At 46.0% G+C, this 72,089-nt stretch overlaps 2 protein-coding genes and 1 long non-coding RNA gene across 8 annotated transcripts; 2 read left to right on the plus strand and 1 right to left on the minus strand.

The window, feature by feature from the left end:
- Positions 1–6,560: 6,560 nt before the first annotated feature.
- On the plus strand, positions 6,561–14,943 carry LOC123162019 (GATA transcription factor 20). 6 transcript variants are annotated; one of them, XM_044579832.1, is made up of 6 exons: positions 6,561–7,119; positions 7,226–7,339; positions 7,449–7,583; positions 7,698–7,982; positions 10,811–13,721; positions 14,415–14,943. In XM_044579832.1, exons 1-4 carry the CDS (start codon positions 6,700–6,702, stop codon positions 7,812–7,814), a joined length of 786 nt encoding a protein of 261 aa, XP_044435767.1. In that variant the 5' UTR covers positions 6,561–6,699; the 3' UTR covers positions 7,815–7,982; positions 10,811–13,721; positions 14,415–14,943. The 6 variants fall into 6 exon arrangements, with proteins under 6 accessions (XP_044435767.1, XP_044435764.1, XP_044435765.1 ...); XM_044579829.1 differs by having other exon boundaries at positions 10,811–10,944; positions 11,526–14,943; XM_044579830.1 differs by having other exon boundaries at positions 10,811–10,944; positions 11,591–14,943.
- Positions 14,944–22,907: 7,964 nt separating this feature from the next.
- LOC123161071 (UDP-glycosyltransferase 87A1) lies at positions 22,908–24,543 on the minus strand. Its single transcript, XM_044578928.1, has 2 exons — positions 24,030–24,543; positions 22,908–23,857 (listed from the first exon to the last, which is right to left on the minus strand). Exons 1-2 carry the CDS (start codon positions 24,511–24,513, stop codon positions 22,950–22,952), a joined length of 1,392 nt encoding a protein of 463 aa, XP_044434863.1. The 5' UTR covers positions 24,514–24,543; the 3' UTR covers positions 22,908–22,949.
- A 20,230-nt stretch (positions 24,544–44,773) lies between these two features.
- LOC123161413 (uncharacterized) lies at positions 44,774–46,439 on the plus strand. The gene is made up of 3 exons (XR_006480692.1): positions 44,774–44,954; positions 45,137–45,205; positions 45,753–46,439. It is a non-coding gene; the product is annotated as an uncharacterized lncRNA (long non-coding RNA).
- The last annotated feature ends 25,650 nt before the right edge of the window (positions 46,440–72,089 follow it).

Consider the following 72,089-nt stretch of genomic DNA (forward strand, 5'->3'; position numbering starts at 1 on the left):
TGCAGGCGACCCTTGTCTCCGGCAACGCCCTCCTCTCTCGAGCTGCGGTGGCAGCTCCGTCATGACGGTTGTTGAGGTACCTATCATGAGACATCCAGCAAGTCAAGGTGTTTGCATGCAGATTCGATCAAGAGGAAGACAAATGAGATCCAACGTTGTATGGCTGCCTCACAAGTCGCTGCCATCGTAGCAAGCTGCCACACCAGCCGCGAGATCTCTCGAGGCCACGCCCAGATCCGTCGGTTTTCCTCTCACCGCCACCGTGCCTCGCACCGCCGGAGGAACGGAGGAACGGGCAAGCGGCCGGCGGTGGCGGCGCGCGGCGGAGGGGCGTGGGCCGGCTGCGGCAACGCGTGGTGTGGGCCACGGCACGCTGAGCGTGGAAGGGGTGGCGGCGCGCTGGTAAGGTAGTCAAGCGCGGCGCTGTCCGGAATCGGTCGACCGTGGAAAGCAATGGCAGGTGAGAGAGATCGAAAGAGACAGAGCTAAGGGGGAAAAGCAGCGGCGAATCGACTTTTTAGTTCCCCACTCGTGTTCGTGCTGGAGACGAACTGCTCCTTCGTGAGCGAGACAGACAGCCACATATTTTTTTTCTGTTCCAGGTTGACTCCCATAGGGACTGCGGGTTGAACAGAAAAAATAGCAGGGGCTTTTTCGCAAAAGGCGACGACGGTGAACCCGGAGACCCAATCCGTGCTTTATTATTAGGGAGAGATTTGCCCAGTGTATGTAATTTGCTGTTTATGTATGCTTTATTATTACTGGTGCCGAACCATAATGCATATTGGGTATAATCGGCTGTAATTTCTTTATTGTATAGTGTAGGATTATTCTACGTCGGCTGTAATTTGCCTTAGTCTCTTTATTGTATAGTGTACGAGTGAGTCGATATGCACGAACCGGAGTGCCCACATTTTCCTGGCCGAAGGAGCGGTGCCGGCCACCATCTCTTCCTCCACCTCCTCGAACCCTCTCTCGGACTTCTCCTCCGCCTCCACCATCTGCACAAATTCAAACCAATCTGAGTCAAGACGCGACACTAATTTGTGCAATCCGCGGAAACATCAATCCCACCTCTAGCGCGACACGAACAAATCATGGACTAAGACCTTGCTGGCGACCTGGTGACAAAGAACAACATGAATAAAACAAAATCCTTGCAGAATTTGGTTTCCCATGGGACGAGGACGAGGAGCCACGGGAGGGTAAGAGAGGATGCCCTGGGAGAGGGGAAGAGATGAGTTTCTTCTCAGTTGGGTTTAGAGGCAGGGAAGGGGAGATGGAAGTGGCGGTATCACTCCCCTGCATCAGATGATGGTAAGGCCGAGGGCAGCGAGACGACGTTGCTGGGAGGGTTGCAGAGAGTCGAGGTTGAAGAAGATGCAGTCAATGGTCGCAGGAGAATCGAAGATCTGCAGTGGAATTAGATCGGCACCGAAATGAATCTAGCGCGGAAAGATGATGGCGACAGGAGCTGCGAGACGGAGAACATGGTGGCGGCGGCGTCACCTAGGTCTCGTCAGCCACCACAGGATGGAGACGAAAGGAGGGTGATGTGAGGGGTGTTTTTTTAAGGATAGGATGCACAAGCGGAAACTCGTAGAAGCCCATTAGGCCCAATTTTACACCACGCACCCAAAATTGTCACCAGAATAGCGGCCCAGCAAGAAATCTCTCAATTGTAGCGAACCTGGCGAGTCAAAGCGGGATTAAGAGGAAATCCAATGGCCAAAAATGCACTAAACGGATGATCTGACGGTTGGAAACGCTAATGGTCTGAGAAGACAGGAATAGTGCTTAGTTATAATATATCTAAATGTTTTTTAGAGGTGATAGTACATAGTAGGATAATTATTTGAATATGATATATCGTTCAAACGGGGCCCAACTCGCCCAAACGTTGTAGTGACCATGGCCTTCCACGGGCCGTACGATCCATGGGCCATCTACGGGACAGACGATCCATGGCCTTCTATGGGTTGTCGGATCCATGGGCCTTCTATGGGTTGTCGGATCCATGGACCTTCTATGGGCCATCGGATCCATGGGCCTTCAATGGGTCGTCGGATCCATGGGCCTTCAATGGGCCGTCGGATCCATGGGCCTTCTACGTCCCATAGGATCCATGGGCCTTCTACGGTCCGTCTCATCTATGGGCCTTTACGGGTCGTATAATGGGCCGTAAACGGGCTAGAGTGGAAATCATACGTTTTATGGGCTGACCATAACGGGTCGTTAATAGGCCGTATTTGATGATGCTATGAAAATGGCCCAATAGATTAACGGGCCACAAACGGGTCGACTGTATCCACGAGCTGAATTTGGCCCACAAGCAGAAAAGGCCAGTAACGGGCCATAAGTAAACGAATGCTGGAAATGAGCCCAAGAATAAATGGGCCATGAGAAGGCCGAAAGGTAACACAGGCTAGAAATGACCCAATGGAATAATGGGCTGCTAATGGGCATAAAGTGATACATTGTTCATTACGGGACGGTTTCACCACGGACCGTTAATGGGCCAAGAGTTACAAATGGACTCATATATGGGCCGAAAGACGTCATGGGCCATACATGGGCCAGAAGTTACAATGGGCTGGAGTCATATTGGACGGCCCAGATGACGCTACTGGGCCTAATTCCGTTAGGCCGTAACGGGCCGTGAGTTAGCGGGCTGTAAGTGGGCTATATGCGAACATGCCATTAACAGGCTCTCCGTGGGCCGGCCAGCCACCTTTTGACCAAGTCAAACGGGCCGGCCTTTTCACAGGAATGAGCCTCTATTGGGCCGTGCCATGTGTCAATGTATCATAGGCGCCTTGTGTCCAATGAGTGGATGCCATCTGTCCCAAAGGTGGGCCGACACGTGTTTCCTCCAGCCAATGATGATTTTACACATGGAAAATCCCCATTGGTCGGGGCTGTTAACGGGTGTGTGCGATATATGGCATACAATTCGCTCCGATGATTTGGCTGACCATTTGTGTTGCTTTCCCTAATAGCAAACAGTTCATCGGAGCGAATTGTATGCCATATATCGCACACACATTGATATGGCTGCCCGTTTCTGTTGTTCTGTCTAATCGCAAACAGTTCGTCTGGATCAACCGTATGCCCAGCATCGCATACGCAAGTAAAATATGAACCGTGTTTGATGTACCCGCCATCACAAACGTTTTGCACCTTTTTTGACGGTTATTTTATATCACAATTTGCGATTAATGCATCACACATAGTTTCATCAAAGGGTCTCTGATCGTAGTGTCGCGTTAGCAACATCCTGCAATAGTGATTTATCATATCTACTATATGGCTCACGTTTAACCTTTCGGTCTCCAGTGTCCGAGACCATGTCTGTACATGCTAGGCTCATCAAGTTTAAACCAAGTAGTCTACATGTGCAAAACTGGCTTACACCCGTTGTATGCGAACGTAGAATTCATCACACCCGATCGTCACGAGGTGCTTCAAAACGATGAACTTTAGCAATAGTGCATACCGGGGAGAACACTTTTATCTTGAAATTAAGTGAAGGGATCATATTATAATGCTACCGTCGTTCTAAGCAAAATAAGATGCATAAAGGATAAACATCACATGCAATCAAAATATGTGACATGATATGGCCATCATCATCTTGTGCTTTTGATCTTCATCTCCAAAGCAATGGCATGATCTCCATCGTCACCGGCACGACACCTTGATCTCCATCGTTGCATTGAGGTTGTCTCACTAACTATTGCTTCTACAACTATTGCTAACACATAGCGATAAAGTAAAGCAATTACATGATGCTTAGAGATTGACACACAGGTCATACAATAATTAAAGACAACCCTAAGGCTCCTGCCGGTTGTCGTACTCATCGATATGCAAGTCGTGAACTTACTACAAAACATGATTATCTCATACATCAACATATATCATATCACATCTTGACCATATCACATCACAACATGCCCTACAAAAATAAGTTAGACGTCCTCTACTTTGTTGTTGCAAGTTTTACGTGGTTGCTACGTGCAACTAGCAACAACCGTTCTTACCTACACAAAACCACAATGGTGATTATCAAGTTGCTATTTAACCTTCTGCAAGGACCGCCGTAGTCAAATCAGATTCAACTAAAGTGGGAGAAACAGACACCCGCCAGCCACCTTTATGCAAAACAAGTTGCATGTTAGTCGGTGAAACCGATCTCATGTACATGGACATGTAAGGTTGGTCCGAGTTGCTTCATCCCACAATGCCAACGAATCAAAATAAGACATTGATGGTAAGCAATATGAACATCACCGCCCACAACTCCTTTGTGTTCTACTCGTGCATATCATCTACACATATACCTGGCTCATGATGCCACTGTTGGGGAATGTTGCATGAAAAAAATCTACGCACACGCAAGATCTATCCATGGAGATGCATAGCTACAAGAGGGGGAAAGCATCAACATACCCTTGTAGATCGCTAAGCAGAAGCATTTATCAACGCGGTTGATGTAGTCGTACACCTCTGGGATCCGTACCAATCAAGCACCGAACGCACGTCACCTCCGCGTTTAGCACATGGTCATCTTGATGATGTCCTCGCCTTCTCGATCTAGAAATAGAGGCGAAGTAGCAAATGAGTTCCGGCAGCACGACGGTGTGGTGACGGGGGTGGTGAAACTATTCCGCAGGGCTTCGCCAAGCTCAACATTTTAGGACGTAGGACGAACTAGAGGGAGAGGGGGCGCCACACACGGCTTGGAATCGTGGTGTGTGTTGCCCCCTCCCCTCCTCTCATATATATAGGTGGAGGGGGGAGGGGAGGCTGCCTAGGCATGCCCCAAGGGGGCCGGCGGCCGCCCTGGGCTCCTGCCCTAGGCGCCTCACCCTTTCCTTCTTTAGGGGTGGAGGGGTTGGTAGGGGGGCGGCGGATGCCCTACCTTGGGCGTCCCCTTTCCTTCCTATAGGGCCGGCGGCCAAGAGGTAAGCGCGCCAACCCCCTCCCTTGGCCCGTTTGACCCAATAACTCCCCGAGGCCTCCCGGAACCCCTTCCGGTGGTTCGTTAAATATTTAGTGCATTTCGAAACTATTCTGGAACCCGAATACCTTCATCCTATATATAAATCTTTACCTCTGGACCATTCTGGAGCTCCTCATCATGTCCGTGATCTCATCCGGGGCTCCGAACAACATTCAGTCACCAACATACATAACTCATATAATACTATATCGTCAACGAACGTTAAGCGTGCAGACCCTACGAGTTCGAGAATGATGTAGACATGACCGAGACGCTTCTCCGGTCAATAACCAATAGTGGACCCGGATGCCCAATTGGTTCCTATATATTCTACGAAGATCTTTATCGGTCGAACCTTTATGACAACATACGCAGTTCCCTTTGTCTGTCAGTATATTACTTGCCCGAGATTCGATCGTCGGTATCTCCATACCTAGTTCAATCTTGTTATCGGCAAGTCTCTTTACTCATTCTGTAATACATTATCTTGTAACTAACTCCTTAGTCATTTTGTTTGCAAGATTCTTGTGATGTTGTATTACCGAGAGGGCCAAGAGATATCTCTCCGTTATACGAATTGACAAATCCCAATATCGATTCATGCCAACTCAACAGACACCTCGGAGATACCTGTAGAGCACCTTTATGATCACCCAGTTATGTTTTTTTGACGTTTGATAGCACACACGGTATTCCTCCAGTATCCGGGAGTTGCATGATCTCATGGTCGAAGGAATATGTATTTGACATTAAGAAAGCAATAGCAAAAACTAGACGATCATATGCTATGCTAACGAATGTGTCTTGCCCATCATATCATTCTCCTAATGATGTGATTCCGCTATTAATGACAACCCATGTCTATGATGAGGAAACCTTAACCATCTTTTAATCAACGAGCTAATCTAGTAGAGGCTTACTGGGGACTTAGTATTTGCTTATGTATTCACACATGTATTTAAGTTTTCAATCAATATAATTATAGCATGAATAATAAACCTTTTATCATGATTAATAAAATATAATAATAACCACTTTATTATTACCTCTAGGGCATATTTCCAACAGGGGTCGCTCCGCTCCGCCAACATCGGCCGCGGCAAGGCAGCCGCCAGGGCTCCGAAAGCCGTGTCGGCAGTGACCGCAGCGGCACTATGCACTGCGCAACAGGATGCTAAGCAGCTCCTCCGCTAGCGGCAGGCAGCCGCCGGACAAGGCTGCCATGGCCCTCTAGTGCAACCTTTCTTTATGTAAATTATGTCCGAACTTCAATGAAATCCGCCTGGTTTGAACGAATTTCATTCAATTAATTTGAATTGTTGGCCGGATGTATGCAGGCAACGTTGAATGGCGGCTTTCTACATCCATGTATGTCATGGGACTGCTCCCCTCGATTGAAAATGCCTTTATTAATTATAATTAATGCTAAATAGCACGTGAGACATGCGCGCTCCATCCTCCAAAAAGTGCAACTGCATTTTGGCACATGCGGGGACGGTGGGGTGACGGGGTGGGGACGCGACGCGTATGAGAGACGGGGACGGCTGAGGCCCACGGACCAGTCGCCCCGTTGACGTTTCCATTTCCGCCACTCCACAGTCCACACCGAAAACAGATCCAAATCCCACCACACCAATCCATCCGCCCCCATCTCCATCCCCGTCGCCCGATCCGATCCGGTCCGATCCCTCGCCATGGCACCGTCGTTCTGGGGCCCCGAGTTCCCCCCGCAGCCGGCGGCGGTGTTCGACGACCTCGCACCCGTGGAGGCGGAGGAGGAGGAGGAGGACGCGTACGAGGACGAGATGGAGGAGGAGGAGGAGGATGAGCACGGCAGCGACGGGGAGGTCGTCCCGATGGACACCGAGGACTCGGGCGAGGAGCTCGTCTACTCCGGCTGCGGCTGCAACATGCTCACCCTGTCCTTCCCGGGCGCTGTGCACATCTTCATGTCTGCCTCCCCTGACAAGGTGTCGCAGGTGGAAGCTGCACTTTCGCTGCAGGGGCGATTGGATCCGGCGGACTCTACGACTGCACCGCCCACCTCGCGCAACACGCTCACCATGACCTTCCGGGGCGAGGAGTGCAATTTCGACTCTGTAACCCCTGATGAGGTCCATCCCTTGTTCTCTGCAAACTGTCTTCTTTGCCTCTTTTTTACGCGATTCAGTAGTCTCGGACGATGTTGCGAGGTGCTAGTGTATTTGATCGATGTCGCAGGTGCAAGATGTGCTTTTGTCGCTCGCGGGAAGGGAGCTGATGGTCCCTAGGATTGAGCTCATAATGGGGTTCCCGAACTGGAGCTACGAATTCGACTCTGTATCCCCTGATAAGGTCCATCCCTCGACGTCAGCAAATTGTCTTCTCTGCCTGTTTTGCACATGATTTACTACTAGCCTCGAATGATATTGCAAGGTAGTGGTTTCTTTGATTGCTGTCGCAGTTGCAAGCTGTACTTTCGCTGCTGGGGGGAATGAAGCTGACGGTCTATACGGCTGTGCCATGTGCCTTGCACGACCAGCTCACTGAACCCTTGATGTGTTGGATCGACGTGTTGCACCCTGCACTCCCTGATAAGGTCCGTCTCTTGCTGTTTGCAATTAGTATAATTTTGCCTTCTCTGCCTTTTGTACGTGATTCAGTAGCCTTGAATGATATTGCAAGGTGGTAGTGTCTTTGATTGCTGTTGCAGGTGGAAGCTTTACTTTCGCTGCTCCAGGGAAACGAGCTCAACCCAGGCATTGGTGGTGGAGCATCACCATCAATTCCATACAGACTATTTTTACAGTCCATAAACAATGTTTGGTAAGGTTATGTGCTGGATGATTCACATGCGGCAGAGGTTGAATTTACCCTGCTTCAGATGTTGAATTTCCTACACTGGTGGCACCGTTGATGAGATTTAGGGAGAAGCTGAAAAAGCAGGACTTTGTTAAGAAGATCTGTTATACTACTGTTTGGAAGAACTTGCACTAAGGTTGGTATAGTTGATTATGTCTCAAATGTTGTCTGGGGAAAACGTCTGAAATACTTTAAGTTGTCGTGTTGGGAGTCGCCAAATTTGACAATATACATTGGAATATGCTACATTCCTTATGCATGTTATTTTGCCATGATTTTCTTGGGAACATATGCACATCGTAGCTTTTTTCTTAAAAAACTCTGTTCAGTATGAAGACTGATTAACTACCTCTAGTTGTTCTGGTCGCTTGATTAGTGTGTACCATGTCAAACATCACAGTTATGCTGCGATTTTTGTCAGTTGTAATACTAGTGTGGCACTTCTTTCTTTAGTCATGGTTTCCATGATCACGACATAGATCGCAATATCCTGTGATACTATGTTCTTACCAGAGCCAAATGATTTGTAGCGTATCATATATAGCAATTCATAATTATCAGATTGTGTTACCACATCTGCACAACCATAGCTTTTTCTTAGAAAACTTTGTTCAATACTCTCTCCATTTCAAAATGCATATTTGTAAAGTTTGACCAAGTTTATAGAAAAGCATCGACGTCAACAATATGAAAATAGATGTCATGGTGGATGTGATGATATTGATTTGGTATTGTGGATGTCGATAATTTATTCTTTAAATTTGGTCAAACTTTACAACGTTTAACTTAGGATAAACTAATATGCAATGTATTTTGAAATGGAGGGAGTATGAACATTGATAAATTGCCTCTAGTCGCTTTATTTAGTCTCGTGTCAAGCATTACCAGTATGATGTGATTCTTGTCAGTTGCAATATTAGTGTGACACTCCTTGATTTAGACATGGTTTCCAGGATCAATGTTTTTAACGCGGTAAGGTGAGGTGAGGCTCTGGGGGCGCATCACCTTTTAAGCGCTAAAGCGTAAGGCAAGGTGACGCCTTAGACACATACATATATAATATATGGTAGCCAATTAGGCGATTTAACAACTAGCATTAACATAATAAACTGTTACCAACGTTGGGTGCAGCTCTCTAAATCGAACATATGGACCGTCAAGCTAGATCTTCCTCACTAAATCTGGCCAGAACCCATGCGTCCAAGCTGGATCGTCGGATGTAGCTCTTCTCCTGGGATCATTGGATAGATCATAAGCATTATCAGCCACAGGATCCATCAGAGCAGGGACACCTGGCTACTGCAGCAACACTAAGAAGGCCCAATCAGCCGTCAAAGAAAAAGAGAGAAGAGCCAAATCACTGGAGCAACCAGATCAAGCATGGGGAAGGAGAGAAGTGGTGGTGGGGCTGCTGCCTTGTGGGTGGATAAGCAGATTTGGGAGGAAACAGATGCAGAGAAGGAGCAGTTAAGCACATCTAGCTACACTGCTGGTAGAAACAGATCACTGGGAGAGAGGTGGAAGAAAGAGCAGAGGAGGGCTGGAGAGAAGTGAGATGAGAATGGGAGCCACACCTTGCTGTTGCGCCAGAGGACGAGGGGGGGGGGGGGGGGGGGGGGAGGAGCTGAGCCCAGAGAGAAGAAGGGGCACAGATTGGAGCCGTGGAGGAACGAACCGCTGCCAAAGGTCAAAGAGCAGAGAAGGAATCCCTCTCGCGTGGATTGGACGATTCGTTCGATCCTCTCTCCTCCCTCCGCCTTGTACCTGTTCGCGCATGAGCCTTTTTTTTTGAGAATTTCGCGCATGAGCCAGCTTTCACGTGAAAGTTTCCCATGTGGGCCGCTCTTTCTGGTCTGAGAGCAGCCCATGGCGTCCGATCTGGCCCAGGCGGACAATTCAGATGCCCTTTTGTCTAAGGCGGATGCTTTACGAAGCAGTCAAAAGTGAGGTCGATGCCCTGCCATCTGAGGGCGACCTGACACCATAGCGTGGGCGATGCCTTAGGGAAGCTTTTAAAACAATGTCCAGGATCACTGCATTCTTACTAGAGCCAAATGATCTGTAGCGTATCTGTTCATCGTCAGAATGCGTTACCATGATTAGGATCGCTCGGTGCACATGTATGTGTGGTACCATTTTCTATCCGAACAAAATCTTAGGGTCGGCCATGCTTCGCAAGGGTGGGTTAAGCAAGAGATATACCCTCGAGACCACATGAAACCTCATAAGTACGTGTAGTTCTAGATAGTTCGTCATCTATTGCATTGGGCTTCAGTTCTTAGCAAAATCGCATTCGTGCAAGTTTCAAAAATGCGTTGGGCGTAAATTCCTAGTTCTGCCTCTACCTAGAGCCTATACTGCCTGAGCGCACGCCTAGGCACTCTTAAAGACAGTAGTTCTGCTTCTGCCTAGCGTCTAGGAACGCTTATGTGCACGCATAGCAGCTATTTTTTGGTTGGGCTGCATTCATTGTACGACACTTTCTCCATCTCTTGAATGATAAGAATCAATATACCCCCAGAAAGGAATATCTATGAATTAATTTGGATGTTGCATTCTGTAAAACAGTCATTTACATTGCGTTCTGTTAAAACAATTTGTCGCGGTGCATCAGGTTAGAAATTCTTCCCGTTTATTGATTTGGAATTAATCCCTAGCACAGTGTTAGTGATAATATAATTCTACAACAGTATTATGTTTTCCTATAAATTGTGTTAGAAGATATATTTCAGGTATTTTAAATAATATATAAACAAAATTATAGTTTATGAAAAATCTAATAGTATAATGATACTACAATGTGGTACTGCTGAACAAAAAATCGATCTGCCTTGTATGTTGATGCTAATAACCTTTGTTTAGATAAGATTATATTTGCTTGTTGGTGCTTCTTGACTAAGTCGCTTCTGACTGATTATGCAAAAACACTATTAATATTTGTCATATTTTACCTTTTATTCATAGGATGCAGCGCAGTAGATGCCAATTTACATCTTCAAGGCCAAAACCTGATAAATCAGCATCAGAGTTGGTAACTCCAGATGGCTCCGAAAATAGGGGATTAGTGGAGGCTTGATGTCTGTCTGCTGCCGAGTAAGGTAATGGAACGTATTATGTTGTTATTTGTTTATCTGAATTTAAAGTTTCCAGCAATATTTCTAGATGCTTCAAAAGAGGTTTTGTGTGGGATTTGGCAGCTATGCTTGAATTAATTGCTTGAGTATGTCATTGTGGATGTGAAAAAAGGAACACAATTTCTAGCAAATACTTGGTGCAGCTGGCTTCTACACATCATAGTGTATAGTACTCCCTCTGTTCCAAAATACTTGTCGTGGTACCAAAACCTAAGTATTTTGGAACGGAGGGAGTACCTTTTTTTGTCTAGCTTGCTTTTCCTGGGATATTCAGTTTTGTTTGCTTTGTTAGTTGTGTATATGGACTGGAAGGTAATTTCTGATACCTAGCATACATGGACAGATGCTTCTTTCCATATGGTATTAGCATTGTTAGATCTTACCTTTTTGGCTTCTTAAGCATATGGGATTTTATTTGTAAATTGTGGTGATGGCTGTCTTAGAATTCTTTCAGATGCCATCACTGTGGTATTAATGCAAGGACCACTTGCTCCTTTGCTGTTTCCATTTCCACCATCCAAACTAAAAGAAGATCGAAATCCTAGGGTTACTACCCCCTCCTGGCTATCTCCATCCCCATCGTCCGATCTGATCCTTCGCCATGGCACAGTACGACGGCAAGCTGTACCAGCCTCGCCGGGGCCCCGAGCACCCCCTGCAGCCGGCGGAGGACCCGGAGGCGCACGCCGCGGATGCTGTGATTAACCACCTTGCTGTCACGGCGGCGGAGGTGGAGGTGGAGGCTATGATCGCGCACAAGGAGGAGCATCAGCAGGAGGTGGAGGAGGGCGAGGGGGATGGGCAGCATGGGCATGGGGAGCACGGCGGCAAGGTGGAGGTCGTCCAGATGGATGCCGGCCGCGGTGGCTGCTGCTGCTATGGCAGCGGCAGTTGTGGCGGCCACACAGTTGGACCTACACAGGGCAATGGTCTCTACAATGGTGCCACACCCTTTTATGTGATGTATAAGTCAAATTATAAAAAAGGGCAGCCCCGTGCATGTAGCTCCCGCTTGCGCAGGGTCTGGGTAAGGGTCCGACCACTTTGGGTCTTCTGTACGCAGCTTTTCCCTGCATTTCTGCAGGAGGCTGTTTCCAGGACTTGAACCCGTGACCATAGTGACCTCATGGTCACAAGGCAACAGCTTTACCACGCGCCAAGGCTCCCCTTCTATAAGCCAAATTATAGTTCATGAAAAATATAATAGTATCGTGATTTTATGACATGGTACTGCTGACAAAAGAAAACGATTACTACTTACTATTCTGATGCTAACAGCCTTTTTTTAGACAAGATTATATTTTGCTTGTTTGTCTAAATTACCTCTGCATGCATTATGCACAAATACAATTAACGGTTTTCAGATTTTCCCTGTATTTATAGGATGCAGCGCAATAGAGACCAATTTACATCTTCAAGACCAAGACCTGATGAAGCAACATCAGAACTTGGCAACTCCATATGCCTCCCCAAATAGGGAATCAGTGGAGGGTCGACTCCGTCGGGTTGAGTATATTTTTCGTCCTCGAACTCTTCCGAAAGTTAAGAAATCATCCCTCAACTTCAAAACCACCAAAAGTCAGTCCCTCAACTATGTAAACCGGATACTTTTCGTCCCTAATAACGTTTAAGGTGGTTTTATTGTGACGTGGACCCTGTTTTGACTAAAACGGGCCACGTGGGTTGGTTTTGACCGCCAGGTCAATCAACGGACTAAGGGCACCCACTGGGTCTCTCTGTCGCTCGCTTTCGCGTTCTCTCGATCTATTTTCCCATTCACGAACCCTAAATAGAGCGGTGGCGGCAGCGATTCCCTCTTGGGCGGCGGCGGCGGGCTGTGAGGCGGGGCTATGGCGGCGCTCGTGGTGTGGCCTGCCGGTGACTGAGGCGTGGTGGTTGCTGGCTGAGCATGGTGGCTGTAGTGGTGGCTCCTAGGGCACGGCGGCGGCGACGGCTGCGGCGGCGATTTAGGCAGCGGCTGCGGCGGCGATTCCCTCATGGGCGGTGATTGAGCCCCGTGGTTGCTGGTTGAGCACGGTGGCGGCTGCGCTGTGAAATCCAGTTCATCCTTTACTGTCAATGTTACCTCCGGCCCGGCAAGTTCCCAAGTTGGCGGAAATAAAGGAGCAAAGAAAGTGCCAGCAAAACTACCAGACTAGTGCTTGTTTGCTGCTGTTTGTTCTTATGTCAGACCATGTGAGAATTCATGTTTGTCATTGTTCTAAGCTATATTCAGTACTATTTCCCTTCCCCATTTAGTACAGACTATGTTCAACTAAATTGGGTCGAGACTATGTTCAGACTATTTTCAATTAAATTGGGTTCAGATTATGTTCAACTAAATTCAGTACAATGAACTGAAATGTCCAAACTATTTTCAGTTATATTCAGATTTTATTAAGCTATATTCAGTGCAAACACTTTCCTTTTCTCTTGTTCTCACTTGTACACATGCGCACACACACATACTCATGCACAAAGACTTGATTGATGTGGCAGTGAAAACAGTGCATGTGGCCCGTTTCAGTCAAAACAGGGTCCACATAATAAAACCACCTTAAGTGTTATGAGGAACGAAAAGTATCCGGTTTAAATAGTTGAGTGACGGAAAGTATCTGGTTTAAATAGTTGAGGGACTGACTTTGGGTGCTTTTGGAGTTGAGGGACGATTTCTCAACTTTCGAAAGAGTTTGAGGACGAAAAATATACTTATCCCACCTCTGTCTGCTGCTGAGTCCTGAGTAAGTTAATAGTGGCCAATGTACTTTGTTGTTATTGTTTTATATGTATTTTCATTTTCCAGCAAAAGTTTAGATGCTTTCTGTGGGATTTGGCAGCTATGCGTTGAGCCGTTGAGAATCTTTGCTATGCTTGAAATTAATTGATCTAGTATGCCATAGTAGGTGCCACAAAAGAAACACGATTCTTGCAGTTGGCGTCTACACAGCATCATAGTATATTGTTAGCTTTTTATAGTCTAGCTTGTCTCTTTCCTGGGATATTCAGTTTTGTTTACTTTGTTAGTTGTGCAAGAAGGATTGATCTGGACTGAAGGCATTATCTGATACCTAGCATACATGGAGAGATGCTTCTTTCCATATGGTATTGTTATTGCTAATTCTTACCTTTTTGGTTTCTTAAGCCTCATCCCAAATCGAGAAGCCTGAGAACTGTGGTACACAGATTTTAAGGGTGAGTATGAGGAGGGAGTGGCTTGCTCATTAGTAAATTCGGGTGTCCTTGGCACCCTCGTCTCCATGGGAGATGTAAAGTTGTCTTGGTCATGATCATCTTAATGATTTTCTGGGTTCCTAGTTTTTTCTTATTCCTATGTATCAAACACCCAACTTTACAAAATTCATGTGTTTTCTGATTCTTTATTTTGTGCATGCTTTCGTATTCTATTATTTTGTTTCCTGTTCCTATGTTTTTAGAATCCAGCGAACCAAGAGGCCCTTAGTGGGATATGGTTCTGATGTGGTGGTGGCTTTGGTTACCATGTGCCTGTGGAAGACCTCGTTGGGCGAGGAGAGCTTGGGAAATTTATATCATGTGCCTATTGAAGGCCTCATTTGCCGATGAGTGCTCGGGAAAATGTATACCAAATTCAAGAAAGGGCAGAGATCATAGATGGGAGTCGACTTGATACAGACCTGGAAGTTGCTAGACGATCAGGTTCTCTGGAGACATGGCGGGGATGATCCTTACCAGTGTCTGCTTGTAAGCTGAGGACACGAAATCTCTCTGTATGTTGTGAACATGTTACGATACATCAGTTTGATTTGTCCTCTTGCTGTGGGAGTTAGGACCACATTTGATTTTCTTTCTTGAGCAAGCAGTTAGCAAAAATCTTTTACCGTGTATGGACAGCTTCTTTGTGTTTCATTACTCATTAAATGAGATGAAACTTGTATATAAAAAGGTCACCTGTTTTGAATAAAAAGACAGAATCCTGGTATCTTATATGGAGTTGCCCAGTTCAGTTAGCAGCCTTCTTTCTCTCAAGCATATATGGAAGAAAGAAACCAACCACGGGGGAAATATAGCATGGAGTAGCTCCATAAAGAGTTGCCTGTTATTCTTCTATAACAGTTGTTTACATGCATTACATCAATGAGATTTGATAAAATGCTAATAGTATTACGCTGTTCATCCATATATGATTAGTCAACTCATGGTGCATGAAACTTTTGTCAAAACCTATGCAAGCACAACACCTGCCCCGGAACATCCGCCGGCATGCATGTATAGGTTCTACTTAGATAAAATGGTTTACTTTACTTGGACAATGCCTTCCCCTTTGCATGCCGAATAATCTCAAGACAATCAGATTCAAGGATCACATTGGAGCATCTCCACTGGTCCGTAGCTCCATACCATTCTTCAATGCCAAAGCTTCCCAGTGAACCTACAACGGTGACCACACTCCATACCATTCTTCAATGCCAAAGCTTCCCAGTGAACCTACAACGGTGACCACACTCCATACCATTCTTCAATGCCAAAGCTTTCGAGTGAACCTACAACGGTGACCACACTCCAAAAGAAAACAGATATGCTCCAATTGTATTTGACACGTACAGACTACATTACAATAATAATAAGCACAATGAAGAGGAGAAGATGTTATTAGACTGACGAACTGATCTGTACTACTTCACCAGCAAAAAAAGAAAGAACGAAATGATCTGTACTACTCCCTCCGTTCGGAATTACTTGTCTCGGAAATGGATGTATCTAGATGCATCCATTTCCGAGACAAGTAATTCGATGCATCCATTTCCGAGACAAGTAATTCCGAACGGAGGGAGTACGACCTAAGATAATTCCTTGAAGAATTAAGCCGCACATATCCACCAAGCAAAGCGCCATCCCTCTATGTGCCAAAAAGGGTGCTGAAATGGAAAGGGACTGAATGCTCTCTCTCACCTCTAGAAAGAAAGCCATGGCATAAACTTGGCAGGTGGGTTCAGTTTGGTTACAAAACTTGGAAAATATGCGCCATGGGCACCACAACTTGGCCTTTATGTCCATACAAATCGACCCTGAGCCGGCACATGGACGCCCAGCTAGACACGCCTGGCCTCTCTTTTGCAAAAAAAAGGAAAACTTGCGATGAAATGAAATGCTGTCGCTGGTACTTGCGGTCGAAGATAACCCCATGTTGCCCTTGTCGCAGGAGGCAAGGCTGCTTGGAGTTCTGCTCTGAAGTTGTTTCTCTCACGATCCATCTGGTCTGAAGTGATCGTCGGCGACCTCGTCCCGATTTCCTGCTGCACGGACGTAGGGTTTACATACGGGTTTGGGCAGGGTGCTGAAGCCGGCGTGCTGCGCGGCTGCGGCCCTGGTAGGTCGCCGTTGAGGTGCCCTGAGGCCAATTCCAACTCAGGACCTCAAATCATTTAGGTTTGTTCGTTTGTGTGTAAACGGACAAACGAAACGGCTCAATGCACGACCCCATCTCAAAAAACATCTGTTTCTGGTCGCCTCGCCTCATCCTGGAAGCAAAGCTAGGTTGACTTTGCGTTTGGAACGGACATGGGCGGTCGTTTTCTGCTCCCTCGCGTCCGCGCTGGTCCGGGGCTGACCCACATGTCACCCACCCACCCACCTCCCACCACTCTTCCTTCCTTTCTCTCTCTCTTCCATCGACCCACCCACGATGCTTCAGTCGACGGCGCTGCCGGCCTCTCCCCGCTCGCGCACCTCGCAGGAGCAGCAGCAGCAGTCCCCGCCGACGCTCGTCCCCCGGCGGCCCCGACGAGCGCAGCGGCGGGAGAGGCCGGGGTGCGGCGAGAGAGCGGTGGGCGTGTCGGCTACGGCGAGCGCGGGCGGCGCGCGCGGGCAGGCGCGGGGCGGCGAGGGCGAGCGCGAGCTCTACTGCGGCTGGCGAGGCCGGGGCATGACAAGCGAGCGGCGGGCGACTTGGCTACGGCGAGCGCAATCGCAGCCAGGTGGGCGCGCGCGAGCATGCGCGGGGGAGGCGAGGGCGAACGAACGGGCGTGCACGGCGAGGCACGAGCGTGGCGCGGACGGGCCGAGTGCGGCGAGCTCGGCGGGACACAAGCGCGGTGCGGGCAGGGCAGGTGCGCGCGGGGACGGGCACGGCGAGCTCTGCGGCGGGTGGCAGGGCGAGCGAGAGCGCGCGACACTGCCAGGGTAGCGGGCGTGCTAGCTAGCTAGCTGCTAGCTACGGCATGGCGTGGCGGGCGTGCTAGCTATCTAGCTAGCCAGCCGATGCCTGTACGAGCGGCTGTTGACGAGCACGGCTGCGGGCGGTCGCGCGGGGGCACGCAGACGCGGCCGGAGCGCTGGCCGGCGAGCGGGCGGGCGGAAGCTGGCAAGCGCTGTTACTGGCGCAGGGCAGGCGAGCCGGACAGTTTAGGATGGGTTGGTGTGTTGCGTGTATGCACGACATAGCTGGCCAAACGGGCCAGGATAGCTGGGCCGGCCCAGTAGCACGGCCGGCACGGCACGACACGTGCTAAACGGGTCAGGCCTGGCACCCGGCATGCCATGGGCCTGAAGGGCGAGCACGCGGGCTGGCACGGGCTTGGCCCGATTAACTTTTTTGTATTTTTTTATGTATCCTAATATGGGCCAACGGGTAAAAATAGGCTAAAAAATGCCCAGTGTGCAAAATAGGAGGTAGATTAGTGGGCCTGTCGTGTCGGTGGGCCGGCTCGACTAGCATACGGGCCGTGTCTGGGCTGTAGGCTGGAGCACACGGGCTGGCACAGCACAGCCCGTATAATAATCGTGCCTAGGCGGGCCGGGCCGTGCCAGGCACGATTAGGATGGGCCGTGCCATGCCGGGCCGGGCCGTGCCAGGCACGATTAGGATGGGCCATGCCATGCCGGGCCGGGCCGGCCCGTTTGGCCAGCTATATGCATGACCAAGGACAAAAAGCGGACAGGACATCCGTTCTCCTGCCCACGGAGGCGGCAAAATTTCGTGTTTTGACCCTTTTTGCTAACAATTTTAGGATCTGACCCTGTTTGAAATTATTTCGGGATCAGACTCTTTTGCCTACCGCCAGTCGAATCCGCTGCCTGGTGAGTCGTTATCATGATCCTCGCATGTATGGGCATGCCCCGTTATCTGCATAGTGATTTTGGCGGACTACATAGGGCAATAAATAAATAAAATTCTACAGTGTAGACCAGCATAATGTTCCGTGACTCTTGTGATATTAATATTGAGTACTCCCTCCTTTCCGGTTTATAGGGCTCAATTCAAAAATCTCACCAACCAAGGTAGATGGTGAGTGGTGGAATACTTTTTGTAATTTGTAAAAGCATCCAATTAATGCTCTTGCTTTTCTCAAAAAAATATGTTTACCAGTGTATTAATTGCAATGCATGCATGCATAAAGTATATGCATTGGTCAATTTTCTCTTAATACTTGCATGTAATGATTTAATGTACCTTGGATTCTGAATATGTGATGGGGAACAACCAAATTGAGCCTTATAAAATGGAAAAACTAAAATTTTGAGATAAGCCTTATAAACCGGAAAGGAGGGAGTAGTATCTTGGGTGAATACTCTTTCATCTTTATTAAAAAAAATCTTTGAAAAATATGAATATTGTGTCAAGAATATTTGATATTGGTGTAGAAATTATTTGGTGCCTCAATTATGTAATGATTCTATATTGAAACATGTATACAATCATGTTAAACTTGATACCATACGACTCATATCAAAATTAGCAGTTCCAAAAATTATTTAGAATAATATGGAAATCAAGTATGTGAAAAAAAATGTCAAAGTGGTGAGGGGAGAAAAAAAAATGACATGCTAACACGAGAAAAGGTCAGGGTTGTCTGCGAAACCGAAATGGACTTAAAATCGGAGCTGGACAAAGGTGGGGGTCTTTCTAAATAATACTAGCTCGAATCTCCAACAAATTGACGGTAGTATAGTGCTGCCAGGCCAAGGGGGCAACTTACAAGTGCAATTGTCTTTCCGAAAATTTCTCAATGTCTTAAGAAAACTGAGAGAAATCATGTGCCATTACAACGGAAGTGGATTCTCTCACATCCTCAAGGGATGTCACGGAGCTACAGCGAAATGCGTGTGTAAAACGAAGAAGGGATGTCAGAGTACTATAGCAACCACTATGCGAATTTACTGTAGCATGTACAAAAATAAATAAATAAATAATTTTATTGCATCATAATTTTGTTTGTATGTAATTTTTGTAAATGTATATGATAGATTTGTAATTTACAAATTAATTATAATCATTTTAGGCTTAACAAATGAATGTGAAGGAGGGATGTTACGATTACTGTAGGTTATGTGACATCCCTTGAGTATGTTAGAGGATCCGGTTTCCATTACAACCTCGTCATATTGTTGGATTGCCCGTAAACAACTTATAATTTGGCTATCTGATTAGATTGGGTGACGACATATATTGTGTATTATCTTTTCTGCTCCGACCTGCCGCTGCTGCACCGCAGGTGCACAACACGCCGGGTGCCCGGGTCCTCCGCCTCCCAACCACTTCGTCAGCTCTGCCAGTTTGGGAGGGTGCTTGGATACAAGGGACTATTTTTAGTCTGATAGTCCTTTTAGAGGCTAAAGTTCCAAGCACCCCTGACTAAAGAGAGGCTAGGACTAGTCTTGAGGCTAAAATCTTTTAGTCATGGGAAACCTACTAAAATATGTATTAGCTCTCTCTCTCCTCATTTAATCCTCTCCTTAGTTCTGGATTGGAGGGTTTGGAGGATAATAAATGCTCAATAACTAGATTTTAGTCTCTTTAGTATTTGGATCCAAGCATGGGTGAGACTAGCAAGTTTTAGTCCCACTACTTTTAGTCATGGGACTAAAACGTATCCAAGCATGCTCTGGGTCTCTTTCTCTGTTCTTTATTTCAATAGTACTCCGCCTCCCAATAGCTATTAACTACGAACGGAGTAGTTAATAGCTGCATCTCCGTTCGTATTAACTACTCCTGTTCGTAGGGCTCTTGTGCAGATAGGTTTGCCAAAAAAAATGATACATGACGCTGGTGCTTGGTACCGTGTGCCGCTGCTGTTTACGTATGTTTGTCAATTTGCAAAAAATTGTGTGGTTGTAAAAATAAACTTTAATTTTAATTTGCGATGTCAAATTTGCATTGTCAATTTGAATAGCTGTTTGTCAAATTTGCATTGTTACTTTGGGTCAAATTTCCAGTGAGAAGGAAATAGAGAACAATGAACAAAAAAAAAGGCAATCAGAAAAAAAATTAGATTAAGTCAATGATGTGTATTTTAATCAAGCAAAATCTCAATGCCAAATTCTTGGTATTCTATCCTATAACAATGACAAAATTTGGAGGTTTCAAATGTGCACTGTTCAATGTACTTGTATCTAATTTTTTCATTTATGTGCAGCCTGAAATATAAATAATTTTGAATTGAGATTTTGCATCCTTATTGTATATATCAATGACCGTGTCAAGACTTTTTTACGATTTTTTTGAAACTTAAAAGTATGTGTTTTGAAAATTTTAAAATAAACTGCTACGCGATGTTTGGGCTAAATTTGAAGTTCTCGTTGCAACACACGGGTATTACGCTAGTTTTTGTCAAAACACCAGGATAACCGGAGCCTGGAGCCAAAGTGGCTTAATTTCCGATTGTTTGAAAAACTCAGAAAACCCGCATGCCATCACTGCATCCGTTTATTAGAGCAACTCTAGCAGACCCCGCATCCGCCCCCGACCCGCAAAATAACCGCCAAAATGCGGGTACGGGCCGGAAAGCCTGCCCGATCAGACCCCGCATCCCGCCTCGTCCCGCAAAAAAATTTAGGGGGCGCGACAAATTCTCCGCCACAACCCGGGAAAACGCGGGTTTCCCCCTCGCGGCCGCGGTGCCCTGCATCGAAGAGAAGCAATTAGCGGGAGGGACATTTCAGCCCGCGCGCTTTCCCCCTCCTTCCGCCACCGCCCGCCCTTTGCTTCCGCCCGTCCGCCGCTGGCGATTCTGGCCATATCTGCGGGGGAATCGCGCCCCGGGGCCGCCCCACACCCTCCCGCGTCGAGCCGCTGCATCGCCCCTCCGGATCCGGCGAGAAGAGCCGCCCCCCCGTCGCCGCCGCCGTCGGGGATCGACTGCCGTCGAGCGCATCCCCTCGTCGCCGCCCCGGGATCAGCCGCCACCGGTGAGTCCCTTTCTGTGATTTTTGCGAGCTACGTAGTAGATTGACGCGCCGGTGTGCGTGTAGATGGAGTTGACCCCGTGTGAGAAGTTCTTGCTATTCGATTTGTCCGATTCGAACGACTCGGATGTTGAGAGCATGCTTGCGAACTTCCGGAAGCAAACATTAGTCATGGCGCTTGCCGTGAACGAGCATGAAGACGAGCACCGGAAGAGGAGGCGAGGATCGACTGTCGGTCGTTTGTGCATTCCTCGGAATCGCCATCTTGGGAATGAGATGTTGATGCAAGACTATTTCGCGGAGAATCCTACATATCCCCCGCACCTCTTTCGGAGAAGGTACCGAATGCGCCGATCCCTCTTTGTGAAAATTGTTGAAGCTTGCGAGGCAAATTGTTGATATTTTAATCAAAGAAGAAATGTCGCGGGCTTAAAGGGATTTAGTGCATATCAAAAAATCTCCGCAGCTATGCGGGTGATTGCATATGGCGTTCCGGCTGACTATGCCGATGAGTATCCTCGCATTGGTCAAGATAGCACAATTGAGTCAGTGCGTAGATTTGCGAAAGCGATCATTCGTGTCTTCGGTCCTGAGTATCTTCGGGCACCCAATGAAGATGACACAAAAAAATTGATGGCATCAAATGAGAGGAGAGGTTGGCCTGGCATGCTAGGTAGCATTGACTGTATGCATTGGAATTGGAAAAATTGCCCCAAGGCTTGGCAAGGAATGTATTGTGGCAAGTCTCATGATGCAACAATTGTGCTAGAGGCCGTAGCATCCGAGGATTTATGGATTTGGCATTGCTTTTTTGGTATGCTAGGTACTCTCAATGATATCAATGTGTTGCAACGGTCTCATTTGTTTGCTAGGCTTGCTAGTGGTGATGCTCCTGCTTGCAACTACACTGCCAATGGGCATGAATACACAAAGGGGTACTATCTTGCAGATGGTATATACCCTCCTTGATGCACATTTGTCAAGAGCATCAAAGAACCCAAAACAAAAAAACAATGTGAATTTGCAAGGGTGCAAGAGGCAGCCCAAAAAGACATTGAAAGAGCATTCGGTGTTTTGCAATCTAGGTTTGCCATTGTCCGTGGTCCTGCTCGTTTTTGGGATAAAAAAACCTTGAAAACATAATGACATGCTGTGTTATCCTGCACAATATGATTCTTGAAGATGGGAGAGGATTGAACTTAGAATTCTTTTACGACAATGTGGGTAGCCGTGTCAAACCAGCAAGAGACTCAAACCGCATTAGAGCTTTTCTTCAGACATACAAGGAGATTGAAAATGCAGACACCCACTTTCAATTTCAGAAAGATCTCATTGAGCACCATTGACAAATGGCTGGACAGTGACTTATTTTTGTATTCATTTGTATTTGTATTCATGACAATTTTTTTATTGCACTATTTAAGTTTGCTATGGTTATTTGAATAATTATTTGTAATGCGAATGATTATTGTATTATGTTTGATTGGAATAATACAGTTTGTTTCTGATTGTTGAATTATGTTCTATTTGATATTTGCGGGCTGATGATATGCGGGATGCAGCAGCGCACACAGCTGACCCCCAAAGCCGACCCGTAAAAAGGAATATTCTGCGAATATACTTTTTTACGGATCCGTTTGGGGGTCTGCATCTGTGCCAGCCTAAACTGACCCGCAAAAGCTGTTTTGTGCGAACTGCAAACGTGTTTTGCGGGCCGGCGGGATGCGGGGTCTGCTGGAGTTGCTCTTACACTATTTAGACGCATAAACAGCTTATTTTATTGCCACTCACCGGAAAATAAAGAAATATCACTGGGAAGTTCCCGTTACATCGAGTTTCCCATCCACGAGATCTTGCAAGAAACCGGTGAAAGAACGATGCGACGAGCCGCCTTCCTGGATCGCGCAACGGGAATCCTCGCGCAGTCCGGCAGCTCTTCTCCTCATTTCTTGGCCAACACCACTGTCAGAGTCCATCAGTTTGCCCACGGCAGCAGAGATCGCGGCCCTGCCCACGGTGCCATCCTCCCTCTTCTGCCCCCTCAGGTCGATGCCGACCTTCCATTCGTCGGCGGCCATCCGGGCATTCACCAGTTGATCCCAGGTCCGAGGGAAGGCGAGCAATGGCACCCCGGCGTACACGGCCTCCAGCACCGAGTTCCATCCGCAGTGGCTGAGGAAGCCGCCGACGGAGGGGTGGCACAGCACCTTCTGCTGCTCGCACCACGGCACCACCAACCCCCTGTCGCCGCACATCTGCTGCACATCGGCGGCCTTGTCCCGGGCCACCCAGAAGAACCTGACCCCGCTGTCACGCAGACCCATGGCGATCTCTTGGAGCTGCGAGGGCGGCATGCGGATATAGCTGCCGAACGAGACGTACAGCACCGAGTTCTCTGGTTGCGCGTCCAGCCACTCACGGTGCTCCTCCTCGTGGATCTTGTTGTCCCCGTCGAGTGCCGATTGCGGGACCGAAGGGCCGATTGGGTACACGGGGCATGGAAGTGACTCTGCTATTGTGTTGATGGCACTGGGCTCAAGCTCGAGGAAGGAGGTGAAAAGGACACACTGTACTTTGCGTACGTCGGCGAACATCTCCACTGCTATTTCAAATGGTCGCTTTCTCTCCCAGGCGCGGATGATCTTGAGATCAGACAGCCTTATCGATGTGAGGCCCGGGACCGGGAGGTATTCCTCCAAAGACTTGATGCCTAGTTCTGCAGAGCATGAAAGTACACATCAGTAGTTATGTGTGCGATTAGCTAAGGACGAATTGGAGATGCATTTTGCAAACACACTAGCAGAAGCATACTTAGATGCTTGTTCGTTCCCATCTCTATCACTCTAAAACAAATACTGGAGCATTCTCAGATAATTACTAGTACTTACCTTCTTGGGAGTCACGTCCATCCACCGGTGGCCACAGGTCCAAGTGGTAGAGCGCCAAGAAGAACGTGGCCGGCTGAGTCCACAGCGAGCACACCGGTATCCCGCGCCGCGCGCCGGCGGCCAACGCCCACGTCAGGAAGGTATCGGCCAGGACAGCCTCCGGCCGCAGCTCCAAACGATCGAGCAGCCGCTCGACGGGTTCCCCCATCTTGTCGCGCACGGCCTCGACGAATCCAGCGTGGTCGGCACCACGGCCACGCTCAGAGGGGGTGACGTTGGGGATGGTGGCGAGCCGGACGCGGTCCGGCAGCGTGACGGAGGCCAGCAGCGCCTGCCACTCCTCCGTGACGACGACGGTGACGGTGAGGGAGCCGTCCGCGGCCACGAGCAGGCGGCACAGGGCGAGCATGGGGTTGATGTGGCCGCGGCCCGGGTACGGCAACGCGACCACGTGCCGAACCGACGCCGCTGTCGTGGAGGCCATTGTTTGAGATGCAGAGAGGAGATCCGTGGGGTTTGGCGACCACTAGAATGCAGGTTACATAATTAGTACTGTATTATATAACACGATGCTGATTGAGATGCACGCTTCGTTTGGGAGCTCAGAGCTCAGTATTTTTTTAATCATAGAGTTCTAAAAACGAATCACTAGAGCGAAATATTACAGTTTTGTACCAACAATATTTCAATTTATAAGAAAAATTGGTCGAAACTAAGGACTAGTTTGTCATCGAAGTATTTTTGAAGCATGTAACCAGTATCACGGTTTCTATAAAACACTCTAGTACTTTGGCGTGTCTGATGCAGTGAATACCGTGGTTTTAAAAGCTTAAGTATTGTTCAAAACTTTATTTTCTTCTGTATTGAAAACTTCAATCTTGACTTTTTTTTTCTTCTAAACTGAAGTATTATCCAAAACTAAAGTTTTTCTTTGCCTGGCTATTAAATACTTTGGTTTGCCAATATATACTTTGATTTTAGAAAATTGCGCTCCCAACGGCTGCATTTTGGGTGCTCAATATTTTCAAAACTACGTATTGTAAAACTGAGGTATTTTATTGTAGGCTAATGAATACTCTATTTTTGCATAATACTTCAGTTTAGGAAAGGGCGGATTGGGAGTAAAGTTTTCTTTTTAGCAAAAAAACAGAAGTTTAGAGGATGTTTAGCTTTTATAACCATATTATTCACTGCGTCCAGATACGTCAAAGTATTCAATACTTAAATATATTTTTAAACCAAAGTATTCATGAAATACTTCAAAAATGGAGCTCCCAAACATACCAAAATTTCCAATATGGCAAACAAATCTAAATTTTATAGTACAATATTTTAGTTTATAAAACCACAATATTTATTAGACCCAAACATCTTAAAAAGTAGGCCCTGTTTGGGAGCTCCTAATTTTTTAAGTATTCCTAAAATACTTGGTTTCCAAAAGTATTAAATAATTTAAGGGATCTGGGTCTTATAAGTATTTTATTTTGGAAAATGAAATATTATCCAAAACTATAGTTTTCTTGTCCTATTGAAAACTCGAGTCCCGACCTCTTTTTTCTAAACTGCAACATTCCTTTGCCAAGGACTTGAATACATTATTTTCTAAATATTATGGTTTAAGAAAAGCTAAGCTTAGAAACTGAAGAATTACCGGAATACTTGGAGAAACATAGCTTTCAAACCGACCATAGTCACTTTATTCTCCAACTTCCAGATGTTCCTTCTATTGTCTTCTAGATATGAGGTGAGAGGATGGAACACGTGTCTAGGCTTCTAATGATTAAACATGGCACAAGCGAAAGAAACAGGATGAATCTGCTTTTGTTTTGTACTTCCTCCACTTTAAATTATAAATGTTTAGATCTAGTTGTCGCCAAAGTTTTTCTAAAACTGTGGTATTTTAAAACGGCATACCAGTATTATCATGCCTAGCAAAGCAATACTTCAGCCTGAAAAAAGAGCTATGGACCTCATTTTTATATATTTTTAAATTACTGTAGTTTTATTAAATACTGAATTATATAAAACTATATTTTTTGCTAATGTAAAACACTTCAAAGTATTTGAACCCACAGTATTTTCAAAAACTATAGTTTTCTTGAAATAGTTTAAAAGTACTTTACTCTCAAACATACCCTAGCCTTGTTTCCGTTTCGGTGCGTCTCGGTGTGTCGGTTCACTAGTTTCTACCCATACATAATCCACGACAGAACATCTTGTAATTTGGAAAAGGTGAAGTGAGTACCTCCGTTTCAGAACATGGTTTGGTAGATCATAACTACTCCCTCCGTTTTAAAATAGATGACTTTCATTCGTTCAAACATGCATGTATGTAGACATGTTTTAGTCTATATATACATGCATGTATGGACAAAATGGAAGTCATCTATTTTGAAACGGAGGGAGTATATATTTTCTTGAAACTAAGACTATAACAATTATTGCTGCTAGAAAATAAAGCTACCTTACTCGCCCACATAGAAAAAATTATCATGGCCCTTAATTATGTGGTGGTTTGCAATCATGGTGGTCCACATTATTATAATTTAGAAAATATACTATGCTACCCATCAGCCACGATGGTCTGAAACAAGCAGAAGTCCGTCGCCCATGTTTGTAATCAACAAACAAACTCACATAGTAGGTGCTTTCGTGGAAAGTCATTTGTGATTCCGAGCTTCGGTGCTCCATTCGTTAATTTTTTTAAAGTTAAAAGTTTCAAAAACTTATGAAAAAAATCAAGATGTAGTACATGATGTAGATTGCAAACGTGCAAAATCGCAACGTCAAATTAGTCAAATTATATATATTATGGGCTCCACATAAGTGATAAAATCTAAACAAATTTGAAAATTTGAAATACATATTTTGATCTCTAGATTTTATTATTTTTGTGTAGCTTAAAATTCAAAGTATTTTAAGTTTAAATTTTACATGTTTGTAGAATATATCATTAAGAACATCTATGATTTTTTCACATTTTTAGACTTTGAAATATGACTTTTAATTTTTTTTACGACGGAAACACTAGAGCTCGGGAACAAGAAATCCATGCTCGTGCTTTCATTGCTATTCACATCTTCCAGTCACGAATCTGCAGTGCTATTATATAATGGACACAATTAAAATGAATGAATGGCTAAATCAAAATAATATATTATTTTGGTCTATATACAAAGTTACCCTAAAAATGAAGTGCGGAACAAAAAGAGTCCCTTTTTTGTTGTGTTTGTGTCGAATATTATGTACTATTAGAGTTACAGTAGGACTTGAAATTGTAATAGGTCTGGACAGACTAGGATAGTGTTGAAGTCGAATATGTGTATTCTAGTCTCCTATATAACGAGGGGCATCACATGATGTAACCTATGACAACTTGATAACAGCTGACGCACAAACGGAGCCGACGGATTGTGTCGGGCCGACGATCAATGCGGTCGATGCAATGGTCAACGATGAGGAACATATGTATTCATGCCCCGCAGAATAGATGAGTTCACCGAACTGTGTTAACAAATCTTGGTGTCGTCTTCGTGCTGTGATTGGTTAGTGCTTGATAGATCTACAGATGGCGTCCACCACTATAACAGACGGTATCCACATTCAGCAGGAGGCTCGAAGGCTACAGTTAGTTGATTCAGAGGGGTCGGGAAAATTAATTAGTCAATTGGACTAGCGGGCTGCAGCTCTGGCGAGTATTTCCGTCAGATCAGGCATATATCGGGATTTTCTTGGATAAGAATAAAAGCAATCAGGATCGGTTGCCGCCGTAGCAACGCAGGAAACCAATGTTTGGCTGTGCATGTGGTGGGCCAACATCCTGCGCATGAACGTGGACAATGCACATAAACGTGGACAAGGGCACCGAAGCTCGGAATCACAAATGACTTTCCACGAAATATTACGGTTTTGGGCTGCACCCATCCTAACGCCTCTCTCCCACCAAAACCGTACCGCAGGATGCAGCAGGGCAAGCTGGGACGAGCTGGCAGATCTATTCAGCAAAAAAAGATAACAATAAAAAAATCCATCAAGCAATACGTCGACGGGGTCCATCGGAAGTAGCATGCGAGATTAAGGCATTTGCTAGTGTTGGGAGTTGAGTAACTTTGCAGCATCAGTACATGAAGCATAGGCAAAAAGAATTCTACCTGCGCGCGCGGTACAGCAGTTTAGTTATTTTCTTCGCAGGCCAGCCGAAAAGGAAAAAATCACGGAGCCAACGGGTGCCGTATTTGAAGTGCAAAAGTTTCGACGGGACCAGAAACTTCGTGTTATAACAGACGAGAGTCAAATACTTGTTAGCGCAACAAGGATGCTTGAAGGCATTGCGGGATAACAAGCCACTAAGATGGATAATGATGACCTAGAGGAGTTGCAGATTCAAGCAACCGGAACCATACGATTGTGTTTGTCGGAGCAAGTCATCTATCATTGTGATAGATGAGAATTCGCCGAACAAAGTTTGGGGAGAAATGGGAGAGTCAGTTTATGTCAAAGACTACGACGTCCAAGGTGTATTTGAAGCAAAAGTTATACAAACCGAAGATGCAAGAGAGGGCGGATTTTGTGGATCACATCAATACCATTAATCGGGTTGTCACGGATCTAGCACGTCTGAGTGTTAAGATTGACGATAAGAATAGGACGATTCTCCTTCTTTGTCCACTGTTGTTGCTCTATAAGCATTTGATCACTACGTTGGCGTACGACAAGGAGACTGTTAAACTTGAGAATGTCACTGCAGCGTTATTATCCTATGATATGAGGAAGAAGAACAACACATAAAAAGGCGCTCATCGTGAAGGTTTGCTAGTCAATGGTGGGCAAGGCAGGAAAGAACATGAAAAATAAGAAGGTGGAGTATCACAAGTGCAAGGAGTGGGAACATATCAAGAAGGATTGTCCAGATCTCAATGGTGGGTCAAATGCTAATATAGCAACTCATAGTGATGACTCAGACAACGACAGTCAACTAAAGGTGAAGCGTGGATGTTGGATTCGGCTAGCTCTTTCCATATGATGCCCAATAGGGAGTGATTCTCTTTGTACAAGCTTGGTGAGCTTGATATAGCCTACGTGAGAGATGACACGGGCCATCGTGTTGCTGGAGTAGGTGACATCAAAATCAATATGTTTGAAGGAGTAGAACGGGTGCTTCGGAGAGTCAGACATGTGTCAGGGTTGAAGAGGAATCTAATTTCGCTTGGAGTTCTACATGATGGTGGTATGATATTCCGTTGTGATCGGGATAAGAAGACCATGAGAATCGTGGAAGATAAGGTGACCGTGATGATGGGAGAGAGGACATCTTTGCATCTTTACAAGTTGCAAGGGGGCACTATTGCAGGTGGAGACATGGAGACTGAAGTTGCCGGGGTAGCATATGTGTTCCACAGAGGCGGCGGGTCTATGGCAGACTCGTCGAGTAGCTCTCGGTAAGCTACGAAGAAGACAACCCAAGTCTGGAGTACATGGAAATTTGACACTTGTACTAACTCAAAGTGGTGGAGAATATTTGCTAAGATGAGTTTGTTGTGTGAAAGTGCGTTATATCGACTAGAGGGGGGGGGGGGGTGAATAGGCGATTTCTATGAATTCTTCACTCAGGAATTTGCTGGTGAGGAAATTCCTAAATGAAGAACTACTTGCAGCGGAATGAGTACTCAGAAAGGAACATAACAGAACACAAGCATAGTCATCATGATGAAATGAAGACAAGCATAGAGTACAGAAAGCGTAAACACAGGATAACACAAGGAAGAAGACGGACAGACTGAAGAATTGGAACTGAGAAAATTGAGAAAGTCTCCAGTCAATGTCTTCAAACTGATATGAACAAGCATACAACAACATACATGAGGAAATGAAAGAGTTGAGGAGATAGAACCAGTTAGCTCGATGAAGACAATGATTTGGTAGACCAGTTCCAACTACTGTCTCAGTTGTACATCTGGTTGGAGCGGCTGAGTATTTAAACTCGAAGACACCTAGTCCCGGACACACAGTCCTCACCGTATTCTCCTTGAGCTAAGGTCACACAGACCTCACCCAATCACTCATGGTAAGTCTTCAGGTGACTTCCAAACCTTCAGAAACTCGGTCACTCGGCGATCCACAATTCCTCTTGGATGCTCTAGACCTTGACGCCTAACCGTCTGGAAGAAGCACACTCTTCAAAGGAAGCAAGTGTCGGATCCATGCAGGATCAATCTTTTCAGTGATGCTCAATCACTTTGGGTTTTGTAGGTTTGGGTTTGGGATTTCCTCACTTGATGATTTTCACTCAAAGTCCTCGGAGGATGGGTTGCTCTCAAATGACAAGTGTCAGTTTCTCTCGGAGCAGCCAACCAACTAGTGGTTGTAGGGGGCGGCTATTTATAGCCGGGGAGCAGCCCGACATGATAAGACATAAATGCCCTTGTCTGATATGACCGTTAGGTGGGTAGATATTTTGGGACAGCTGGCGCGTAGCACAGCAACGGTCGGAATATTTGAGGTTCGAATTCCTCAGGGCTATCATGTTCCTCACTTCATAGGCAATCCGCACTGGCGAATTCCTAACTCTTCAGTCAGAACAAATTCCTCAGAGACCAGAAGAACTTCGTCTCTGTCACTGAAGAATATGACTGAACTGTGCGAGATTTCCAATGGCTTCACTCGAAAGGATTGGTAGGTGTAGGATTTTGAGTTGAGCATCACATGGAAATTTTTCCTTAGTATTTCCTCGACCCCCTTTAACAGTACGGTGTTTCCTATGACTCAAGAAAGAGAAAATGAAACAGTAAAAACAAGAGTCTTCATGCTTCATGTTCCTCGAATGATTACCAAGTCTTCAAGGTCACACCAATTTCTTCACTTTCAAAGTCTTCAGAAAGTCTTCAGAAATCCAAAGTCTTCAGTCGAAGAACTTCATTTTTAGGGGTCGACTTTCTCTGTAAATATCAAACTCCTCATAGACTTATAGACCTGTGTACACTCACAAACGCATCAGTCCCTTAACCTATAAGTCTTCAATACACCAAAATCACTAAGGAGCACTAGATGCACTTACAATCTCCCCCTTTTTGGTGATTGATGACAATATAGGTTAAGTTTTCAACGGGGATAAACATGTGAAGTGTAAATACTGATATTGAGGAATTTGATTGCAAGATATAGAAGAACTCCCCCTGAAGATGTGCATAGTGAGGAATTTGCTTTTGAAGCAATGCACACTTGAAGAGTATAATCATGGAGATCTCCCCCTATATCTTGTAATTCATACACGCATTTGATATATAATATGAAGAATTTGAAATGCATGATGAAATATGGTGACTGATGTAATTCAGCATGCATGCATTAACATTAAAGAGGAATAAGCATGCAGAAGAACACAACAAAAGTATCAGGTCACCATAGAGTTTAAGATTACAACTCGATCCAGCAAAGTCATCAGAAGAACGAGAGTTGTAACTTAGCAAAAAAACGCCCATATAAGATAGACCCGCTTGAAGACTAACTCAAATTTCTCCCCCTTTGTCATCGAATGACCAAAAGGGTTGAAACTGAGGACTAACGCCCCTGAAGAATATCATGATGATGGAGGAGCGCTAGCGTTGTCAGGGTCTTGAGTCGTTGTAGGGCCTGCTGCAGTGTCGTCCAAGTCTTCATGCTCGTCCGTGGCGCGTGATGAAGAATATGAGCTGGCCACCAAGGAAGGAACCTTGACTTTCTTGAATCTCTTCGGTGGAGGTGCAGACCAGTCAAAGTCTTCCTTGAAGCCCATTTGCTTCAGATCTTCTTCACCATATAGATGTGACAGAATAGCCCAGGTGCAATCAAACACTTCATGGAGGTAGTAGTGGTTTTTCTTCACTGCATTATGGTTAGAAGTCATGTCGTGAAGAATAAAGCCAAACTGACGCTTAACCCATTTATGGTTCCGATCGACCTTCTGGTGAAGACTTATAATCAGTTCACGGTCAGTCATCACACGAGGAGCAGTAGCTTGAGGACTTGACTTTGGAGCATTGGCAGCAGAATCATGTGTGGCAGAGTCATCATTGGTGGAGTAAGATGCAGCTTTGCAGAACTGACCATCCAATGGACGAGTGCCTTCATCGATCACGGCTGGTGACTTGCCCTTCTCATCGGATGAGGAAATTGTCCGCTTGGGGACTTCAATAGGGGGCAAGTAGCTGAGGTGATTCCGAAAATCAGCCTTGTAGTTGAGTGAAGACCTTGTTTTGAGGAATCTCATGATCCACGGCGCGTAAGGCTTCAGCCCAAATGGTGAAAGTGCAACATTCGCTAGAGTCCTCATGAAGAAATCATGGTAATTGATAGGGATACCATGCATGATGTTGAAGAGCATATTCTTCATCATCCCCACAATTTCTTCATCCAATGAATCATGACCTTTGATTGGACTGATAGTCTTCGTCAGAATGCGATAGATGGTCCTTGGTACATACAACAAATCCTTCACGAGGAATTTGGTCCTTTGGGCTTGTCCAGGCTTCAGCGACTTCATGAGCACTTGCATATAGTGGTCAGTGAGTTCAGGTTCATCATACAGACATCGCGCGCCTTCTGGTGGAGGACTGATTGGCAAGGCACGAAGCAATTCAGAGGCTGGTGCCTTGTAATGAGTGTTTTCGGTCATCCAGTCCAACACCCACTATTTGACGTCAACAACATCGCCTGTGATATGCAAAGTTGCGTAGAACTGAAGAATAAGCTCTTCATTCTAGTCAACGATGTCAGTGCAAAAGTTAAGGAGACCTGCATCATGAAGCATATTGAGGACCGGCGTGAAGCAAGGCATAGATTCCATATCCACGTGAGGAATGTGCTTGTGGTCGAAGACTTTGTCCTTGTCAAAGAGAACTGAGGAATAGAAGTTGGCCTAGCTGGTAGTCCAGAAGCGCTTCCTTCTAAGACGAGCATTGTCATATGGGTTAAAATCAGTGAAGAACACACGCTCGCAGAAGAAATCATCAGCCTTGAATTTTGGCTTCTTGGAGAAGGGATTCTTTGGCTTGGGTTGAGGGGTGTCAGTGATCTGCAGTACCACCTCAGGAATCGCAATCTCAGGTTCCTAATGCTGAGGAATTTCAGTTTCTTCTGCAGCTGCCGCCTGGGTCATCACTTCTTCATTCACATTTTCTTCAGCACTAGTGGCTGGAATTTCTTCATGAACACTTGGGGTTGCATAAGGTTCTTCAGATCCCATTTGAACTTCAGTAGCGGCCGGGGACTGAGGAATAGCTTGGAGAGGAGTGAACAATGGAGAGTTGGGGTGCTGACTTTCCCAAAAGTCATCATTCAATACTGGTGTGGTACATCTGATGTCCACATCCTCATCTTCCATTTCTTCAACACCAGCCTCTTCAGCAGTGAACTGAGGCATAGGTGATGAGATGACTGGGGTTGAAGGGATTCTACCCACTTCAATTTCTTCGTCCAACTGCTCTATCGAAGCAGCAGAAGGAGTTTCTTCATCGGATTCATCAAGAATCACATAATCTTCACCAAAAGGAACAAGGTCCTTTGATGGCATTGATGAGACTGGAACGACATCAATTGGATTGTCAATTGAACTGATCAGAGTCTTCATCTTCTTCAGAGCTGAAGAATTTGAAGAAGTTGATGCCTTCCTTTTCTTCACAGCTGCACCTTCTGCGGCCTTGGTCTTCTTCGCATCTGATGCAGATGGAAGGATCAGAGTTAGTGTAGGCGCAGGAGGTGTAGAGGATGTTGGTGCATTTTCTTCAGGCGCAACTGTTGCAGTTGCCCTGACTTGTTCACTTTCCTCAGGCGCACCACTAGTGGATGCCCTAGCAATATCTTCAGTGGCTGGAATGGAGTCATCAGCCCTGGTACTCTCATTTTCTTTAGCAGCCTGGCTGACATCAGCGATGCTGGCATGTTCTTTAGTAGGCTGGGCAGATGCTTCAGCCTGAGGAATTTCAACGTGCACCGGAGCAGTGGCAGTTGAAGAGAAAGTCTTCATCAACTTGACGAACCGAACCTTTGCTCCCTTCCAATCAGCATAGTACCGATTGAAATCATCACTCAATTGCTTGATTTCAGCTTGTAAAGCAATGAGTTGTTCAGGGGTAATGGTGAGGACATTGTCCTTGAGGTAGCGCTGTTTCTTGTACTGCGCTTTCTTCAGCCTTCATCCTTCTTCATATTTCCACTTCTCTTCCTCAGTGAAGTGAGTCAGAACATGACTTTGACCAGGAGTGAGGTTCATCTCCGGTAAAGGTGTAGTGGGGTCCTTGTGCCATAAGTCAATGAAATCAAGGATCAACTTGGGATCTAGAATTAGTGGCACATTGCTGCCTTTGGCTCTAGCGGCCTTGGCTTGCCTGTCCTTGATGATTTCGGCAAGTTCTTCATCATCAACCTCATCGTCATCAGAGGGGATTTGGAAGGCAACCTGCTTCTTGTGAGGACTTGGGCGAAGGCCTCATCCAGCAGTGGCCTTTTTCTTCAGCAGAGATGGACCGGCTGAGGAACTTGGTGCAGCAGTGGAGCTAGCAGATGCTCCTGAGGCAATAGAGATGCCAGTTGTTCTTTGGCACGTGGCAAGATGCACAGGTGCCGAAGATTTGGTCGGAGCAGCTGAAGACTTTGTCGGAGGAACTGAGGACTTTGGAGGAGGAGGAGCAGACTGAGGAATTTGCCGTGAGGGCTTTGAAGATACTGGCCTTGAGGGCATTTCTGAGGAGCTTGGCCGTGAGGGCATTGAAGGAGAGGCACCAGACTTGTGGGAAGGCTTATTTGGCATAACCTTCCTGGGCTTACTACCAGAGGCCTCAGCAGTGTTAGCAGCAGCAGTAGAATCTTCATTGAATTTCCTCACTGCTTCCTTTGCTTGCTTGGCCAGTTTGGCCTGGCGCCTAGCCCATTCAGCAGCATAGTCCTCACCGCGCTTGAGGCTGGTGAGATCCGCTAGTTGGCCAGGTCTCAATGGAGGTCTTGAGCATGGAGGGTTGAGCGCGAATTTCTTCATGTATTTGGGAGTAACATACCTGTACTCCCTCCATTCTCATGCCCATCTCCTCTCAATCCGTTGTATGCACACTTTGCGCTGATTCTTGTCCTCCTTGCCAAACTTGGCCTCGTCAGGAGTGCAGTATCTAGCATAAATGTCCTCAGGGATTTCAAATGCTGTATTGACCTCAGGCCTTTTTCCTCCCTTTTGTGGCTTCTTGTCGTCAGCCATTTTCTTCAGCTGAGGATGAACACCTGAAGTTTCTGAAGAGGTATGCAACTTTTCTTCGAGGAATGCTGCAAATGAGTTAAGTTGATGAGAACCTAGTGATTCAGCAGCAGACATTTGTACCTGTGAACAGAGTATAGTTGCGAGGAATTTGGAGAGGTCATATGCGTTCTCAGAAGATTTTCAAAAAGAATAGGTTTGAGGAATTTGACCGATGAGTCTTGAAGAATTTCACTAAGCGTTCTTTATCTTAGGTTCCAGAGTTGTACAGATTTGAAAATCCACACAATTGAGGAATCTTGAAGAAAATCATTGCTTAGAGAAACGAATCAAGAACAGATAACATGTGAGGTGTTTTGTGTGTGAAGATTTGAAGAATAAACACCTTTGAAGATTTTTAAGAAAACACATGAATCAAAGCGGGCAATAAAAGTAACTTTTAATTACCCAAAGTGAAGAACACGACGAACTGGGAAGTGTTGAGGTGAAGTTCGTCCGTTCAGATCTTCCACGCCCTAACTCGGTAGAGGAAGACAACTACGGCAGCGGCGGAGTGAAGAAATCCGCAACCGGCGCGAGTACGAAGGCGACGAGGTCGAGGCAGTGAAGCTCTTCCTCACCGGCGATGATGAAGTAGCGACGGCGCTAGGGTTTGGTAAGCTCGAGCGGGAGAAAGGTCGAGCGGAGTAAAAATGAAGTGAGGAAGAGGCAGGGGTATTTATAGCGGCAGTGAAAAACTGTGCGCTCGAAGATTTCGGAGGAACGTGCCGCTGGCCCTTCTCATTCACGTGCCATGTGTCACCCACGTACTATGAGGTGACGATCTTGTAGGATCATGGGTGAATAGATAAGTATTTTATCGCGGAATGCGGAACGGTCTGAGCGGTAAAGCCGAAAATTAAGATAAGATTTTTTTAAGTTTTCGTTCGCAATTTCTTCATCTGTCAATGACACAGTGAAGATTTTGACCGAGTTTCAAATCAGAACGCACATGAAGAATTTTTGAAAAGATTAGATTGAGTTTACCATAGAGGGGGAAGGGTCCGATCACATTCACTTACCAAAAAAAGTCAACTTGAAGAATTAGCAATAAGTGAATGCTGTAGAGGACATAAACTCATATATATATATATATATATATTCAAATGAAGACAAACGACGGAAATAGGGAAGACATTGCAAGTTGAAGAAATTGAAAAACTGATGAATTTCAAACAAACAAAAAAACTCAAATTGAAGATTTTCAACTTTTGTGGTGGCGTAACCCACCGTATAAGAAAGTTGGCTTCAGACACCGCGTACAATTGTTGTAGGGCTCTGAGAGTCAATTTCTTCGTTAATTTCTTCACACTTAGAGGGTTAGTCTTCATTGATTGAAGAAAAACGTTACTTCGTGTGTTGCGCATCTAAGTCATCAAGTCAGCATAAGTGTTAGGAGGTGTGTCCATTTCAGAGAACATTCGAAGATTCTAGGATATTTAGCTCACACAGCAACTTGCTAAATCTCTTCTCATCCAAGGGCTTAGTGAAGATATCGGCCAACTGATCTTCAGTGCTTGCATGGCAGATGGAGATATCGCCCTTCAACACATGATCACGAAGAAAATGATGACGAATCTGGATGTGCTTTGTCTTCGAGTGCTGAACTGGGTTGCGAGAAATCTTGATAGCGCTCTCATTGTCGCAGTAGAGAGGCACATTCTTCACGTTGATGCCATAGTCCTTGAGTGTTTGCTTCATCCATAGTAATTGAGCACAGCACGATCCAGCAGCAATGTACTCAGCTTCTGCAGTGGAGAGAGATACGCAGTTCTGTTTCTTCGAGGACCAACAGACCAAAGATCGTCCGAGGAAATGGCATGTGCCTGATGTTGACTTGCGGTCCACGCGATCGCCAGCATAGTCAGAGTCTGAATATCCAATGAGATCAAATGAAGAGCCCTTGGGATACCATAATCCAAGTGTTGGTGTGTGAGCTAGATATCGAAGAATATGCTTCACAGCCTTATGGTGTGATTCCTTCGGTGTAGCTTGAAATCGGGCACACATGCAAACACTAAGCATAATATCTGGCCTAGATGCACATAGGTACAATAAAGAGCCAATCATGGAGCGGTATACCTTTTGATCGAAGTCTTGACCATTTTCATCAGTGCATAGATGGCCATTTGTGGGCATTGGAATTTTGACCCCTTTGCAGTCTTGCATGCCGAATTTCCTCAATACATCTTTGAGGTATTTCTCCTGAGATATGAATATGCCATTGCGCTGTTGACGAATTTGAAGACCTAAAAAGAATTTCAATTCTCCCATCATAGACATTTGATATTCTTCACTCATCATATAGGCAAATTCATCACTATAACGTTGGTCAGTACAGCCAAAAATAATATCATCAACATATATTTGGCACACAAACAATTCATCATCATAAGATTTAGTGAAAAGAGTTGGGTCGAGTGAACCGGGTTTGAAGCCTTTCTTCATGAAGAATTCCTTCAAAGTATCATACCACGCCCGAGGGGCTTGCTTGAGGCCATACAGGGCCTTGTTGAGTCTGAAGACTTTGTCGGGATTCTTTGGATCTTCAAAACCTGGGGGTTGAGCAACATATACTTCTTCCTCAAGCTTACCATTGAGGAATGCACTTTTCACATCCATTTGATATAAGGTGATATTATGATGGTTAGCGTAAGCAAGTAATATGCGAATAGCCTCAAGTCTAGCAACAGGTGCAAAAGTTTCATCGAAATCAATTCCTTCAACCTGTGTGTAGCCTTGAGCTACAAGCCGTGCCTTATTCCTCACCACAAGGCCATTTTCATCTTGCTTGTTGCGGTAGATCCACTTTGTGCCAATGATGTTGTGCTTGCGAGGATCTGGACGTTTGACCAGTTCCCAGACGTTGTTGAGCTCGAATTGATGCAATTCTTCTTGCATAGCCTGAATCCACTCAGGCTCCAGAAATGCTTCATCTACCTTAGTGGGCTCTGAGATAGAGACAAAAGCAAAGTGCCCACAAAAGTTAGATAAATGTGAAGATTTTGAGCGAGTGAGAGGACCTGGTGCTTCAATGTCATCAATGATCTTCTCAATTTGCACTTCGTTAGCAATGCGAGGATGAGTGGGTTGTCTTCGAGGAATTTGATCAGCATTCCCTTCAGGAGCATTTTCTTCAGCACCATTTTCTTCAGGTGCGCCAGCCCGGTGATCATCACGATCTGGAATGAATTCTTCAGCAGATTCTTCGGTAGGAATGACATCCTCAGTAGCCTTGAACTTGATAGAATCCTCAGGTGCTGGTTCATCTATCACAGAAGGTAGGTGCTCTCTTTGCGAGCCATTAGTTTCATCGAACCGCACATCTACAGTTTCAACAACTTTGTGAAGAACGCTGTTGAAGACTCTGTAGGTGTGCGAGTCCTTTCCATAACCAAGCATAAAACCTTCATGTGCTTTCGGTGAGAATTTGGAAGTGTGATGAGGATCTCTAATCCAACATTTAGCACCGAAGACTTTGAAATAACTCACATTGGGCTTTTTGTCAGTGAGGAGTTCATACGCAGTTTTCTTGAAGAATTTGTGAAGATATACCCTGTTGATGACGTGGCACGCAGTATCAATTGCCTCAATCCAGAAGCGACGAGGCGTCTTGTATTCATCAAGCATAGTGCGAGCCATTTCAGCGAGGGTTCTGTTCTTGCGCTCCACGACGCCATTCTGCTGAGGAGTATAAGGAGCAGATAACTCATGAGTAATACCAAGTTCATCAAGATAGCCATCTAGACCGGAATTCTTGAACTCGGTCCCATTGTCAGTTCTGATGTGCTTGATCTTCACACCAAAGTTGGTTGAAGCCCTCGAGGAAAATCGTTTGAAGACTTCCTGCACTTCATGTTTGTAAGTGACAATGTGCACCCATGTGTAACGAGAATAATCATCAACAATAACAAATCCATATTGAGATGCATCATTCAGAATTGCAGAATAGTGGTTAGGACCAAAGAGATCCATGTGAAGCAATTCAAATGGTCGAGTGGTAGTCATGACAGTCTTCGCTGGATGCTTGGCCTTTGTCATCTTTCCAGCTTCACAAGCTCCGCATAAGTGATCCTTGAGGAATGACATGCTTCTTCTTCGCAAGCGTGTGCAGATTCCTCATGCCAGCATGACCAAGTCGTCGATGCCATAGCCAGCCTTCTGAAGCTTTTGCAAGTAAGCACACGGCTGGTTGCGATCCTATAGAGAAATCAACAATATACAGATCTCCTCTCCTAAAGCCTTCGAAGACTTTGGAATGGTCAGCTTCCATGATCACAACACAATGATATCTTCCAAAGACAACAACCATATCGAGATCACAAAGCATTGAGACAAACATGAGGTTGTATCCTAAGGACTCGACAAGCATGACTTTGTCCATGTGACGATCCTTTGAGATCGCAACCTTACCTAGACCCAATACCTGACTCTTTCCTTTGTCAGCGAAGATGATATGCTTCAGATGTGATGATGATAAAGGAGCATCCATCAATAGATTCTTGTCACCAGTCATGTGATTTGTAGATCCACTATCGAGTACCCACTCATTTGCTTTGGGTTGATCATCCTTGGCACCCTTTGCCATGAAGCAATAGGTGGGAGCGTAGTCATCATTGCCTTCATCAGCATTGTTGGTGTTGCCATTTTCTTCAGAGTTGAAGATAGACTTGCTGACAAATGCGGTAGCAAGAGCTAGACTTGCCACACCAGGCTCAGACTCCTCGGATGCCTCCTCTTCCTCATGATCCTCAGATTCAGCCTTAGAATCCATTTCCTTGCCAATGAATGCCTGAGCCTTCTTGGAGCTGCTCTTCTTGTGAGATGAAGACTTCGAGGATTTTGATGATGAAGACTTTGAAGATTTCTTCTTCTTCTTGGCATCATCAGAATTGTAATCCTTGTATTTCTTCTTCTTTAATTCCTTGTCCCACTGAGGACAATCTTGAATGTAGTGACCAGGTTTCTTGCATTTGTGGCACAACCTTTTCTTGTAGTCACTAGATGAGGAATCGTTGCTCCTTGAGGATATTCCAAAGTGACCACGTCTTGAGAACTTCTGAAATTTCTTCACGAGCAGTGCTAGTTCCTGGCTCAGTTCTTCAGGATCACCAAGGCTGCTGGTAGAGTCTTCTTCCTCAGACTCAGAGACTGCCTTGGCCTTTAGAGCACGTGGTTTGCCATAGCTCAAACCATAGAGATCTCTCTTCTCAGCAAGCTGGAACTCATGAGTGTTTAGCCTCTCGAGGATATTAGCGGGATCAAGTGACTTGTAATCAGCACGCTCTTGAATCATCAGTGCCAGAGTGTCAAATGAAGAATCGAGTGATCTCAGCAATTTCTTCACCACCTCATGGTCGGTGATGTCAGTGGCGCCAAGCGCTTGAAGCTCATTTGAGATATCAGTGAGGCGATCGAAGGTTTGCTGAACATTTTCATTGTCGAGTCTTTTGAAGCGGTTGAAGAGATTGTGAAGAACATCAACACGAGAGTCACGTTGAGTTGAGACTCATTCGTTTACTTTGGAGAGCCTATCCCAGATAAGCTTAGCAGTTTCCAAAGCACTCACTCTACCATACTGCCCTTTACTTAGAGGGCCACATATGATATTCTTTGCTTGAGAATCAAGTTGCTTGAATCTCTTCACATCAGCAGCATTCAGGGAAGGTGTGACTAAGGGAACACCATTTTCCACAACATACCAGAGATCATTGTCAATTGCCTCAAGATGCATTCGCATCTTATACTTCCAGTAGGGGTAGTCCGTGCCATCGAAGGTAGGACACCCAGCAGAGACCTTGATCATACCTGCGGTCGACATAACTAGAACTCCAGGTGGTTAAACCAAAATCACACAGAACAAGGGAGTACCTTGCTCTGATACCAATTGAAAGTGCGTTATATCGACTAGAAGGGGGGTGAATAGGCGATTTTTATGAATTCTTCACTGAGGAATTTGCTGGTGAGGAAATTCCTAAATGAAGAACTACTTGAAGCGGAATAAGTACTCAGAAAGGAACATAACAGAACACAAGCATAGTCATCATGATAAAATGAAGACAAGCACAGAGTACAGAAAGCGTAAACACAGGATAACACAAGGAAGAAGACAGACACATTGAAGAATTGGAACTGAGGAAATTGAGAAAGTCTTCAGTCAATGTCTTCAAACTGATATGAACAAGCACACAACAACATACATGAGGAAATGAAAGAGTTGAGGAGATAGAATCAGTTAGCTCAGTGAAGACAATGATTTGGTAGACCAGTTCCAACTGCTGTCTCAGTTGTACATCTGGTTGGAGCGGCTGAGTATTTATACTCGAGGACACCCAGTCCCGGACACATAGTCCTCACCGTATTCTCCTTGAGCTAAGGTCACACAGACCTCACCTAATCACTCGTGGTAAGTCTTCAGGTGACTTCCGAACCTTCACAAACTCGGTCACTCTGCGATCCACAATTCCTCTTGGATGCTCTAGACCTTGACGCCTAACCGTATGGAAGAAGCACCATCTTCAAAGGAAACAAGCATCGGATCCACGCATGATCAATCTCTTCAGTGATGCTCAATCACTTTGGGGTTTTGTAGGTTTGGGTTTGGGATTTCCTCACTTGATGATTTTCACTCAAAGTCCTCGGAGGATGGGTTGCTCTCAAATGACAAGTGTCAGTTTCTCTTGGAGCAGCCAACCAACTAGTGGTTGTAGGGGGCGACTATTTATAGCCGGGGAGCAACCCGACATGATAAGACATAAATGCCCTTGTCTGATATGACCGTTAGGTGGGTAGATATTTTTGGACAGCTGGCGCGTAGCACAGCAACGGTCAGAATATTTGAGGTTCGAATTCCTCAGGGCTATCATGTTCCTCACTTCATAGGCAATCCACACTGGCGAATTCCCAACTCTTCAGTCAGAACATATTCCTTAGAGACCAGAAGAACTTCGTCTCTGTCACTGAAGAATATGACTGAACTGTACAAGATTTCCAATGGCTTCACTCAAAAGGATTGGTAGGTGTAGGATTTTGAGTTGAGCATCACATGGAAATTTTTCCTTAATATTTCCTCGACCCCCTTTAACAGTACGGTGTTTCCTATGACTCAAGAAAGAGAAAATGAAACAGTAAAAACAAGAGTCTTCATGCTTCATGTTCCTCGAATGATTACCAAGTCTTCAAGGTCACACCAATTTCTTCACTTTTAATGTCTTCAGAAAGTCTTCAGAAATCCAAATTCTTTAGTCGAAGAACTTCATTTTTAGGGGTCGACTTTCTCTGTAAATATCAAACTCCTCATAGACTTATAGACCTGTGTACACTCACAAACGCATCAGTCCCTTAACCTATAAGTCTTCAATACACCAAAATCACTAAGGGGCACTAGATGCACTTACATTGTGTTTGTGTTGAATATTATGTACCCGTAGGGTTACAATAGGACTTGGAGTTGTAATAGGTGTGGGAAGGGTATGGTAGTGTTGGATTCGAACAGTGTATCCTAGGGCCTCCTATATAATGAGAGGCACCACATGTTTTAACCTATGCATACTTAATAGCAGCAGGCACACAAGGGGAGCCGTCATCTTGTGCCGACGACCAAGGCGGTCGCTGCAGCGGCATCAGTGGGACGAGCGCCCGTAGTCATGCCCCGCAGAGTAGGTGAGTTCGCTGAACTGCATCAATAAATCGCGGTTGCATCTTCTGCTGTGATTGCTTAGTCCTCGATAGATCTTACCTTTTTGGCTTCTTAAGCATATGGGATTTTATTTGTAAATTGTGGTGATGGCTGTCTTAGAATTCTTTCAGATGCCATCACTGTGGTATGAATGCAAGGACCACTTGCTCCTTTGCTGTTTTTATTTCCACCATCCAAACTAAAAGCAGATCGAAATCCTAGGGTTACTACCCCCTCCTGGCTATCTCCATCCCCATTGTCCAATCTGATCCTTCGCCATGGCACAGTATGACGGCAAGCTATACCAGCCTCGCCGAGGCCCCGAGCACCCCCTGCAGCCGGCGGAGGACTCGGAGGTGCACGCCGCAGATGCCGTGATTAACCACCTTGCGGTCACGGCGGCGGAGGTGGAGGTGGAGGCCGTACAAGGAGGAGCATCAGCAGGAGGTGGAGGAGGGCGAGGGGGATGGGCAGCATGGGCATGGGGAGCTCGGCGGCAAGGTGGAAGTCATCCAGATGGATGCCGAGGCCGCGGTGGCTGCTGCTGCTATGGCAGCGGCAGTTGTGGCGGCCACACAGTTGGACCTACACAGGGCAATGGTCTCTACAATTGTGCACCACCCTTTTATGTGATGTATAAGCCAAAATATTAAAAAGGGCAGCCCCGTGCATGTAACTCCCGCTTGCGCAGGGTCTGGGTAAGGGCCCGACCACTTTGGGTCTTCTGTACGCAGCTTTTCCCTGCATTTCTGCAGGAGGCTGTTTCCAGGACTTGAACTCGTGACCATGCCGTGACCATGACCGTGACCTCATGGTCACAAGGCAACAACTTTACCACTGCGCCAAGGCTCCCCTTCTATAAGCCAAATTATAGTTCATGAAAAATATAATAGTATCGTGATTTTATGACATGGTACTGCTGACAAAAGAAAACGATTACTACTTACTATTCTGATGCTAACAACCATTTTTAGACAATATTATATTTTGCTTGTTTGTCTAAATTACCTCTGCACGCATTATGCACAAATACAATTAATGGTTTTCAGATTTTCCCTGTATTTATAGGATGCAACACAATAGAGACCAATTTACATCTTCAAGACCAAGACCTGATGAAGCAACATCAGAACTTGGCAACTCCATATGGCTCCCCAAATAGGGGATCAATGGAGGGTCAACCTCCATCGGGTTGAGTATATTTTTTGTCCTGGAACTCTTCTGAAAGTTAAGAAATCATCCCTTAACTTCAAAACCACCAAAAGTCAGTCCCTCAACTATGTAAACCAGATACTTTTCGTCCCTAATAATGTTTAAGGTGGTTTTATTGTGACGTGGACACTGTTTTGACTAAAACGGGCCACGTGGGTTGGTTTTGACCGCCAGGTCAATCAACGGACTAGCAGCGTGTTTGTTTGGGGGGAGTTGGAGGTGGGGAATGGGAATTGGATGTCTGTGGGACTTAACTTCCCTTGATTGGGGCCCAGTTCTTTTGGATGATTCTCCCAGAATCGCCCCCTCCCCAGCTTTCCCAGAATCGTCACTTCATATTTTTTTTACAATCCTATCTAGTTAAGGTCTAATTAGCTAGGATTGTAAAAAAATATGAAGTGATGATTCTGGGAGAAGCTGGGGAGAGGGGCGATTCTGGGAGAATCGCCCAAAAGAACTCGCCCTGGGTCTGGGACATGGGAGTTAAGAGAGGCAGGGGAAAGGGAATTCGGAGGCCCAACTCCCATCAGACTCTTCCCACGGGGGACCCTAGTAATTCAGCCAGGGAGTGGGAATTGACATAAAAAAACCCGCGAGCTGTTCCTCACGTCCCGCGGTGGAAGGGGATAGAGGCGCGAAAATTGTAGAGAAAGCGCGGTAAAATCCTACCTGATTACCCCTATTTAGCAGCGGCGCCATTCTTCCTCTAAACAAATCTTCGACCCACTAATTTCTCCTCCTTCTGCAGAGATGGCGGCACACACGAACAGGAGCTAAGGTAGCCCCTTTTTTCATCTTTCCATCTTGAATTCGTGGATATTTTCCTGCCAATCCAACCTTGTTTCGTTCACATCTAGTTGTATCCCATCTGATTTTGCTAACAAAATTGGATTCGTTGCTTTTCCCTTCACAAACTGATGCAGATCTATTATTCTTTCTATTTTTTCTCCTGCTTCACAGGTCGCAGATTTGTCTCAGCACTTCGTTTCCCCTTTTCTATCAGGAGCAAGAGAAACCAAAAGGCTGCAGGTGGGAAGTAATCCTTCATTTTCTATCTCATTTGTTCCCTTATTTGATTCGTACGGGAAAGTGTAGAGAGGTCTCTGTCTTACATAGTAAGTGATGGCCTTTTTAGAAGCATAGGTGGGACATGGATGGGTATAATTAGTGGATGAAATCTCTTGTACTTGTACAATTTTTTATGCTATTCTTCAGCTGCAGTTGTAGATCATCGCTGGCTTGCCGTTGTGGCTGCTACTTGCACATGTATATAACCAAGATTGTTCAGGATGTTTGCTTCATGCTCCTGTACTTTCTAAGTACAATTTTAAATACACAATTAAGTGCCAGCTGACAACTGTAAGTGGCATATGCAGATGCATATTTTACTGAACATATATGCATGTTTCATTGACACATATTTTATATACACATGAACACACAAACAAATCTTGATAGCTGATACATATTAGATGTCTTTTAAGTCCCAACTTATATGATTCTTGTAGATTTTCCCTGTTCATGTCTTGTTTGATTAAGTGATACAGTACTCATTCTTTTACTTTATCTTCTACAGATCGCAAGCAAAGAACAAGAGGTACGGCTGAACTTATTCTTTTGTAACTGCAGAAATATGTTCAGATTTATCTGTCTGGCTCTCTCTTTGTCCTGCTTAGCATCTGAATTTTATCAGTAATACACTAGAAAATGAGTGTAAATAGTTTGTGGATAAATTCTAATACAAACGGATATGTTAGGCGAAATTAACACTATTGCTTGCGGCTGCTTGTTGTCGTGGTTGCGCACCTGATTGGTACTACATAGGTTCAGGACAAGGTTAAGCTTATGCGTCTGCTTCCTTGCTTCCTGGTGCGCTATGTTTGAAATAATGTGAAATTCCTACAACCTGCACTTTGAAAGATCTGCATCTTTATTATCTATAAAACTTTTTATATTTCAGTCTGAAGAGTACATGTGAACTGAAAAAAGAGTAGTTTAATTCATGTTAATGCTGCACCTTATGGTCTTGTACATCAGTATAGTATAGCATTATGTAATAAGCATCCATTTGATTCATGTATTCGATTGCCTTATATAAATACAAAATGGAGGGGGATTTGATCCATATCAAAATGCATCATGGGGGTACATTTTCAATGGAAGGACCACTTACTTATGATGGTGGCGAAGTGTCTATTTTTCAAGACTGTGACAGTGAGCGTACATCGTATTTTCGTCTAGTTCGCATGGCTAAAGACGTAGGTTTCAAGGATGGTGATGAGTTATATTATACAGTCCCTGGCTGTAGTCTTGACGAACGAATTGATTTAATTCATGATGACAATTCTGTCATTAAGATGTTGAACTTTGCAAAGAACACAACTTTGCAGACATCTATCTTAAACATAAAGACCAGGAAAATATGTCTACTGATCCAAGATCTGGTCTGCGCACTAATGAGAAACTTCTAGCGGAGGTACTTTACATAAAAACAAGTTACTTTTATCCATGCATTATTTTTCTTTACTGCTGATGCGTGACTTTCTGGTTGCTTGTTGCTTGGCTGTGTGTGATTGCTTATACATATGTGTGGCATTTAATCTATTGTATCTTATTTCTTATAGTTGATTGTGTGGCACTCTTATATAATTTTGTTCACAGACATGGCACATCCACCAACAAACCGGGTAAACATAATCTTATGGCACACAATGAGGTAACGAAGAGTGAAAATACTCATACTTTTATATCTGTTGCTGCAAATCTTCATGATGTTACTTAGGAGGAGTCGATATAGGATGTGTCGAATTAGGCAACCTTCTTGGTATGACCCAATTACTCGAGAACAAACCCTGAACAACAAGATACGAGTAAGCGATACAGAATGCATTTTCCAACTACAGATGGATAGGCGTTGTTTCAGAGTGTTATGTTCTTTGGTAAGAAAAATAGGTGGGTTGAAGGATACTAGGCATATGAGCGTGGAAGAAACGGTTGCCATGTTTCTTCACATACTTGCACATGATGAGAAAAACCGAGCAATCCATCATGATTTTCAGCGTTCACCTGAAGTAGTAAGTCAGAAATTCCATGAAGTACTAGGCGCAGTTTTAAAACTCTGGAAAGTGTTGCTTAAGAAGCCTCGACCAATTCCAGCCAATTGCGCTCATGGAAGGTGGAAGTACTTTAAGGTATCAGTTTAATATTTCAACATAAAAAAACAATTTTAGGTCTAGTTTTGTTCACGGTCTAACACATATTGTTGTTCCTATAGAATTGTTTAGGTGCCTTAGATGGGACATATATAGAAGTTTATGTGCCCAAAACTGACAAACTGAGATTCCGTTCAAGAAAGAATGAAGTTGCAACAAATGTTCTTGGCGTATGTGCGCCAGACATGCAATTCATTTATGTATATCCGGGTTGGGAAGGATCTGCGGCTGATGGGAGGGTGCTTCGAGATGCTTTATCAAGATCAAATGGCCTTAAGATTCCTCGGGGTAAGAGATTGTACAAAAGGGTCCATGTTAGTTAGATGCACATATTTTATACGTAGTTGACAAACCCATACATATGTTTCTATTGCGTAGGGTGCTATTATCTAGTTGATGCTGGGTACAAGAACTGTGAAGGATTTCTTGCTCCATACAGAGGGCAACGGTATCATCTAAATGATTGGAAAAACCCCCCAACAAAAAAGAGGAATTGTTTAACATGCTGCATTCATCAGCAAGAAATGTGATTGAGAGGACTTTTGGATTGCTCAAGATGCGATGGGCTATCATTAGAAATCCCTCTTATTATCCTTTTGATACACAAGTTGATATAATTCTGGCATGCTGCTATCTTCACAATCTGATACGACAACAAATGCGGGTTGATCCCTATGAACAATATCTAGATGAATACATGCTACGTCTTCAACAACAACAAGTAAATGAGGATGCCATTCTGTCCACCAAAACATCATCCGAGTGGACTGAGAAAAGAGACAAGTTAGCTGATGAAATGTGGAAAGCTTGGATAGCCAAAAGACAAGATCGTTGATACACGCTAGTACATTTTTACTTGTAGGACATTAGATGTTTGTTCAGGAAAATATGGGTGTCGAAACATTCTACATTGATATTTGTTTTCTCCCATATGTCATAGTAGCTTATGTGTCATTTTATTCACTTTCTTGTAATGATAGGAGAGATTGATTAATGTATGAACATCATATTTCCTACATGAGCATTTATATCTGTATTGTTTGTACACACACATTTCATTGTCATATTGAAACTATCAGAAAACCAAGTCAAAGAGGCCAAATTGACATTGAAAAAGAGAGACAAGAGAACATGGACAGTGGAGGAGGAGAGGTTGCTTATTGACATTCTACATAACATGAATGATTCTTCTTGGAAAGTAGATACTGGCCACAAGTCTGGATATCTGACCTACATTGAGAAGGAAATGGCTAAAGTGCTGCCACATGCTGATCTTAAAGCAGATCCACATATCAGGTCTAAAGTTAAGATTTTGAAGAAGCAACTTTCATATGTTCTGGAAATTATGCAAAATGGTAGCGGGTTTGGATGGGATAATGAGAAGAAGATGGTAACTGGAGATAGGGAGACATATATGGACTGGGCAAAGGTACAATATGTAAATAAATCGTCTCTATTTCATGTTATTTTCAACTAAAATTTAGTTTCTAATGGAAATTCATGCTCTTTTTTTAGTCTCGTGAGGGAGCAGGTCCTCTGTACATGAAGCCTATGGTTAACTTTGACAAGCTATGTGAGGTATATGCTACTGATTTAGCTAAAGGAGGGAGTGCTAAAGGTCCGGGGGAAGAAGAAATAGTAGAAGATGGATCGACAGTAGATGCACAACCTACCAGCAAACCAGCCAAGGAGAATCTTCTTGAATTAAATGAGGATACAAGCCCATCCGGTGGTTCTAGGCATGGTCGTAAGAGAACATACCCTGATGATGATGCACTTGAGTCAGGTCTTGCAAGTGTGTTGAATACAATTGCAAAGTTCTGGGAAGCTGAGCAGGAGAATGCTAAAACCATGAATGGTTTACAGAGGGCATTTATTCATGAATCGCATGTTCATGAGCAAACATCAGCCAATAGAACCAAGTTACTTGATATTCTCCAGAATCTTAAGGGTCTCACAACCGAAGAGGTTGTAATGGCTATCCGTGTCATTGGTGGTGATGCTGGAAAGACAGAACTTTTCATCAATTTGCGTGATGATTACAAAGTGGTGTTTGTTCGTCAGGAGCTTGACGCGGCCAAAAAATAATTGAATACTCAGATCTACAATTCTGGATTCTTAGTTTCATTTTTTAGCTCAGGACTACTCGTTTTCTTTAAACTCGTCAGTAACAACATTTGGTGCTTCCCAATTTATTTTACATTGCCATTTCCTATACAGTACACTAGTAGTACATTTATGGAAATATACTGAATGATTGGTTCATGCTAGTGCTGTAAGAAAAGGATGTTTTCATCTCTTTCATCAACCCATGTGGGTATTGCTGTGTCATGTGTTGCTATCATTTTCTCCTACGTACAACAATGATCTTATGACATTGTATACTATATCTCGAATTGCTTACTAATTTTATTTTCGTTTTTGCATTAAAATTACAATAGTATATTATTTGGTAAATGCTGTCAGCTGGCTCAGGTAGGTCTTGAAATGTCGGAGGAAGATTGGCTTTTGGGTCAGCACCTGGATAATCACAGCATGTGTAGAGATAGTGTACATTTTTTCCTTAGTTTGCCCAGTTTTAGATTTAATTTCATTTGCTCATTTTGTGTTACTGAAATGGTGTTTGTATCTATTTTTGCTCACTTTCTATACTGCCCATCATTTTTACTTGGCCTTGGTCGGTTTAGTTTCTGTAGCTACTAAACATATCATTAACAACTCCCATTCCAAGACCCCTGAACCAAACAGAGGAAGTTAATTTTCTGTCAAATTCCCACGAATAATTCCCACCCTACACCAAATGTGGGACTGGGACTAACACTCCACTTCCCATGTCTAATCCCACAACCAATTCCCCCTTAATAATTCCCAGTCCCTTTCCCTCAAACTACCAAACACGCTGTATGTAGAGCTGGGTTGAGGGTCCAGGATAAGAGGACGGTGGCAGCGGCATGAAGAGGCGAGAGGTTCAATAAGGCTCGTGAATTTTGTATGAGGGAAAGGGCCCATGATTCATTTTTAGGGGTAGGCATCGTGTTTTTTTAAAATGTACGTATGGATACATCCAAAAAGAGGAAGAGAAATATCGTTAGTGAAAAACACTAAGGGTAATCAATGACAGCACCAGCGACGATGATATGGTTACTCGCTGCTATTTAGTGGGGTCTTTGCAAGCGAGATCTAAGGCAAGGATTCACCACCATAACTCTTTGATGGCAACACCAGTTAGCAGAGCATGCACTAGCGGCAAGGCTAGAGGCCAGGATGAATGCGCGCCAGAGCTCCATCGAGCTTGTGGCCTTTGGGAGCAGAATCTGAGGCGAGGGCAATTTTGGAAGGAGTGTGCGGATGTGGGAAAGTCCAACTTGAGGCATGTCTTTATATTCAAGACACGACTGCTCAGCTGTCAAGGTCGTGGACTGCCGTAATTCATTCTTCAGTTTCTTGGGCAATTATGACGTTGAGGAAATGGAACGAAACAGCCATGGGAGATCATGAGTCAGACTTGATGGTGTGTGGGCTAGCATGACATGTTGGCTTGCAGCAATTGGCGTGTGAGCCCGCCGCAGGAAATACTGGATTAGATGTTGTCAACCTGTGGTGTGTCCTTGCAATTATATATGAAACGCTGATGTGGCAAGGATGATGATGTGGACACCTTGCATGTTAAGAGAAATAAGTAAGTGGGGATGAACTATTTAGATATTATAGATACTAGCCCTCGATCTGGTGGGTCTTTTAATATTATAATCATCTAACCGTTAGATATGTGTAACATATATATGTATAAAGATCTCCTTCCTAAATCAGTGAATAATTACCCACCATTGCCATTACATAAAGAATACCCTTTCAACATAAGAAAAGAAAGGCACCTATGTCTCTCTCCTAATAACTCACGAGGCCTACCCTACATCTATAATATCTAAATAGTTCATCCCCACTTACCTATTTCTCTTAACATGCAAGCTGTCCACATCAGCATCCTTGCCACATCAGCGTTTCATATATAATTGCAAGGACACACCACAGGTTGACAACATCTAATCCAGTATTTCCTGCGGCTGGCTCACACGCCAATTGCTGCAAGCCAACATGTCATGCTAGCCCACACACCATCAAGTCTGACTCATGATCTCCCATGGCTCTTTCGTTCCATTTCCTCAATGTCATAATTGCCCAAGAAACTGAACAATGAATTGCGGCAGTCCACGACCTTGACAGCTGAGCAGTCGTGTCTTCAATATAAAGACATGCCTCAAGTTGGACTTTCCCACATCCACACACTCCTTCCAAAATTGCCCTCGCCTCAGATTCTGCCCCCAAAGGCCACATGCTCGATGGAGCTCTGGCGCGCATTCATCCTAGCCTCTAGCCTTGCCACTGGTGCATGCTCTGCTAACTGGTGTTGCCATCAAGGAGTTATGGCGGTGAATCCTTGCCTTAGATCTTGCTTGCAAAGACCCCGCTGAATAGGAGCGAGTAACCATATCACCGTCGCTGGTGCTGTCATTGATTACCCTTAGTGTTTTTCACTAACGATATTTCTCTTCCTCTTTTTTGGATGTATCCATACGTGTATCGAGTATATGAGCTTTTGGGGGTAATCAATTCACCACATCCACATATGTGATCTGATATTGCAAATGAAAAATTCAGGGATGCTTCCGTGTTCGCAGCCTCTCATACAAGTCATCGGCGTGTCATTGCGTTGGAGTTCATGTGTGCCCTCCGTGTGTTTTAATTTTGTTTTCATCTGGTACTTCCATTCATGGGAATTTTCAGTTGATACTTGAGCAAGAGTAGCTACCTTATGTATCTTCTCAAAGCACCTACATGAATAAGCATTGAGCTTCCCACTGTATCTTATCTGAAGCGTCTACACGGGTAGGCAATGCAAATTTCCATTTTGCATTTTGTTTCATACAGCTGCCCTGAAGAGATTTTGTATCAGAACTATTGCCCTTCAATGAATAATCTAACTTACCACTTCACTTAACAGCCAATTATATGTAATAGGCATGTTTTTATTGTCAGTATTATGTAGACTACACGTAGAATACCTTTTCTGGGCCAGGTCATATGTCTTGCTACCTTGCTTTTTATGATATAAAGTTGCATATACTAAACAAGTGGACTGACATCATTGTGCCTATATAAACATGTCGTAAGATCAAATTGTCCTACATCAAACAATCTGCCTTGCATGCAATCAGATGGGCTTTCCCTCCTCTACAGTCCGTAAAACAAAATGACCAAGAGAACCAAATCTAACTATTTCATGGTAAGTTGGAAATATTTATACCAAGAAACCAGAACAATACATTACTGCCCTTAAGTTCGCATTTATATTCCTCATAATATCTTCCACTCAGAAGTGCAAGTCATCACCAAATCACTCAGTAGATTTAGGATCTGATATACTCCCTCCGTCCAAAAATACTTGTCGGAGAAATGGATAAAAAAAGATGTATCTAGAACTAAAATACATCTACATACATCCATTTTTCTGACAAGTATTTTCGGACGGAGGGAGTATTTGAGTATCCAAATATTAATCCAAGTATCATTTAACCTTCATACATGAATTACTAATGCTCATGTATAGCTAACCATCTCCCGCAGCAATGCGCGGGGATATCATCTAGTTTTCTAATTAACGTGGAATTTTTAGACTAATTCTCTTGCTTCTGATTAACCCATCATTTACTTCTTATATATAAATAGATTACACCCCATATTGTGGGCACGGTTAAAAATTATATGAAATTTTGCATATTTCGGTGCGGTCAACTATTTTTAATCCTGAAATATCGAGTCACATTCAAACTATTTTGAAAAAATAATTTATATAAATATAAAATCCAAATAATTGTCCATGCATAAAAATCAATGGAATCTAAAATCTTGTAATGAAAAAAATTAAAACTAATTCCCGATTTGATGTGTTTTAAAAATGTACAACCCATTTCTGGGCAAACCGAATGAAATTCTCCTCGTCTTGAAAGATTTGCAGCCCAGAAGGGCTGATAAAGCAAGTAGGCCTCGTTTGGGTATTTCTTTAAAAAAATAGAACTGGGCTAGCCATTTTCATCAAGAAAAAAACACCACTGGGCTCATGATGTGGTAAACATAAATAAAACCTTGGCTAGACAGGCCACATCACCCACACAACCCCGTTGTTACCCTGATTCGTCGCTAAAACTAGTATAAATAACAACTGTTTGTTCCACACAAAAAACTGCGCGACCCGCTGGGTCCCTGGTGTCAGCCGATCGTAGTGTAATTCCCTCATTTATTGACTACGTTGACAATGGCGTGAGCCCCAGATGTCCAACCACTAAGAGGAACCATTTTTTGGGCTTGTAATAATGAGGTACTTGCTTGCGTACTGCCATGACGCTGGTGGGTCCCTACTGTCATCCTCTCCACGTACAATCATCTTCTTGTTCCTCTTAGTTGTTGACGACGTTGACAATGCAAGAGGGTGGCGCACCGCACACGGCAAGCGAACCAAGGTGGAGGACGACGATGAGGCCTCGAACGGAACGAACAGGAGCCTTGGAAGATATGCCGGTCGAGTCATAGGCGGAGGGGAGTACGAGGGTTGACTGGTTCGGGTGCGGGTGTGTTGGGGCTGACATCGTTGGAGAATAACAAGACGTGTGGGGGAATAGAGGCAGGGAGTGGCCAACGTTGGAGGTACGGTGGGGCAGCGGAGGCGCAGCCAGCCATGGGAGACAGGAGCAGGCGGAGCCAATGGGGTGGTTTGGTTTGGGCGGCTGGAGGTAGAAGACAAGAGATAGAAGATACACGACAGATGTTGGATGTCAATCCAACGGCTGGTAGGCAGAATCATTTGTTGACTGGCTAGTAAGTCGACACCACCTTGGATAGACTATTTCCTCGTGGGTCCCAAATGTCATAATCCAAATCTGTCACGGTCATGCAGCCTTTCCTGTGAAAATTTACAGCCCATTTGATGTGCTAGTTCGAAATAAGTTTGTGGGTGCTGGTGGGGGCTAATCACTTGGTTTCTGTAATGCACAGTGAGCTCAAGCAGCCGGCGAGAGTGATGTTATTTCCCTTGGTTGGGATTTGTTACAATATTTCACTCTAAATTAAATGAATGGCAACCATTTGCCTTGTTTCAAATAAAATATGACAGTCATAGCCAAGTTGAAAAGATCAAGAACATCTAACTCCAGCTTACAAACTGTACAAAAGCACGAGGGTTAATTGTTCATCAGGTTTAGACAAAACCCAGGTTGAAAAGGGCAACAACATCTAACTCCAGCACTGTTTTCGGCAGTCACAGTCAAATGGATCAGTCAGGTCCATAGAATGAACGTCATGGGTCATAAAATTCACTGGATTATGACCACAATATGTTGTAAATAGAAGCCCGGCACGTTCAAAAGCTCTTTTGCCCACTCAAAACTCCTTTTTTTGCTCTTCGACATACCCATGCATCAAAACCATGCTGCTCACAAACTTAAGCCTAATGGACAATAGTAACCTCGCATTCAGCAGGAAGAATGTGACAAATATAGTGTTTGGACGGTTGGCTACATATCGTTCTAGTGTTATTGTCTTCAATCGAATGCCATGAGAAGTGAGAAAATCCCGGTGCTTACGAATCCACCGATTGGTTATAACTTTCTTACCCCGTCCTGTTGCCTAAATAGACATGAAGATTGAAAATAGTTAAGGTCTAAAAAAAGTGTGTCGAAAGAGCAACAACTAAATAGTTAATTCTAGTACACTATATGCGGGCTTCCAATGTGCGTGAAATTATCACCTTTATATACAACTTCTCCAGACATGGAAAGCATCACAGCAAGCCAATAATCTTGTTCAGATCAAAACTATTCATTTGGATATATAAGATCTTGACATAATCTAGCACCATTGATTGGCCATCCATGGAGAAAATCTTCATTGAGCACAGAACATAATATTAGTACAAAATGTGTACTCCAAGATGATATATAACTTATGCGCAGAAATTTCAAATGCAGCTTATGGTTACAAGTGTAGATGATAATATAAAGTACCTGAAGAACTGTGGAGCCAAACACCATATTGAAATAAGCACAGAGATCATGTATTACACCCAAGGTCTCCAGTTTAGGCGCAGAGAGGACGGTTATTTGCAACGGTGAATAACTAGAATCAAGGATCGACCTTTGAAGTGAAGGTGCATCTTGGATGATGAGCTGCCTTCTGTCAAAAGAAATTCCAATTCTTACAAGGTTAGGCGACTTTATTTGGAGACAACCGATTCTAACTGTGAAAACAAGCACCAAGCACTCTAGGGCAGAGCAACTGGAGTGGATGATGCTGTGCAATGAAGCCTCCGATATACGAACCCGCACAACTGAAAGTTTCTTGAGAAATGGGAGTCGAAGGTTTAGTACCAGATTGTCTGGTAGGTAGCACATCACAAAGGTGGAGGTGTGGAGACAGAGGAGGAAAACCGCGAGATGTCCATTAGTGCTGAGGGCACAAGTACATGGTGTTCAATATCTGGTAGGTGATTTCCAGGGGAATAGTAAAACTCAAGCAGCTATAGTTCTATGAGTTTAGGGGATTTTAGCGAGGCGTCCACCATGCAGGGCATGGTATGCTTGCTCAGGTAACATGACTGGATGCAAAGGCTTTGAACGGAGCCCTGGTGGGAGGAGATAATGGCTCTGGGGATTTCAAAATCATTGAAGAGAGATAGCTGGCGACAGTCAAGATTAAGGGGCACGACGCACCATAGAGGGCGCCACCGAATTGAGAGGACTTGGGTGCGGCAACAATCCTTGGTGGAGAGAAGTGAGAAAATCTACCCAAGGACGACGTCTGGGAGATAGCTGATGCGGTCCACCTGACATTCTACGGGTGTAAGGGCATCTTCTGCCTTAAGGTTTTGGTGATGATGACAACACTCGTGTGGACTAATTGTGCATCCTAGTTTTCTTAGGTACACATTGTGCAGCGCAAGACAGTTAGGCCCTCCCTCTATGCGGAAAAGATCGAAGACAGAGTTTTCGATGTTTTATTCCTTTGGTCGTAGGATATCCATACTATTAAGAGGGAATCCACATCGGATGGTATTGGGTGAATCATTTCGCATACGCGTTCCCTGCACCCACCATATACCCTTCGTTCGAGGAGAGAGGGGTTCCCCAAAGTCCTCTATTCTGTGCAGTTCTGCCCATGGCGGTAGTACTGCTCCATTGAGCGGTTGTACCGCTGGACGGTAGTTCCGGTCTTACCACCGCCCCAAGTACCGCTCAGGGGTGACTCCCATCTGTACCGGGTACGGTGCTAGACCGGTAGTGGAACGGAAGTTCTGGTTTATCTTGACAAACCAGTACTACCGGTGTTCAGGGCGGTAGTACCACCTCGGACTCCACTACTCATGAACTGCTAGCCCAGCGGTAGCTCCGGCCCAACCACCGCTCTAACTATCGGCCTAGGGTGATTTCCTTCTGTTGGTGAGGCGGTAGTCGGGCGGTGGTGGGATGGTAGTTCTGGTATGTTTCGATATACCGGTACTACCGGTTGTCTCACCGGAAGTACCGCCCTAGTGCCCTAGCAGGGGTTTGCCGCACTCACCGGTTGTACCAGTGACCCTTGTGGAAGTATCGCTCCTATGTGTTTCTACGCATAACGGTTAGATCTGAGGGTACCCTATTTAAGGAGGTGCTTCACCCACCTCCCACCTATCTCTTGCCTCTCTCTCTCTCCTCCGTTAATGCCCTCGAAGCTTTCTTACCCGATCTCTCTCTCTCTCTAGCCACTCAAACTTGTTGATTTGCTAGGGATTGAAGGAGGAGACCTAGATCTACACTCTCACCAAAGGAAACTTGATTCCCCCATACTTTCTTGTGTGGATTTTGTTACTCTTAAGTGCTTGGGCACCCTTGTCGGAAGAGGTCACTTAGGAGCCACATTCCATTGTGGTGAAGCTCCGGGGTTTTGTTGGGAGCCTCCAATTAAGTTCTGGATAGAGCCCCAACCGTGTTTGTAAAGGTCCTGCCGCCTTCAAGGGCACCAATAGTGGAATCACGGCATATCGTATTGTGCGAGGGCGTGAGGAGAATACGGTGGCGCTAGTGGCTTCTTGGGGAGCATTGTGCCTCCACACCGCTCCAACGGAGACGTACTTCCCCTCAAAGGGAAGGAACTTCGGTAACACATCCTCGTCTCCATTGGTTCCACTCTTGGTTATCTCTTACCTTTACTTGTGCAATCTACTTTGTGTTATATCCCTTGCTTGCTTGTGTGCTTGTTGTTGTTGCATCATATAGGTTGTTCACCTACTTGCATATCTAGACAACCTTCTTTGATGCAAACTTTAATTTGGTAAAGAAAAGCTAAAAATTGTTAGTTGCCTATTCACCCCCCTCTAGTCAACTATATCGATACTTTCAATTGGTATTAGAGCCTCTTCTCTTAATTAAGGGCTTTGCCGTCCTAAGAGTAAGGTTGACACTATAGACAGAGAGGAGGAGCACCCCATTGTGAATCCTTCCTCGTCTATGGACGATGGGGGATCCTTGGTCTCATGTTAGGAATTCAATATGGCTTTGGACACATTGAAAACCTCCACGACGACCGAGGTCAAAGGCATGTTCAAAGAGTTCCTTGATGGTCTTAAATTATCCACCGCACCTTTGGAAGTGGTCGCTCCCACTAACAAGGTGGCGGATGCCAACTCCGATAAGGGGGGAAGCTTCTAGTGATAAAGTTCCTTTGCCTAGAGGAAAAAGTGGAAATGGCATCTATGCTCATGTTGAACCACCTCTCACTCATGGAGGACCGGTTCCCTCCACTCATTTAAATCATGCGGGTTCTCCTCCCAAGATTGTGAAAAATGAGGATTTTGACTCTTGGGTTTATCGCTTTAAACGTCATTTAAACCATGTTAATACTAATCTTTGGAGAATCATTGAGGAAGGTTTCTATCCGCATGATCGTAACAACTTCACCCCTAGAGAAGCCGCGGATAATCAAAATGCTCTCTTCATCATCCAAGATGCAATTCCACTCGAAGATATTGTGCATCTCCGACCCTTCACCCTGGCCAAGGAAGCATGGCACCATGTTGTTTCCCTTTCCAAGGGAAATGCAAGCATCCAACGCTCCAACTATGAAGTGGTGCAAGATGAAGCCTATGAGTTTGCAATGAATGAAGATGAAGAACCTCATGTGCTTTACCAGAGATTAACCACTCTCACGGTCTCTCTCCGAGATCATGGGAGCAAGGATACGGATGATAATTGGATCAAGCGAAAACTCATCAAGGCCATGATGCCTTACCACAAGGCCATGTCCTTCGTCATCCGTCAAAGGTCGGACTTCCACACCTTGTCCTCAAATGCAGTGTTGGGTGAGTTTGTGGTGATAAGGATCTTGGACAAGACTGCCGACAATGCGGTGTCACGTTCTCAAAGAGCAAAGAAGCCCAACCATGCCTTTAAGGCCAAGGCTAGTGTGGAAGATGGGGATGAAGAGGAAGATGAGGAGAGCAACCCCAAAGATACGAAATATGATTATCATGAGCACATGGCTCTTGCTTCAAGGTAATTTTGGAGCAAGAAGAACTCAAGGCCAAATTTCAAAAAGAACAACTCAAGTGGCTTCAAGGGCAAGCAACATGTGAGAACATGTTACAATTGTGGAAATGTGAGCCCTTTTGTTGCGAAGTGCCCTTACGAGAAGCGAGAAGACAATGGTGGCAAGCTCATCTGAAAAGACAAAGCCAAGTCCTTCCCCAACAAGAACAACTTCACCAAGAAGACTCCGATCAAAGGGTTGGTGGCACAAGGAGAATACAATGATGATGATGATGATGAAGATGGTGAAGCCATGGCCATGGCCTCTGTTGCCATTGGCACAACTCCACGGGTGTCTCTCTTCGATTCACCCAATGAGAACATCACCGCTAAGTGCCTCAAGGCCAAAGCCACCAATAAGGTAACCCCCAACATCAAAACTACCATCATTACTAAGCCTTCCTTGACGGATTGCATTGATGAATGTGAGTGGTCTAATGAGGAAGTAAATGAATTTGAGTCTTTTATGAGTAAGCTCAAGGGAAAATCCAAGAAGCACTTTGTTGCTCTCTTGTAACAACTTGGTGAAGCCAATGACATGATCGAGGCTCATGAGGAAACCATCTCTAATATGGAAGGTCATAGTCATGACTATGTCGATGAGATATCGGACCTCTTTAATGCGCTTGAGGAAGAGCGTGTTCACCGTTTGGCTCTTGAGGAGTCACACAACGATGACCATGCTAAATTAAAGAAAGATCTTGATCATGCTCTTGTTGTATCTCGTGTGCTAAATTACGAGAAGGCTAAACTTGGGGTTGACCTTGCAAGACTCAAATAGGAGTTTGATATACTTGACAAGGCTTACAAAGCCTTGAAGGGTGCTCATGCTAGCCTCAAGGAGTCTCATGATCAACTCCAAGTGAAGCTAACCAAGGAGAAAGCCACCTTTCCTCACATGGTCTTAATTGATAACGCAAATGCTAGTAACCCGTGTTATGAGCATGTGCATCTTGTGGAGGAGAATGCCAAGTTGAAGGAGCAACTTGAGAAAGGCCTCGTGTCTTGCATACAAGGTGAGAAGAATCTCAATGACCTTTTGAGCAATCAAAAGGAAGTTGTAGCCAAGGAGGGAGTTGGGTTCGCACCCAAGTCCAAGAACAAGAAGAAGAATGACCAGACCAAACAACCTCCTCTTCTCAAGTAAACTTTTGTGAAGGAGGGAGAGGGTGCTTCTAAGGAGAAGAAGAACAATGAGAAGGGTGGTGATGTCAAAAAGGGCAATGCCACCCCTTCCAACCAAGCCGACGACTTTAACCCCTCTTATGTGTTGTGCCGTGCTAGTGATGGGCATGTTTATGCTAAATTTGTTGGTTCTCCTTATGAGTACATTGAATGTCTATTTGGGTTCCTAAGACCCTTGTTACTAACATCAAAGGATCCATTACAAAATGGGTACCTAAAACCAAGCATTGATCTCTTGTAGGTGTTTGCTTCCGGTGGGGGATCATGGTTGCTCGATAGTGGAGCCAGAAATTATATGACTGGAAGCAAGGACTTGGTGGTGGACGTGCAAAAGATCCCATCTATGCCCACCAATGTCGAGTGGGGTGATGCCTCGTCTTCTAAGGTATTGGATCTTGGCAAGGTTGTCATTTCTCATGATCTCACAATTGAGAAAGTCATGCTTGTTGAGTCCCTTGCATACAATTTACTTTCCATTCGTCAACTTGCACTCATGGGCTTTGACACATTCTTTGATATTGATACCGTGGCCCTCTTGTGGAGAAAGACTCTTAAAGTAGCCTTTGTTGGGCATGTCGAGAATGGTCTTTATGTGATTAAATTTTCAGAGCGACCCACTAAGACCGCGACATGCCTAATGGCTAAAGTTGATGTGGGGTGGCTTTGGAATCGCCGTTTAGCCCATGTTAATATGAGATCTTTGCAAATTCTTCTCAAGGGGGACCATGTCCGTGGACTAACCAATGTTAGCTTTGCCAAAGATCATGCTTGAAGTGCTTGTATCGAAGGAAAGTTGCATGAGAAGGCTCACCCTCCCACAGCTATCATCTACTCGAAGAGACCCTTGGAGCTCCTTCACATGGATATCTTTGGGCCTCCATCCTTTGATAGTCTTGGGGGTAGAAAGTATTGCTTGGTGATTGTCGATGATTACTCAAGGTACACTTGGGTATATTTCTTCAAGAGGAAGAGTGAGACTCAACAAACTGTCATTGTCTTTGCAAATGAAGCTCAACATCAACACAATGCAAAGATCTTGACAATAAGAAGTGACAATGGCACCGAGTTCAAGAACTACACCTTGGATGAGTTTCTTAGTGATGAGGGGATCAAGCATAAATATTCCGCACCATACACCCCTCAACAAAATGGTGTGGCGGAAACGAAGAATCGGACGTTGATGGATGCGGAAAGGACCATGATGGCGGAGTTCAAGTCTCCTTACAACTTTTGGGCCGAAGACATCAACACTGCATGTCATGCATCCAATCGGCTCTATCTCCGCAAAGGATTGAACAAGACTCCATACGAAATACTCACAGGTAACAAGCCCAACCTCAAGTATTTCCAGGTGTTCGGTTGTAAGTGTTTCATTGTCAAGAAAGGTGTTCGTTTGTCTAAATTTGAGGCTAGAGCTCATGAGGGCATATTTGTTGGCTATGCTACAAACTCTCATGCTTACCGTGTCCTCAACAAGTCCACGTGACTCATTAAGGAGACGTGTAACGTAGAGTTTGACGAGAATAACGTGGTACTTGTGATGTAGGTGATGAAATTCCTCGCCAAGCCATAAGAAGAATGGTGTTGGTCATATCCTACCCATTGAGGAACCCCTTGTGGCCGAAGGAGAAGGACAATGCTCCACTCAAGTGGAGCCATCACCGACCCAAGACCCACACGCTTCCAAAGAACACAGTGAAGGCCCTCAACCATGTGAACAAGATCAAGGGCAAGATCAACCTCAAGATGGTGGCGAGACACCAAGTGATGCCCAAGGTCGAGTTCTCCCCTCCAAGCAAGTTCAATATCAAGAGCATGCTCAAGATCAAGAACAAGCTCAAGATGACGCTCAAGATGATCAAGTATCCGTTCCTCTTTTCACACCTGAGGACGAATTAGAGCGTCGTGCCGCTAAGATTGCTTCCAAGCTCACAACCGAAGGTCATCTCATGGAGAATCTGGTTGAAAGACTAAGAAAGGGGGTAAGTACTCGTAGACAATTAGCAAACTATTGTGAACATCACGCGTTTGTTTCTTGTGTCGAACCCCAAAAGGTCTATGAGGCGCTCGAGGATCCGGATTGGCTCAATGCCATGCATGAAGAAGTCAACAACTTCGAGCACAACCAAGTGTGGAGATTAGTGCCAAGGCCAACAGGGAATCATAATGTTATTGGAACCAAGTGGATATTCAAGAACAAGCAAGATGCTCATGGGATCATTGTTCGCAACAAGGCTCGTTTGGTGGCACAAGGCTACTCCCTAGTCGAGGGTATCGACTACGGTGAAACCTTTGCTCCCGTTGCTCGCCTTGAATCTATTCGTTTGTTGATTGCTTATGCTTCTCATCATAATTTCAAGTTGCAACAAATGGATGTGAAGAGTGCTTTTCTTAATGGTCCCACTAATGAGTTGGTGTATGTCAAACAACCCCCGGGGTTCGAGGATCCCTATTTCCCCGATCATGTGTACCAACTCGACAAGGCACTCTATGGCCTTAAAAAATCCCCACGTGCGTGGTATGAGCATCTTACCGAGTTGTTGCAAGATCGTGGGTTCGAAATTGGGAAAATCAACTCCACTCTTTTTACTAAGAAGGTCAAAGGGGAGTTGTTTGTACGCCAACTATATGTTTATGATATTATCTTTGGTTCTCCTAACAAAGCTTTCAATGAGGAATTTGCCGCTCTCATGACCTCAAAGTTCAAGATGTCCATGATGGGAGAGTTGAAGTTCTTTCTTGGGTTCGAAATCAAGCAAAGAAGAGAAGGAACCTTCATCAACCAAGCCAATTACACTCAAGACATGCTCAAGAGATTCAAGCTAAGCGATGTCAAGCCGGCCTCCACCCCAATGCCTGTCATATGCCAACTTGACACAGATCCCAATGGTAAAGCAGTGGATCAAAAGGTATATCGCTCCATGATTGTCTCCTTGCTTTACCTTTGTGCATCTAGACCGAATATCATGTTGACGGTGGGAATTTGTGCACGGTATCAAGCCGCACCTAAGGAAAGCCACTTTGTTGCGGTTAAGCGAATCTTTCAATATTTGGCTCATACCCCAAACTTTGTCTTATGGTACCCAAGAGGAGCCAACTTCGATCTTTTGGGATATACAGACTCGGATTGGGCAGGAGACAAAGTGGATAGGAAGTCCACCTCCGGAGGGTGCCAATTGCTTAGTTGCTCTTTAGTGAGTTGGTCTTCTAAGAAGCAAAGTTGTGTATCTCTCTCGTCCACCGAAGCGGAGTATGTGGCTGCCGGTAGTTGTTGTGCTCAACATCTATGGATGAGGCAAACTTTGAAGGATTACAGTGTCACTTGTGACGAAGTGCCTCTTTGGTGTGACAATGAAAGTGCCATCAAGACCTCTCTCAACCCGGTGCAACACTTCAAGACGAAGCATATTGATATTCGGTATCACTTCATCCGGGATCACATTAGGCGAGGCGAGATTAAGCTCAAGTATGTCAACACTCATGATAACCTTGCAGATATCTTCACGAAGCCCTTGGATGAAGCAAGATTTCACGAGTTAAGGCATGACCTAAATATCATTGATTCGAGGAATGTGGCTTGAACCCTTGCACACCCCACCATACTCTTCATGATGTCTTGTTTAGGTGTAGGCATGGACATAGGGGGAGTGTTGTTCTCTCAATGAACTATCCCTCCCCCCATTATGCATAAATTGATCGAGTCTTTCACATTAGTCATTTTTGATGATATTTGTGCTTCGAAGACGAGTTTTGGTCATGGGCCCTAGGATAATTCTTGGCGGTGCCATACCATTCGCTCAAACATAGGTGGCTCCGGCCACCGCCCTTGTGCAAAAGTAGTTTCTTTTGTGTGTTTCCTTTTGCTTTGCTTTTTGGTTCTCCTAGATGTTTGAATTCTCTAAAGAGTGGCTTTTATTGTTTGCTTCTTGCACTCTTGAGAGTCTTCATCATCATAATACAGTGTCGTGCTTCCATCCTAAGCCTTCTCATCCCAAGCCATCTTTTCCAATGTACACAAGTTTGATCTCTTTGTGCACGGGCTATTACAACTTGGCAGTACAACCGATGGTTTGAGCGGTTCTACCATTCTGTCACTAGGTTGTGTAGTCCCAACAGTATTTCCTGTCGGGTATGAGCGGTTCTACCGCTCCTACCTACACATGTACCTCTGGACGGTACTACCGGTATTTGGAAGCGGTGTCGGTGTCAAAACCGGCGGATCATGGGTAGGGGGTCCCAAGCTGTGCGTCTTAGGATCAATGGTAACATGAACACGGGATTTTACCCAGCTTCGGGCTCTCTTGATGAGATAATACCCTACATGCTGCTTGATTGACTTTAATGAGTATAGGGGTTACAAGAGTTGATCGACCTCGAGATCATATGTTGTGGTCTAAGCCCTAGAGGTATGATGAGTATTGTCATAATCATCTATCGACTAGCCGAGCATCGGTTTATATAATGTACCAGAGGCCTAGGATAACAAGAGTCCTAGCCGAATACGCCTGTGGGGAGGAGTCCTTGTCTTGATCACCAAGTCTTGTAGAATCTTCCTTGTGTATGCTTCGGCTGTCCGAACTGGCCCATGAGTAAACGGCCATGGGGGTCCTTGGCCCAATCTAACAGATCGGGAGATGACATGGTGAGTACCCTGTAGTCCAGGACACCGTCAGTAGCCCCCTGAACCGGTCTTCAAGTTTGTGGACGCCCCTTGATTCTTCTGAACTGTTCTTCATCTTCGGTCGTCGGTCTTGAAAACTGGTTCAACAAATCTTCTCATCTTCGATCTTGAGGACCGCCGAAATAAATCCGACGAGTTTACACGTTGGGTATCCGAGGAGCCCCTTTAAGTTTCCGTCCTTTGTCAATGCCTTGTTATTTTTATGCCTCACCTCGTGTTTGAAGTTATTCCCGGGCAGCAGTGTACTCTTGCATCCGAGCTCCAACGCCGGATTGCATTCGAGGTATCTTTTGCAGCCAAGCACCAACGCCGGACTGCTTCCGAGCTCCAACGCTAGAATGTATCCGAGCTCCAACGCCAGACTGTGTCCAAGCTCCAATGTGGACTGTATCCGAGGTGTCATAGATCACCTTGGCTTGAGGAAGTTTAAAGGAGGTTAGCCGAGCTTAATGCTGGAAATGCCCTCTATGGAGCCAGCCACTGGCGCCCGAGCTTTATGTCGGACTGCTTCCGAGGTGGTGCACCACCCCTGACTGCGGGCTGATTTTTTGATTGGTGCAATTTATTCTCTGCCGAGATATATAGCCAGTAGCCCTCAAGGTGTGTGTGTCAGTCTAAAACCCGAGATGCACCTAAAGGAAAACCTGAAACCGCTGATCCTAGTAGCCCTTGAGACTCAGGTGGATGCGCGAAATCGGCCTGAGGATCAACTCCTAGCTCGGCAGCATACATAGGAATAGAAATGTGGTGTAATATACTAGAGATAATAGTGATCGGTGAAAGGGCCCTTGAGAGAGGGTCTTGAGAAGTTGCCGTAATATATTAGCTTGATGCCGGATAGGTCCATATGGTACCTATTGTTTTTTGAAGACGCGTTTGCGCATAGTTCGGTCAAGCCAAACCCTAAGCGCTTTGAATTTTATGCATTGAACAGGCAATGCAGTAGCCCCCGAGACACTGGTCGGGTGGCAACACCAGTGTCGGTGTTCTGGGAACGGGGGTCCCCAGACATTCCTACCTGCGGCCTGTGGCGTGGCTCAAGTGGTGGCCTAGTGCGGCCCATCTTCTACTCAAGCTCAAGACCCTCACGAGGGGCCAAGCCTCGCGGGGCGGACGACGGAGGGCTTCCTCAGGAGCGGCCTCACCAGGCAGGCTCGCGAGGAGGCGGAGAGATCAAGGCAGGGGTACCTCGCGAGGTGCTTGTGACGCAAGCCATGACGATCGGGCGCCGACCTGTGCAGTGTCCTTGTTTCCTCTTTGGTGCAAGGGGGGGGGGGGGCAAGCGCATGCGCGGAGTACCGAGGCGTCAAGTAAAGGTTACCATTTCGGTGCAACGAGACCAAGACCAGCAGAGCGGCAGGATGGAGGTCATCGTGGAGCCCAAGACGACGTCATCGCCAGTGCCTTTGGCAGCCGAAGACCAACTTTAGTCAGAATAAGTTGTACTAGATGTTCCCCTTCAAAATGGCCACTGTTGGCGCCCTTCCCGCTCAATATTTGGGAAGAGGACCAGGGACTCTATATATAGGGCAAGCCACCATAGTAGAAGGGCATCTTGCGCCACGTCCTTCCCAAGCAGAACACCACCACAAGAATATCCCTCGCAAGGCTGTTCTTCCTCTGCACTGTTCATTACCAGACCCTGAGGCAATCCACACACCACACACTGGAGTAAGGTATTACACCACAATGGTGGCCTGAACCAGTATAAACCTCGTGTCCCTTGTGTTGTTCATCGTTTAGCTTAGATTCTCAGCAAGGCGTCCGGACGTGGATCGGTAGGGGAAAGATCTTCGCGCGCACCCCAGAGTTCGAACCTTAAGGGTTTTGCTGGAACCCCATATCCGACATTTGGCGCACCAGGTAGGGGTGCGTCGGAATCTTTCTTCCGCCATCCTGCGTTCCATCGTTCGTCGCGTCCATGGCTGACTCTCGCCGAGCTCGTGCCGAGCGTCGGGCTGCTCTGGCTGCTCACGTCGCTCAGACGGCCCTCATCGGTGGGCCTCCCCATTGTTCCCCATCGCCTTCCGCCCACGCCGCCACTGGCCCAGCAAGGAACGAGCAACAGGCATCGTTGCTGCATCCTTCTATGTGGCGGGAAGGCCGCACCGCCACCCCGTTGCTGACTCCAGCTGGTTCGTCGTCTCATGCCCGTCGTGCTCCCGCGGACGCGCACGCTGCGTTGCTCCTGGTGCGAGAACTCCTGCACTACCATCCCGTCGATGACCTCTACGAGGAATGGCTTGCTCGCATCACCGAGCTCGTTAGCGCCGCAGGGGGCTCTCCCGCTCCATCCCTCTCGTTGGCTCGCACTTCATCCTGCGCGGGTAATGCGGCCCCGGAGGTGCCTCCGCCACCTCCTCCCCAAGGCGTCTGGTGCCTGCGCGACAAGAAGGGAGCTGCCAAGAAATCCCTCGTCCCTAAGAAGGTGCTCACGTGCTCCCTGCACCCATGCGCCATGACTGTATTCTTGCGCCAGTGCATCAAGACCCCGCGCTGCCCCTGGCAGCAGCACACGGGACCCCCAGGAGCAAGCCCCGCGTCAGCAAAGGGCTCTGGTGGCCACCGCAGGCTACCGCGCCTTCACCACTGAGTTATGCAGTGTCGCCTGGCCGGGCAAGTTCAAGCCGGATCTGCCCCCTCGCTACGACGACACTGCCGACCCCGTGGAGTTCCTGCAGCTCTATGAGTTGGGCATCGAAGCGGCTAACGAAGACGAAAAAGTCATGGCGAACTGGTTCCCCATGGCGCTCAAGGACGGTGCCCGCACCTGGCTCCTGAACCTGCCTCCCAGCACAATCTTCTCTTGGGACCAGATGTGCACCCGCTTCATCGCCAACTTCCAGGGCACTCACGATCGTCCCCCAGTCATGAGTGACTTGTGCCGCATCAAGAAGCAACCCGGAGAGACCCTGCAGAAGTACATCCAGCGCTTCAACAACACTCGCCTCAAGATTCCAAGGTGACCGAGGAGGCCATCATCTCAGCCTTCTCTGATGGCGTTCGTGACATCAAGATGAAGGAGGAACTAGTGATCCACGAAGATCTTTGCACATATCTAGAGCTGTTCAACCTGGCGACCAAGTGTGCAAGGGATGAGGAGGGGCGCCTCTTCCTTCTCGAGCTCCCAGTCGCTGATCCTAAAGAGAAGAAAGCCAAGGCCAAGGACGTGAAGCGCAAAGGAGCAGTTGTGCTTGCAGCAGAGCCAGACATGAAGCATGGCAGGGACCATCTGGAGTCGTCCAAGGGCAGCCAGTACTGCGTGTACCACGACCTCCACACCCACAACACCAATGAATGCTAGGAGCTCAGGGCCATGCGAGAAGGGCATGTCGGCCGACGCCCCGAGCGCGGCGATCGGGGCTATGGCCGAGGTGGAGGACGATAGGAAGACCGTGGACCTCGCCAAGGGTGGCGTGACCGGCCTCACGAGGACCGTTGGCAGGACCAGCCTCGCGAGGGGGCTTGGAGGGATCCGCCTCGTGAGGATCGCCCGCAAGGCCACGCATGCCTTCCTCCTCTGCCACCACCACCAAGAAGGAATGAAGACCCTCATCAGGACAAGGGGGCTGGGGGCTTCCAGGAGACGCATGCTATCGCCTGCATCTTGGGTGGTGCCCAGGCCCCGGCCTCTCAGCGCATCTTCAAGCAGTTTGCTCGCGAGGTGAATGCAGTCCTCCCAAAGCTCGAGGCCACACGCCCTCTTAGGTGGTCCACGTGTGTCGTCACGTTCAACTCAGCGGATCAGCTCAACTATGCAGCAACAACCCGTGTCCTCCCAATGCTTTGTTCCCTAGTTATCAGCAATGTGTAGGTCACCAGGACCCTCATCGATGGTGGCGCAGGACTCAATGTTTTGTCTGTCGAGACGTTCAACAATCTCCAAGTGCCATATGATCAGCTTCAGCCAACCAAGCCTTTCTCATGAGTCACTGATGGTTCCACCACCCCGATAGGGCAGGTCCACCTCCCTGTCACCTTTGGATAGCACAAGAACTACCGTACCGAGCTCATCGACTTCGACATTGCCCACATTCACCTGCCGTACAATGCCATCCTCGGGTATCCGGCCCTGGCCAAGTTCATGGCCGTAACTCACCATGGTTTCAATGTCCTCAAGATGCCAGGAAGCGGTGGAGTCATCACAGTCCCCTGTGAAGAGAAGGATGCAGTGTGCTCTCTTGAGCATGCCTTCCAAGCCGCATCAGTTGAAGACCCAGACAGCAAGAGTAGGAACCTTCCCGAAGCAGCTCCCAAGAAGAAGAAGACATCACCTAGCCCAGGGCCTCAGGAGGCAGGCACCTTCGGTGGCACTGCGCTAGGAACCGCGCCCGTCCAAGGGGCGCCTCCCTCCGTCGCATAGGAAGGCGCGCCCGGCACCCTCCTCGGGCAAGGCTCGGGCGCTCTCTCCTGGAGTGCCACCGACTTTGCCAAGATCACGAGGGAGGCGCTCGGGCACCACTTGGAGGCGTTCTTCATGGCACGTTTCCCTCGGGAAGGCACGACGCGAGGAGGGCCCAACCCTCAGGAGTTCATCACCAAGGTCACTTTGGAGCTGCAGGAATCGAGAGTCATGCGCGGCAGTCGCCGCCTACCCAGCGTAGCTCCCCATCCAGGCGGGGATGGTGGGCTGTGCGTCTGCATCGACTACCCAGGGCTCAATTGGGTTGCGTCTCAGGGGTGTTTCTGGCCTTCGCGCGTGGGACGTTGCGACGGTCCACCTCACAGCTACGTTCGCATGCCCTTCGGTCTGCCGAACGCGGCCGCTGCTCATCAGCACCTGGTGCGGAGCATTCTGGAAGCTCAGGAGGCCAGGCACCACGTGGTCCTGGCAGAGATGGAGATGGTCCTCGAGGGGCTGCCCGGACCCTCGGGGCCCCCCGAGGCTCAGGGCCCCGAGAGCTCGTGAGGATTGGCTTCTTCACCGTGTGTTGTCTGCTACTCCAACATTGTCACATCCCTAGTCCTGGTATGCAGTAGGCTAGCCCTTCATGTGTGCGTCATGTTTAACTTTCAAATGAATTTGAAATGGGGACTGTTCAAACCCTTGCACCTAATGAATTCTACTAGGTTCAACTATAAAATCATTTTCAATAAACCCAAAATGCCTTTGAAAATGTTCATGATTTCTGTTAAAGGTGAAAACCTCTGCCAAAAATGATGAACATATTTCTAGGTTATTCCTGGATTTTTGAATTAAATCATAAAGTATTTGCATTTGGGCATTTAAATGCTAATAAATATTTTAAATGCTCAAATAATCATAAACTAAAATGTTTTCTATTGGTTATATTCCAAACAGTGACATTGAGCAGTTTCATGATTTTTTTGAAATGCCCTGGCATTTTTATTAAAGCCAAACACAATTACAGAAAATAGAAAATGGAAATAAAAGGAGAGAGAGAGAGGTTCCTGTGCAACTTACCTGGCGCCACCAACCGGCCCAGCTGGCAGCCCACCTGTGCGGCCCAGCCCACCTGGCCCCTCCCCTGTCGTCTTCCTCCCTGCCAGGAGGACGGGCACGCGCCTGGCACGCGCGACCACACGCCCCGGCCACCTCCTCCCTCCCTGCCTGCCTGGCTCCTCCCCGGTGCTCCTAGACGACGCCACGCACCCCCTGGAACCCCCTCGTTCACTCTCTCGTCCCCATCCCCTCCTCTGGCTCCCTCTCTCTCCCACCGAGCGGAGCTCGTCGCCGCCGCTTGCTGCTGCCGCCGCCACCGCCTTCCCCTCTCTTCTCCGACGTGCCCAAAAGCTTCGCCTCGACCCCCTCTTCCTCCGCACCGCGCCAAGCGACGCCGGGAGTCCTGCAGTGACGCCGACACCGTCGTCTTCAACCTTCGGCTCCGAGATCGCCGGAGATGCTCCGACGCCGTCCAGCCTCCCCCTAGCACGCTGAGCTACTCATCGACCTCGCCGTGAGCTCCTCTACCGAACCCCTCTCTTCCCGTGCTCTATTTCCCTCTCTAGCCGCCGTTCCCATCGAGCTCGAGAGCTCGGCTTCGCCGGCGATGTCGCCGCCGTGGCCTGAGCTCGACCCAACCATGACCTTGCACCGCATCATGCTCCTAGCTACCCCAAGAGTCCGTATCCACCGGTAGCTTCCCCCTCCCGTGCTTCCTAGCGCTAACCCGCACCAACCCCGAACTCCGGCTGCCGCATTCGTGCTCGCCGCCGTCGACTCAGACCACCCCAGCTTCTCCCACTTGCACTACCAGATGCGCGTGAACCCAGCTACGCGTAGCACCAAACCGCCGTCCAAATGGTCGCCTGTGGGCGAAACCTGACGCGCTCCGCCACCACTGACCTCGCCGGCGACGAGCCGTCGGCCTAATCCCGGTTTAGTTAGCACTAATGACCCCGCTAACCCCCCCAGAGCCACTGCCATGTGGGCCCCCGTGCCTATTTAGGTTAGTTTAATTCCTGTTTAGGTTAGTGCTAATCCTGCGGACCCCACGTGTCAGCTTTGACTTTGACCAAGTCAGCGTTGACCTGGTCCCACCTGTCATCCACCCAACCAGCCCTGTTACACTGACCCGTGGGTCCCAGCCGTCAGGTTTGACCTGGGCTGGCGCCTTTGACCTGCTGACGTCACCCCGACGTCATGCTGACGCAGATAACCTTTTCTGGATTTATTTAATTTAGGAAATTCCAGAAAAAGGCTTAAACTTGTAAAAATCATAGAAATTCAACCGTAACTCCAAATGAGATAAATTATATATGAAAAATGATCAGAAAAATCCAATCTATCCATCTGTACCATTTCCATGCATGTTAGAACAACTTATAGCTGCTGTTTAGCACAAACCATTTAAATGGCATTTAAATATCCACATATGGAGTTTGAATTTGAATCTTGGATTGAAACCAAGTTCATTTAACTTTGTTTCTAGCTGCATTAGCTCAAAACACCAGCATATTGCCATGTCACATTCATGCATCATATTGTTGCATTGCATTGATTGTGTTTCTTCTTTGTTTGTCGGTGCTTGTCCCCTCTCAGTAGACGTGTTCCGACGATGAGTTCGATGACACCGATGAAGAACTATATTATCTTCAAAAGTGCCAGGCAAGCAAAAACCCCCTTGTTCATTCCGATAAAATCCCACTCTCTCGCTCCTGCTCTCTTTTACTGCATTAGGACAACAACGATTCATCTGTTACTTGCTGCGGTAGCTGAACCCCTTTATCCTCTGCATGACATGTCATTGCCACAGTAAATA

Source organism: Triticum aestivum, chromosome 7B, assembly GCF_018294505.1.
Source record: "Triticum aestivum cultivar Chinese Spring chromosome 7B, IWGSC CS RefSeq v2.1, whole genome shotgun sequence".
Taxonomy (NCBI): domain Eukaryota; kingdom Viridiplantae; phylum Streptophyta; class Magnoliopsida; order Poales; family Poaceae; genus Triticum; species Triticum aestivum.

Bases quoted from the DNA above. Each gene is read 5' to 3' on its own strand.
- LOC123162019 (XM_044579827.1), top strand. From the start codon at position 6,700: ATGGCACCGTCGTTCTGGGGCCCCGAGTTCCCCCCGCAGCCGGCGGCG. The intron at 7,120-7,225 runs GTCCATCCCTTG...TCGATGTCGCAG, and splicing joins ACTCTGTAACCCCTGATGAG to GTGCAAGATGTGCTTTTGTC. The intron at 7,340-7,448 runs GTCCATCCCTCG...TTGCTGTCGCAG, and splicing joins ACTCTGTATCCCCTGATAAG to TTGCAAGCTGTACTTTCGCT.
- LOC123161071 (XM_044578928.1), bottom strand. From the start codon at position 24,513: ATGGCCTCCACGACAGCGGCGTCGGTTCGGCACGTGGTCGCGTTGCCG. The intron at 23,858-24,029 runs GTAAGTACTAGT...CATGCTCTGCAG, and splicing joins TGGACGTGACTCCCAAGAAG to AACTAGGCATCAAGTCTTTG.